The sequence below is a fragment of the Salvia hispanica genome, chromosome 6 (assembly GCF_023119035.1).
Source record: "Salvia hispanica cultivar TCC Black 2014 chromosome 6, UniMelb_Shisp_WGS_1.0, whole genome shotgun sequence".
NCBI lineage: Eukaryota > Viridiplantae > Streptophyta > Magnoliopsida > Lamiales > Lamiaceae > Salvia > Salvia hispanica.
In genome coordinates, this window is record NC_062970.1 from 29,490,618 (window position 1) to 29,559,572 (window position 68,955).

The following is a 68,955-nucleotide window of genomic DNA, read 5'->3' on the forward strand; positions in this document are numbered from 1 at the left end:
CCTAACTGTGAGAAAAGGATGGTTTCAGCATGTGAGAGTTCATGCAGAGATAGAATTAAGCAAACTAGGATGTAGAGAATTTCACATGAGACAAGAAAAATGATGCATGTGATAACATGATAAAAAAGGTTTTCTTGACTATTACCTGTCAAATTTAACTTCTTGAGAGCTCTTTGAGCATCTTTAGACAGCCCTATAATAGAGAATATAGATAAAATACATCAGCAAGATGTAAAGAAAATTCCATGTCCATTAATCTTGTGTATAGAACACTTTTACCTTGTCCTTCATAAAAAATTTCCTTAGGAGACACCTAAGGCCAAATTGAAAGTAATATAAGATACATTATGTTATAAAAAAATGCATATTCACCAGTATCTAATATAGAACACTTAACACTAGATAGAAGGCATACCTGCATTAACAAAGCCCCCACCGCTGCATATGAAGCATCATCCCTGATAGAACCAACCCAAAATTTTAATGCAGCGCAATCAACAAATGCAAACCCAAACAGAATCAAACCATCTTCCAGCATACGACCCTGGATGCAAACAGGCAGCATAAGCAAGCAGCAAATCTTAATTTTACGTCTATAGGTAGCAATAATATGTTGCAAATAATATTAGATCTTGATGAAGAAAAAAAATATATACGAAAAGCACTAACCTCCTTTATAGCAAGAAGATGAACTGCATCAGGCCCAATATTGCCCTCAATAGTGGTTGCAGGAGTTTGCACATGAACCAACTTCCGTCGAATAACCTTTACAAACCAACTCTCATTAGTTTTACCATAAAAAGAATGGAGAATTTTGGAAATTCTATGTGGAGGAGGAAAAAAGAACAAAACGGATGGGAGGGAGGGGGGGGGGGAGAAAAGGCCTCAAGTATGTGCAGCCACATCTGCACATCCTAAACTTTTTACCACCACCCTTCCAACCTCACAAGGTCATTTACAGAAGTGTTCGTATAATCAAATCAAGGAGACAGCAATCATTTTAAAAGCCCTGTTATCATCATCACTCCATATTAAGTGTGTATTTTTCAGGTTAAAGTTGGAAGTGGTTGCACTTCTGACATTCTCTAGCTACAAGACTCAAAAATAAACTTTTCAGATGCCCTATTGCATTTCTTCATATCAATGGAAATGCAGAGAGGTAAATTGCTCATAGCTAAGACAACAACAGCATGATACGATACTTAATCTCCAGCAGGTGGACAGAACACAGAAGTCACAGAACATTGTATAAATAAAAGTTTTTGAGGTACTTACAGATGTAGAGCCCCTGGATTTCGCCTGCTCTGAGGTCTCCAACTGTTCTATTCGACCAACCTTGTACCTTCCGGAAAGGACGCCACAGAAGCAATGGCATTATATTAGTTTCCATAGTTAGGTTGTTACCTTCTAACAATTTATAAAGTAGTTTTTTAATCTTAAAATATACTGGTAAATCAGTACAAAGTGTCCGATATCCTCAACTGATGGTGCTTTATGCAAGAAATTAAAATGTTATTCCAATTTACTTTTCACTATAGAAGGGTCCTGAAGAATAAGGTGTAGAATCAGTAGACAAATATCAAGCCAAAGTTATTTTCACCATCAGATATAGCACATAATTTTAAAAGGAATCAATGCAAGTGGGGAATTGTTCATACCCACGAGCTATCAACTTCTGAACAGCATCATCAATTCCATTCTCAGATACACCAACCTAAAGAAAAAAGCAATAATTTATGGAGAGATCAGGTTTATGGATGAGAGAAATCTTTTACGGCATCAGGCTTACGGAAATATCCATATAGGCATGTAAACATAAGATGAAGGCATTGAGCTCACTTGTCGACACTTCCCCACACCACTTTGTGTTATTTTCCAATCGAGTTCCTTATGACCGATTTCAGCATCTATTTCATAGAGCTCATAGAACTTTCCCTGTACAGAGTGATGATACTACTGTTAAAGAATGCCATACCTCATAGATAAAGAGTACTAAAAAAATTGTAGAACTTTGATAGTTTTGGAAAAATAACATCAAGGAAGTAACATTATACACTTCCTACGATGGCAATTTATGGGACAAAAACATGTAGCTCCTATGATGACTTAATAATTCAAAATCATATTGTAGTTAGGGATTGTGATTGAAAGAACCAAACAAAAATTAATCTATTGCTAAGTATCTTTTTATACATGCATTTTGTCAAGTTACTCAGCACATGGAGGGTTCAGGTATAAAAAATAATCAAGAACACCATAAAATAATAGACATGAAACATGGAGTAGGAATCACTTTCTATGCAAAATGGAAATGAAGATGGAACAAAAATGAAACTGACCACTTTAAAGAAGAGAATCACGTCCATATACTGGCGTTTGACATCCCAGTATTGCCTTTGAGATGCCGACATCTTGCTCAGTGCATGAGGAGGGACGTAAAGTGTCCTCTTATCATAAAGAGGGTCTGCCGGCTTTCTTCCATTGGCATCCTTGATTTGGGATTGATGCAACCATTCAAACTTGCTAATTGTATCTGAATCCACATCATAAATTTTCTTTGACACATCAGAAGCTTGCTCAAGTTTCATTCTTTTCCTATTATCTTGCAAAGAAAAATCAGCCTTCGCCTCAAAATTACAGACATCCTCTTGCACTCGCTTTACCCTAGGAACAAGCGGTCTCATGCCTGGCGTCTCTGGGCCAGGAAGGTCATCCTCCAAATTGTTTAGGAGCAAAGAACCTTTGTCCCCTCCAGGAAACACTGTTCTGCTGGAATTTAACGCATATTGTTCACTGGGATGCTTGGAGACCGCCAAATGTCCATTTCCTGAATCCTCTGATGCATCAAACCCAAGGGGGAGAGACTGAATAGTAAAATTTTCACCCCCATCACACCTGCATGTTGCACCAAAAAATATTAAAATATTGTACTTGAACATGAACCAAGAGCATGCTGAAAGTTTCTTCACCCTTAATGTGTCCAAAAATCAGATTTCATCAGACGTATAGATGACTTACAAAAATTAAAAAAGAGGCTAGTTAACTGCAAACACGCCCAATTTAACAAAGCTTTGCACCAATAAAGATCATATATACAATTGTACCCAAAGTCCTCTTGCTTTCACACCCCTGACCACACCAGTATTCAGCAATTTCCTAATCACCTTTCACCACAAAAACAATAGAGCAAAGAGAACAAAAAAATTGAAAAATACGCCGAACTAAACTCAGTAACTGTTATATCAACGTTCTCCATAACACACATAGACACATAGTAGCTATTAATGGGGGAATACGTCTTTTCCTTTTTATCCGTCCACAACTGCTAGCATACACTTACATGTAAATCTCCAGTCATGCTATCAGATTTCATTTTTTCACATACCACGAGCCAATACAAATCAGTTTCGAAAAAGTTAGGGGGAAAAAGAGCACGATCATTGAATTTTTTTATTTTTTATTTAAAAAAAAGCTAAAGCTGGTATGGAAGAGCATAAAGTATAAGGAAGAGCACTCACAGTAAACACAGGGAATCAACATAAAATATCACAAAAATGCCAAACAGTTCCGTGAAGCATCTAATTCTAGGCACACAATAAAAAGTAAAAATATGAGCAGGCGCACCTGGTGGAGTTGTGAGGTTTAGCAAACTTGTGCTTAATGGTGGAGAAGAGAGAAGGACGGGGCACTTTCTCGGGCGGAGTGTCGGTTCCTGTGATTGCTGCGTCGGCAAGGGCGGGTTTGGGTCCGGTGGAGGGCTCCGGTTTCCTGAGGAAGGAGAGTATCGACTTTTGTCGCTGCATTTCGGATTTCCGGTGGTGAGGAGTGCTTGCTAGCTTAGGTCATAAACTGGCGCCAAAATGGATACAATCCCCAAATCACAAATACAGAGTATATAGATATACGAGCCGCTTCGTTGGAACTACTGATAATTACACTGGCGCCAAATTGCAATTAAAGTGATTTTTAGGATTTCTGTCTTTTTTGAAATTTTAATTATTTATTTTAATTTTGAAAATATAAATTTTTTTAATAAATGTTTGAAAATTAGAAAATAATTACAGAGTATAAATAGAGAAAGTTTGATTTGATTGTGGCTTTCTTTAAACTGATTATTGGACAAAATCTATCGGACATCACGCATCACTCTCTCCATTTTAGTTAGTTTGATTATGAGGTTACTGGGATTTTTCCCAAATAAATTCTTCATTTGTCACATTCTAAGTGGAATATTTTTTATTCAGCGTGAGATCTTTATTGTAGTTTTATTTTATAAGTTAAGTACGGAGAGAATAAAAATAGAAAGAATAATAAGTTAGATATAATGATTTTTCCAATAACCCTTTAAACTTTTATAATAAATTTATTTAATGAAATTATTATTATAATAAGTTTCGACAATTAATTATTTGAAAATTACTTTTAGTAAGCCCGTGCAATTAGGTGAAATGTGTATTTGATTAAGTTGGCGTTTTTAAATTAGACTATTTTTCTAGGTCGTTTGACGAGTTACTACTTACCAGAATAACTTATCCAGCCAATACAGTTGTGTAGATTAGAGAAAATTGGAACTGATTCAACTCAATAAACTAGTCCATCCCGAAAGATGTTTCTTGTGAAGGACAGTATTCATTATTGGATTTTTATAAACGTCATCAGCAGTTCAGCACGAACATTTCTCAATATATGTGATTCAGAATAAAACTCTCAAGTATATGTAACCTGGAACCATGTTTTTTAACCTAGAAATATTGACAACATATTAGCGTATTACAACGAGGATCCATCCTTCTAGACATAATATATGCAGTCTGCAACAGCAAAACTGCCTCGAGTTTACTATATAAACGTACATGGAGATATTGGCTACACCAAAAACCAATGGCCGGATTCAAATGTCCAACCCCATCTAGAGTCTAGTACAACCAGAACAAACTTACCTGCATATGCATCATTATACTGCGCATGGCTTCTTTGCCAGGGTTCGACTTGTCACCTTCACCGACCGGGAAAACTGCAACAAGTAACACAACATTTACTTCTCTGTAACCGCCAGATTTTAAGATGGCATGACAACTACATTATCAGCAAACCCCACAGATCAACAGCTACTTATAAGCCATAGTTGGACTAGAATGAAAAAGGTACAGCAAAATGTGGAAGAACTTTTTTCAGAAATTTGCCCAACTCCTAATACAGAATAAATGATCCATTTATGGATTGGTGTGACTGAGTTGTGAAAACTCAGTGACAGCCAATCCAATGCACTGTAAATCTGTAATTGACACTTGATGCATCAAAGAAGAAAAACTAATCATAGTGGTTCTAACACACTCAATCTATTGAGCTGAGCTGAAACAGCTGATCCATTGAAATCTACTAAAGACTCTCCGTACTTGCATGCTCACTCTCACTGTCATAAGGAAAGTTGGGCACAGGGTGTATTCAATGTTTATAAATTTACAAATGTCAGGATGTTGGCAGCGAATGTAGAAAACTCTATTTTGGCAACTCAAGCACTGGACAATTATCATTTTAATCACTTAATGAAGGATCATACAAATCTAGCCTGATGCTATACATGGAAACGTCACTATGACACTATTTGAGCAACTACCAACAGCTTGCAATACGGCAGGGCAGCTTCACATTCTTAACCAGCCATAGTTCTTCCACCATACAAAACTGGATACTGAAAACCATCTCTCTTAGTTAACGAAACATTAGTGGTTGTTGGAATTCAAACACTTACACACTTCCAATCCAATGACTGAAGTACTGCATTTGTTCAATGTCATGGATTTTTTGCAGTCCAGTCACACCTCGGCAGAGCTTAGAGTCCACATTTACAGGATAAAATGAATGTTTTATCAAATCTAAGGAAAATGGAGGGTGATATTTGTAAAAGGAAATAAAATAACAACGGGTTACAAATAATTGGGGGGAAAAAAAAAAGTAAAAGTAAAGCTAAAGGCGCCACGCTGCACAGCACTAAAAGAAAGGTGCTGTATTTTGCATTTTTCTCTACCACTTGTTCATTTAGATTCTAGCTTAGTTTTGATAGCATGGAGGATCCCGACTTGTGGGGCCTTCAGTTTGTGTTTTCATGTTCTTTCTTTGGATCCTAGTCACTTTTGGGCTAGGATCATGTTTTGGAATGTTATATTTTGATTTTATTCACGGGTTGGGGGTCTGCCTAAACCCCCCACCCACACTGGGTGCCTTTGATTGAAAAAAAAAAAGTGCTGTGAACACGCTGCTTAACTTCTGAAAACAGATATAAAAATACTGAATCAGAAAACTAAAATGTTTGCTGATTTAACACTTCATCAGATGCATTAATCTGCTAATGCATTCCTCCATTTATTAAGGGAAATGAAAAAGTTACTGAAAAAGCAATTAAAGGAAGTTACAAAAATATAAAGGAACTAGTACAATACTTTGCAAAGCATTATTTTCATTAATTTTTTTCACTCTGGCAACACTCTGATTACCAATTTTCTAAGTCTCGAGGAAATTTAAAGAGCATTGCCATTCAATAATATTATGGATAGTTTTCATCTCAATATCTTCATTAGGGCCACCACAAACTGACAAATATTCACGAGTAAATTGAGAGAGCATTAAGAGCATTGCCATTCAATAATATTTTGGATAGTTTTCATCTTAATATCTTCATTCATCAATAAATAAACAATACTATAAACTCAAAGGCCACCACAAACAGAGAAAATTTCACGAGTAAACTGATAGAGCATTAAGCTTCCATAAACACTCATATGTTGAGGTTCAGCTGAAAAATTACCATATCAATCTCTGAAATTCTCAGCAGAAGTATCAGTGTTCTCATCCTCGTCATCATCCATTTCACGTATTTTAGCAATCTCCGCCTGCGCACGCTCAACAATCTGCTTCTTCTGCAACTCCAAATCCCTCTGGAAATCCTGCTTCAATGTCTCCAACTCCACCATCTGCATCCTCTTACTCTCCTCAATCTTCTCATACACCTCACCAAACTTCTGAATCGAATTGGCCAACATTCTAGCAGACTCCCCATCCACCATATCATCCCCACTCAAATCCTCCTCCCCATCCTCGCCCCCATCCTCATCGGTATCCTCATCCGACTGCCCCGGGCTATCCCTCATCTCATCCAACACATTCGACATGTCCAAATACACCCTCGGATTCATAAACACATACTCCCCGGAGTCCAAACCACACCCCAACCCGCCGTAGCCTCGGGCCCTGAGGCTCAGCAACGCATCCATCTTCTTAAAAAACACCCACTTGCTGGAACCCCCGCTCTCCACCTTCACCATCTCCTTCTTGTACTTGTTCTTCAGCATATCCAACTGGCTCCGGCACTCCCCCTCCGTCCTCTCGCGCCCACTCATCTCGGTGACCTTCTCCACCACGTCGACCCAGTCCTCGGCGCGAAGGCTGCGCCTGCCGAGCTCTACGTAGCGCTCCCCCCAGACCTCGAGCAGGCCGAAGATCTCGTCTTCGGTCCAGGACTCGCTGTGCGGGGCGAATTCGTAGTTGGAGACGAAGGATTCGAGCTTCCGCTTCTTGGGGTGGCGCTTGGAGTTGTCGAAATTGTAGAAATTGCCGTTTTGGGCGAAGGACTTGTCGGGGCTGTCTTCATTGTCGTCGAAATCGTTGTCATCGTCGTCGTCGTAATCGACGGCGGGGCTTCTGTAAGCGTAGAAATTGGGGTTTTTCATCGGCGTAGGGTTCTGATTTGAGATTCAAGGGATTTTTGGGGCACTGTTTTGGTTTGCGGAAAGGGAACAAAATGGAATTCTCCAATTCTGAAATTCTATGAATACTCCAAAATCTTTGCTTAATTTGTTTCGAATTCAAATATTATAGGAGTAATTTTCGCATAAATCCATTATCAATTTTTTATTTTCCAATATTTTCAGGTGTCACATAAATCTAAAAATATGGTAAAATATCACATAAATCTAAAAATATGGTTAATCAATTTTATAGTTGGCTCTCCATCAATCAGTAGTAAATCGTTAACTTTTTTCTCATTGTCCAATTAATTAAGATTTAGGAAAAAATATTGCTCCCTCCATTTCCAAATAATGTTTAGTACGAATTTTAATGTAAAATTAGTAAAATAAGAGAGATGCAGAGAGAAAAAGTAATTAAAGTATTATTAGTGAGGAATGAGTCACACCTCGTTAAAGAGAAAAGATTTTTCAAAATTAGAAAGTGCATATTCTTGTAGGACGGACAAAAAAAAGGAAAGAGTGCACATTCTTGTAAGATGACGGGAGTACGTTTTATTTGGAAGTAAAAAATACTTTAGCTTTATTTTATACTCCCTTTTACACTAATATCAATTGTTTTTCTGAGTATATGCATTTGCAAGAATTCAGCTTCCACAAAATATACGATTTTCTCCAAATACAAATAAATTGGATGGTTAGAAAAACATTAAAGTTTTGATAAAAATTTACTAGTATTATTTTAAAAAAAAATTAGATTTACTAGAATTTGTCTTAACTTTATAGTTTTTCTGACAATTTGCCCAACAATATATGTGGGCGATATCTTGTTTTCTTGAAAATCAATGTTTGGTTAACATGGAAATTATATCATGTCCGAGGTCAAGCAAGGAGTAATATTGTACTCCTATGGTTTATTAGAGCACTAGATTTTATGTAGCTATTGTGTCGTGTCACTCGTGTGAAATTGTGGTTTCATGGTGTCGAGTGGTTACGGAGTACTACTATATTTCATATTGAACCGTCTGTATGAGTCATCTCATGTTTGTGTAAAACGTTTATTTATCATGTTGTGTTGGAAATCAACTTTATCATGCGGTGTCGATTTCATGTATACATAATTTACTCGGCCAACACTTCAAATAAGAATCAAACAACATTTTATGTCATCGATATACCTCCGTCCCACTCTAACTGGAACATTTCTAACTCGGCATGAAATTTTATATAGTGTTGATTTATGTATAAAGTAGAAAGAATAAAATAAGAGGGGAAAAAAGTAGAGAGAGTGGTGTTTCTATGTATAGAAATGTGTCATTTAGAGTGTGACATCCAAAAAAAGAAAATGTGTCACTTAGAGTGGGACGAGAGAGTATTAAGGTAACAGATTATACGAATATGAAATGAAACTATCACACACTTATTGTGTCGTCGATAAAACCACTAACACGATAAGAATTTACCCGAGAATTCTAATTTCGTCTATTTTCTTGTCATGTCTAAAATTGTGCTTGTCTAAAATTATCTAGCATCAACCATGATGAATCCAACTCCAAACTATTGACAGTCAAAATCAAACCTTCACGCCCCGCACGTATATGAGTAGAGTCCGTTTTGCTCGACGTTTCACTTTATAGAAATTGCCAAAATTTAACTTGGATCCATGTAGATTATCATACAAACCAGACATACTAATCCAAGCACTTCACTTCCACAAAGAAGCGTGACAAAATTGGGTATAAAGGTACATGTTGAAGAATTTAGTGCTATGAGTATTTTCTTTCACAAGATCTTTAATTCTGAGCGCTATGTATATACAACTTGGAGTGGTTTTATAGCCTATGACTAAACAGATAAAAAATAAATTGAAATATGAACTTTTACTGCTGCCCAACATGTTAGAAATAACTTAGAGAATGGACTGAGAAGCATCTCTCTGCAGGTACAAATTTGAGGTGGGTCTTCAGAGATGCTATTTAGTCCAGGAGTATAGGAACATCAACTAAACGCTCCATCGTTTGAAGCTGATCGTATGGTGCAATCTGCATTATAACGAACTAGTTTCAAGCTTTGGCTCTGGTGAATAGCGATATGATGTCTTATATTGCATGTTACTTCAGTAAAAGTTGTTTATGATTGATTGAGGATATAAAAATAGATTAACTTGCTTCATTCATATCCCTGTGACAAAGGTGAAACTCATTTCTGGCAGATAAGTTACCTGGTTAAATCCATCAGGCCATGTTATGGATACTGCATAGTTCCCCATTGGCCGGATTTCTTCAGGTTCGACGTCCTCTGGTATGTCTCCATACTGCAGTTTCTGCTCACCGGTCCATTCATCCTGGTTGCACCATAAACCAACGTTTTTCATATAATCTACTAAGGTTATTTCAAAAAGTTGGTTTCACTGGAGCATTATCATTTTACTTAAAAGATCTAACGAGTACCTACCGGATTTATGTTAACAACCCCAAATCTTTCTAGTCAGTTACTTTGTTGCTCGTTCATTATTTGTTAATCGTTATCCAAAAGTTTCATTATGAAGAACTTTTTTCCATACCACACTTTCTGCAGATCGATCATTTCGCCTCACAGTTGCCGGGTGCAAATAGAATTCTTCATCAGATGTAGGTACTTTGACTCGGATTGCCTTCATAGATTTATCGTAAGTGACTGCCGTCGACACTGCATTGAAACAAGCATAAGAAGTGCCTTCAATCCCATTATATTATTGTATTAGATCCGACTTATGACCGGGCCTCAAGAGTCAAGAGTATCAACCATCCCCCGAGACAGATAGCTGTCATTGAAGAAGAATATCAAGATACCTTGTTGGCGGATTTTGGCACACTGCTGCACTACGCAGACACCTAAATCCTGAAATGTTCCTGCTACTTCACCTTGGGGATCAGCCACGACTTCAGGTACTCCACTATCCCCCGAAACAGATAGCTGTCAAGCAAGCACCTTATTACTATATCACAAATACAGTTAAATATCATGTGCTTGATATTTTTTAACAGTTGATCATATCAAATTGACGTGATAAGAAAAGCATTGCAAATTAACCAGTTGATCTGTTGCTTAAGTGAAATCTGGAAATTCCTACTCCCCCCAGCTTGTTCTTCCAGTAAAAAATAATCCTATAGCTTTTGGTTCAAGTATATACAATATGAATTTGGTAAATTATGAGTTTGTATTTTTCAGATAAGATGAAACAATAGTTCATTTTAATAGGAATAGAACTATCAATCCAGAAGATTTTTGCAAGGAATCTACAATGATATCACATGAACTGCCCATCTGAATATATTTCAGTAAGTTAGCATCTATGATGATGCTGCCACATCTATGTTTTCTTGGTATAGAATTTTTTTTCCTTCAGTTCAAATGTTTAATAGACATTGATCCTATCGTAATGTATATCAACATGCTAACATGACCTAAAATGAACTCACAGTTGGTCTTATAGGAAGCTCAAACAGATTAGGGATCCCAAACTCCTGAACCACCTGCAAATAAGCATATCTAATTAGCAACTCTGGCCCTCTGAATCTGCACAGCTGTATGGAATATAGTGAAATGATTCCATGCATTTTCAGTCTCGATATTTTACTACCACCCTTTCATGAGCTTTTTCAGTCTCGATAATTTCTCAAGACGAACAGGATTAAAAAAAATAACAACTTTTTAAGATATTAAAACATGGGGAAAAACCTGAGAACCTGAACCTCTGCCAAAAGGATAATATCTTTTTCCATCAGCATCAAAATGACACATATTCTCAACCACTGCGACACATGGTACCTGAAGAATAAGTCACAGTTCTCAAAGAGCACCAAAGGGGTAAATCCCAGACAATGCAAGTTCTGGAAAAATAATCTATTTTTACGATGTAATCTTCCACTGATTAGATTACAAGAAAAAAATGGGTTTAAGGGGACTGAAAATCTGTGATAGTAGAGAAGGGACCAGCCTTTAGCTTAGAAAACATGCGGACTCCTTTCGCAACATCTATGAATGCTAGCTTCTGAGGTGTGGTAACAATAACAGCAGCAGTCAATGGGACAACCTATTACAGTTTGACCAACCCCAGTTAGTTCACAAGGAAATTTAGCAATCAGGCAAAGCAAAACAGAAGAAGAATAATACTTCACATTCCAAATTATAATTGTACCTGGCATAATGTAAGTTGAATGTCACCTGTTCCAGGCGGCATATCTATGACTAGGTAGTCAAGTTCACCCCTACACATTAGGAACATGAAACTTAAATCGAAATCTTGATAATGATGTCGATAACATGATACATATACAAGTTACATGGATGAGCCAGATACATAATATAGACTGGTATGTACTAGACAGGTTCTCTGTACAACTGCAACATGCATTGAAGACATGGGTGCTGTTTAGTTCGAATCTAGAGTAGCAAGATAGTGTGAAAATTTCTAAGCAATAAAAATTACTTGGTACATATTCAGCCAAAATGAAAAAGTGAACAAATGAGAAAGGGAACAGACATAGAAAATTAATTATATGAACTAGAGAAAATTTATTTAGACTGAAATCTTGGCAAGGTGGTGATGGCAGTGGCAGTACAATTAGTGAAAATTGGAAACAAACAGAGATGGATAATTTGAAGAAAAAAGCAAGTTTATGCATCAAATGGTAACGGATATAATTGGCGAATACATTCTTATGAAATAAAAAGATTAGGCCATCCTCAAGGAACCACAACATACCATTCAGTAGTAGTCAGTAGTTGATCAATCACACCTGAAACCATTGGACCACGCATAATAGCTCGACCTTGTCCAGCAAATCCAAAAGAAACGAGCTTGACTCCCATGTACTCAGTTGGAATTATAGTTCTCTTCTCTGGGTTCTAAAGAGCCATTCAGTTGTCATGCAGAAATGCAGGCAGCTAAGAGCAATTGCAATGCAAGAGTTTGACGAATTACCATTTCCAGCAACCGATTTTCTGGAGATACCATTGTGGGCAAACTAGGACCATATACATCAGCATCAAATATACCAACTCTTGCACCCATACCAGCCAAAGTATATGCAAGGTTTACTGCCACAGTTGATTTTCCCACACCTCCCTGGAATTGTTGGAGTATTTATTTAGAAAATCAAACTGTTATGAAGCTTCAAGGAGATAGCCGAACATTGAATCTAACAATGCAAATTATTGGGCAATTTGTATCTAAAGGATCCTATCCGGGGGAAGCTCTATATGACTATAATATTTTCTTATACGTGAATAGCAGAATGATGATTTGCAGAACAAAAACAAATCCAAAATAATGTATGTACCCTCCTCAAACCTTTTTGTACATTAGGTGGGAGAACAGAATCTTTAATTTGTAATGAATGCACAAGACAGAGGCAAGTACTAATAGAAAAAAACAACATCAAAAGAGCAGAATAATTACTTCAGGGAAATACTGAGACATGTCACATGTTATCAAACACCTACCTTGCAACTTGAAACGGCCACTATATTTGATATTGTCTGTAGACCAGCTGGAAGTTGTGACCCAAAAAGAGGTCTTGCTGGTTGAGCGGACATAGTCACCTCAACCTTTTCAACCCAGGGAAGAGCTACAACCACCTCATTGGCTTTCTGCTCAAACTGCACATGAATTATCCATATTTAGCAGATTTATTTATACACAACATTCACAAAGCAGAAAAAGAACTTGTGCGATGATTCCTGAAACTTTAGTTCTGAAGCTTCTTATGAATACCGTGTGAGAAGTCTATATCACTACTACCTCTATCTCTAGTTATAATGTGATTTAGGAGTTCTTATTAGTGTAATTACCATGTCTTTCACTGGACACGCTGGTGTTGTGAGCTCTAACCGAAATGAAACCTGAGATTAAAAGTGTTAATATTAGATAAGGTGATGTAGTATATTATGCAAATGAAGAGCTCATCAAATACAATTTCTTGTGAGACCTTGCCCAATTCTTTGTTGACATCAAGATCCTTCACAAACCCACATGAGACGATATCAGTACCAAAATCAGGATCAATGATCTGAGACAAAGCCTTTAGGACATCCGCCTCGGCTGTTTGACTTGATACTTGAGTAACAGGCGCTGCAATTGTAATTTGGTTATAAGAATTGAGAAGGAGCTGGATAGAATTCCAACTTTACAAACGTGTAAAACTCATGATGTTCGATCAAGCACTTATTCATAACCAAATCAAGGATCAGGACGCAAGCAATTTACAACTTATTCATCAACCCTGAGGCATATAATTATGTATCTTATAGGTAATGGTACACTGTAAGTCTGTAATTAAATTGGCCGCTGCTCGTTATAGAGAAATTCGTCAAGTTAGTTAAAGGCCTTCGGCGATCACAGCAAAAGAAACAACATGGCAAATTTTCAATTACCAACAAAGATAACAGAAGCAAACTATCAAAATTCATGCGTCGATTGCCAAAATGAGCTAATTCTTTTTTTTTTTAAGCATAGATAAGTTAATTAATTTCACCTTGGGATGAAGCAGCTTTAGGTGAAATGGAGGTAGATAGTGCATCGGCAGGCTTAAAATGCCTAGGAGGTAAGAAGGAAGCAGCTTCGGAAAATGACTTCGCGGCTCCTACACAAGTTAAAGTTAGTTTTGAGAATGAAGAAGTAAGTGCAGGCATGAAGCTCAATCAAACTCACTGGCGTTTGATTGCGATATGGAGCAGCGGAATGGCAGAGGAGCCTGAAGCAGCTGCATTTTGGCCTCCGCTGTGTGTGTGTGTGAAAAAGAGAAAGAGAGGTGGGTATTTTAGCAGAGAATTGGGGCCTCACGTTTGCATCCATGCTGGGGGTGTGAGTGTGAGTGTGAGTGTGAGTGTGGGGTCATGTAATCTCTTTTCTTAGAATTTTATGGAATGTCATCCACAACATAATCTTGCACTACAATTGGCATTGCTAATACTAAAACTTTACAAAATACTAGCCACTAGTAGACGTCACCAAACCGAATCAGCCCGTCCGAACCGGCCCGGAACCGTCACCGGCGGTTCGGAACCGTGAACCGGAACCGCGGTGGCGGTTCGGAACCGGATAGGAGTCGGCGGTTTAGGCGGGCCGGTTCAGGTTCGCGAAAAATCAAGAACCGTAACTGCCGGTTCGCCGGAAATCGGCGGTTCCGGTAGCTTTTCAGGGTTTAGGGTATAGGCATTCAGGCGTAGGCATGCCGACTAATAGTATATATATATATATATACTATCTATTTACATTTATAATTTATTGTTTTTTACTTCAACTTTTTTTATTTAAGTCTTTTTATTCTTTTGTAATTTCAATTTTCAACATTTGTATTTGTAATATCGACATTCACATATCGTTCAAATTTGTATGATTGTATGATTGTTTCAATAAAATTCCAATTGTTCCAACTCCAATGTCGACTTCTACTCCATTTGTCAATTGTCATTCTCGTTTTATTTATTTATTCGATAGTACAAGACTACAACTACACCTACAACTCTACAATTAGTACTATACCGGAATAAAATTAAAAAAATAAATAAATAAAAAATAAAAAAATTCGGCATTGAACCGGCGGTCCGAACCGGAACCGGCCCGGAACCGTCTAGAAACCGCCGGTTTTGAACCGGCTTGGAACCGTGACTGAACCGGAACCGGAACCGCCTGACCTTAGGCGGGCCGGTTCAGGTTCCATATTTTTTTGAACCGGGAACCGGCGGTTCATGAACCGTGGTGACGTCTAGCCACTAGCTTAATAAACAAGGAAAATTGATATTTGAGGTCAAAGGCTCTAGCCACGTTCCCGATTTTCATTGTACCGATCGTCCGATCGCATAGCATGAAAATTGATGAAACTTTGAGATGAGGTTTGGAGAATGTTGTTCAGATTTTGATGGAGTGAAAGGGTGTTTGGAATTTTTGATTAATTGATGCATATGTGGTTATTTAGCGGAGCGAATCTCCTGCTTCACCTCTCACAATCAAATAAAATAATATTATAACTACGATCAAATTTAATAAGTGATGGTGGATTATTTTATTTGATTGTGAGAGGTGGAGCATGAGGGCATCCGCAATGGGGTGGACGATGACGATGCGCGGAGGATACCCATCGTCCGTCGCATCGTCCGCCACTGTGGACGATGGATAACGAACGATGCGACGCGTTTTCGTTTTATTTTTTAATTTTATTAAATTTTCAAAACCTATATATTCCTTTTCACTTCATTTTTAACTCACTTCACTCTCAAATTCACACTTCACACTACATTTTCTACATTTCAAGCAAAATGAATTTCGGAGATTATCTGAATAGTTCGATGTTCAGTGGTGCACGACGGCTGGGTACAGAACTCGACGAATACCGGCCATTCGACACCAACGCCGAGTACGATCCCGAATTCACCACCGACTCGTACGGGCTGTCCGACATGGAGCCTTCTCCCCACCGCCCCTCCACCCCCGCCGCACCTCGCCACCGCCGCCGCGTCTGGGTCCGCCACCAAGAAGAAGCGGACCAAGGCACGAGCCCAGAAGTTGCCTACAATGGAGGTGTGTGAAGAGTTCGCCCCGGGAAGGACGAACTACTCCGACCCCGAATCCATCGTCTTGACGAGATGTTGGATTGATGTTTCGGAGGATCCGGTGTACGCCAACAACCAGAAGGTGACTGCGTATTGGGAGCGCATCGCCGAGAAATACAACGCGGCCAAGCCGGCATACGCGTACAAGCGCCACAGGGAGCAGCTCCGCAAGCACTGGGATCAAATAAAGAAGCAGGTAAATTTGTTCGCGAGGGAGTACGAGAAGTGCGAGAGGGAGCAGGGCAGTGGCGAGAGTCTCGCGGATGTGCGGGACAAAGCGATGCAGTCGTACATTTCATTGTACGGCGATTTCAAGCACTACCAGTCCTGGGCGCTCTTGAGGGACAAGCAGAAGTTCGTTGGTGGTGTGATTCCCCAATCGACGACGGCGAGGAGGAGGGTGTCGAAGCGCACCTTCGCTGATTATACAAGTAGCGATAGCGGCGCGTCTCCAATGGACCTCAACAGTCCGGTGTTCGAGGATGAGAGTTCCGCACACCGATGTCCTCCCGGCGTCCCCCTGGCGTCAAGGCTGCCAAGGGCAAGGGCAAGGCCACATCCTCCTCCGCCGCGCGCGCCCGACCAGGCCCCGTTGCCGACCCCGAGTTCGACGCCGTCCGCGACTTCGACTGCGGCCCATGCCTACGCGGATTTGGCGGCCTCATCCGACTACAGGACGTTTTTGGACGCGCACACCGCCCTTGTCACACCCTAACCCTTATGACTTATGCACTTACTATAAATAATTTCAAAACTCAACCTTTATCAAGTACATATTTCAAAACATTCTAAACCATAGTGGGACCCTCTCACCACTCTATATACTATATATTTATCTGTATGCAAAAAAAATGAGGAGGAGGAGAAGGTTGCCAAAATGCGTCAGCCGCCGACCCTGATAACATGTTGAGTTCCTATGACCCACGTCAATAAAAAAACGTCACTGATATTTTATTCCTGAAAAAATATTAGTGGTTTATATGAGCCACAACTTAGTGTATATAAATCTTACCTTTAATTCCACAACCCAAACAATCAATTATATTCTTTAACCAATATATATAACAAATAATCAACAAAATAAAAAAAATGATTCCATATAGATATAATGTGAACCGCCCTTTTTTTTAAGATAAAATTCGACCCCCCCATTTTTTTTCCTTGTTTTTTTTTTCCTTCCCTCCCAAAAGCATTATTCTTAATCTTATCTCCAACCTCTTTCCTCCTTTTCGTTTTCCAAATAAATTTCCCCTCATAACACAATATTTGTGGGTATATATTTTAATACATGGGTCGGTTTTTGCTTCCCCTCCCCCTTCCCCTTCCCCTTCCCCTTGATAAAAGAACTAAATTTATATAAAATTTTTTTCCCTGATTTTGCTAATAGTTAAATATGGCCACGTATATGTTATATCATAAAAACCCTATCCCTTTGTTAAGTTATTATTATTAGTTCATGACTCGTATAAATGTGTTGCATGCAATCTTTAGTTTAAACTGAAGTATGTATGCAATTTTAAAAATTAATACAACATTACCCCTTTCCCTTATTTTTTTATAATATAGGATAGTGTGTTTTAGCGTGTGCATAAAATTAAAAGTTCTACCGATTACATGAGATTGAAAATATTTCTTAGGATTTATGGTTTTTATGATTAAATAATCTTCAGGCTAGATAAGATATATGGTTATTGTGATGATTAAACATAAGTGGAATAGAAATTATGGTATAAAAGTTTGGTACGGATTAAATCCCCTGTTTTTCAGTTGGTTTTGAATTTTTTGGCATGTATAGAACAGTGAAAATTCTGGTTTAACAATTTTTAAAACAACTTTGATGAGTCTAGTAGTGCCCTGAATATTGTGGAGAATTTTGGAGTTCATGTACTATATATATCAATAAATTGTTGATACAAACAACTATAAACAGCCATAATTTTCCTAATTTGCATTGTTTCCGTATATCTTATCCGAATTATTCAAAGTACTTAAGCTATAAGAAAACTTGATTAAATAATTTTAGAATTAACTATAATATGTCTGGATGTACTCTGAATTTTCTAACGAATTAATAAGTACATTTACTATTTATAATAATTATGTAGAAAACATTGACAAAAATTGTCCAATTTTTTAGTACGTGGGAAAATGATGATATCTCCCGAACCATTACGAATTTTTGAATGAATTTTATTGGATTATAAAGGAGACTTATTTAGGTATTTAAAAATATTATTCTAAGCCTCTAAATCCTTCTGAATGAACATAGAATGTTTATGACGAATTAGTCTAGTACAATTATTATATTTTGAAAGTAATTAAATATTTGGATGAGTTTTAAATATTTCCGAAAATGTCTTGATTAATATATCCCTTTATGGCATCACAATCGTCTCATCTTAACTTTGATGGATCATAACACCAACGAAATCCCACACAAAAATCCTATACCTTCTAACACACTGCCAAGACTACCGTCACTACAACACACTTACATAATCACACGAAAGAATTCTCAAAACACTCACCCAAACTCCAATTCCACACGGGAATGTAAGAATCTCTTCTGACTTGCAAACCAGAGCCGTAGAGTTCTGATTCAGTTGTCAGGGAACCGGGGGTAACCTCGACTAGAGTTGAAACTCATGCAGGAAAAGAAAGAACCTACCGGAGAAAATGATCACACAAAGAATCAGAGAGAGAGAGTTTCTCATATAGAGAGACATAGAAAACATTAAGTGTGAGAGTGAATTGAGAGAATGTGAGAGGGGAGTCATTAAAATGACTCTTTCAGTAACTGTCTCGAAAATCAACGGTCAAGACAAACGATCCGAGTGGAGTGACAGGTAGCGACAATCTAGGAAGTCTCTGGGCATGAGATAAGCTGATACACTTTGGGTCACACAAATACAAAAGGTAAGTGAGCCGAGGTAGTGTATGGGACATACTGTTATGGTCTTGAATCTCTTTGAGTGGATTCTAACTCCAACGAAGAAGACTACGAAAATTTAAAGAACTTAACAATATAAATAAAAGGGAAATATGCTTTTTTCTTACTTCATGAGAATGCCATAAAGGGCTTACACTATTTATAGAGAGCAAAAATAACTAAATGGGAAACGTGCATTGAGATGTGAGATGATGCAAGAAGTGGAGGAGTGGAAATAGTGGAGTAAATGCATGTAGTGGAGATGCTAATAATCTAACTGCCTTGCCGATAAAGCTTTGCTAATTAGGGCCTTTGTGGATTACGGGCTGAGCGACAATGTTGGGGCTGGGTTGGGGCGGTGGCGTTGGGCCTGGGCTGGAGCAGTTGGGCTGCTTCGTATCACATACACCACAATGCTAAACACGAAACTGAATTGTTATCCCTATCCATTATTCAAGAAACCAAGAAGAGAGCGTAGTAAATTAAAGTAAGAAACCCACAAATTTTATTTCATCACCAAGAAACACAGAAATTTTATTTCATAACCATCAAGCCAAACATTAGCTAGGATATTGCACAACTTTTGTAGCCAAACAATTTCTACAAATGAACGGAAACGAAAGTAAATAACTGGTGTTATATATTGGTGTGTAGATGAAACATTACTACTACAAAGCCACATCCATAAGGTCATGAGATCGACGTTGCGTGAATTTGCATGCATTAAGTGCATCCTCTGTCGATAAGTACACTGCTTCCCTCCCAATCTTATCCACTGTTCCCATTAGTATCAACTTATCCATCACATCAATTCTTGGGTTCACTAATATTATCTGCAAACCACACATCATGTGCATTATTTTTTTCTCCAAATCCATTGCATAATAATTACTCCTAATTAGTTAATTACCTTGATCCCTTTGTTTTCTAAGGTTTTCCTAACTTCAAGTACAGCTTCCACTCCAGTATGATCAATTGCCGTCACACCTATCGCACAATTAAACTTTAGATACATATGTATATGCAAGTTCATCTTGTATTTAGAGTCATGTATGTAGTTAGTCTTGACCTCCTAGGTCGAGCAACACATATTCGATGTCTTGTGTAGTGCTTTTCGAATCATTCTCATCCCGAACCCATCTCAAGATCCTGCAACATATACATGTTCATCAAATCAAATCAAATCCAATCAAATCCAGAAACATGATTTATTTCGTTAAGTAACAACCTCTCTTTTATATAATTTGAGTTTGCAAAATAAATGGGTGAGCCAAGTTGCAAAATCAATACTCCTGAATGGCTAATAGTCCCAGGATACTGCTCCACGTCGCGGTACAAATTCGAATTAGGTATATTCCCTAGCTTGCAAGTAGCGGGCCTGGCCATGTACAACATTGCGCGGACCAAGGCTAGTCCCACCTAAGCAGGGCGACCGATTGAGTTAGTAAAAAATTAGTTAAGCATAATTGAAATGTTTGGACATAGTAGAATTGAAGAAGGATTACTGAAATGACGAGTCCCATGTCCATGCTAATGAAGGAAACGCCGAAGAAAGCGGAAATGCAGATGACGAAGTCGAATTTATCGGTCTGGAAGAGGTGATAGGCCTTCTTGTACTTGATGAGGCCTAGCATCGCGGAGATGATGATGGCGGACAACGCCACGTGAGGCGTGTAGCTGAAGAGCGGGGCCAGGAAAAGAAGCACCATTAGCATGCACACTGACTGTACCACGTTCGCCATCGGTGTCTTGCAACCCGAGTTGAAATTCACCGCCGTTTTTGAGAACGGGCCTAATATTGCATATGCATAATTCATCAATTTATACTAATAAATTTTAAAAAAAAAACAATTAGAGAACAAATTAATTACCGGTAGTTAAATAGCATGATGTCATGGATCCAACTATGTTCATCACACCATAAGCTATCATCTCCTTGTTACCATCAATGTGGTCGTTTGTTGACATTGCAAAACTTCTTCCAATTGCTATTCCTTCCTGTAATTTTATACCTCAATTAAATAATGTTATATTTATACATTCCCCTTTCTTTGCATGATTACAAAACATACCGTGAGAGCAATCATTCCAGTGATTATTCCAGCTTTCAGTGGCGCAAAAACATACTTGGAACTGAATATTAGACGATTCACCGAAAATGCGTTTATTCCTTTCTTCAGAGGCCCCACCTGCAGCAATCACACACTCCTACTACATTTTAGATTTTTAGTACTACTACTCTTATTAATTAATTTGATTAGGTCAAAATCAAATGTTTAGTTGATAATTGAAAGTTACCGTGGAAAGACCCAATTTGGGACCAACAGAGTAAGCAAGAATGCCACCGGAAACAACCACCACCATTGGGCCGATCGCCGACACCCAAAATAGGTTGGACTTGAGCTTTTTCTGTTAATTCAACATTTTATATATTAGTATTATGTAATTTTTGTTTGATTGACATTTATCACTGTAAAAACCTGACATGAATAATACTTACAACATATCTAGTGAGTTGGAGAAAGACGAGGAATGTTATACCAATGAGTGCACATTTCCAGTTGAACTACAATCAGTTCAACAAAATTTAAAACATGTCAGTTAAACAATTTCACTAGTATCAGATAGAAAGAAAAAGTGATTAAAGTAGTATTGGTACAGTTCTCATCCCAAAATAAGTTTTTCTAGAATAGAAAGTTACTAATTTTAAGGGATGGGCAAAAATGAAAATAGTTTTTATTTTTAAAGAAGGATGAAAATGACCTCAGTCCTATTATCGATAATTGCACGTATAACATGGGGAACACCGGTGTGCGTGGTGAAGTGCTTTAAGCCAAGCAAACCCTTCATCTGCTGAAATATAATAAGCACGGCCGTTCCTCCCATGAATCCCGTGATTGTGGAATGCGACAGGAAATCAACCAGTATGCCTAGTCTGCATAGGTTCATTTGAATTGATTGATCAAAATGAATTGACGATTAATGAAATAGTAGAAAGGAAGAAGAATAACAATAATAAAAAGAAGACCTCAAGAGCCCGAGAATTGTTTGAAACAAACCGGCAAAGAGAGTGGCGGTGAAGACTAAGCTGACGTAAAGGTCAGTGGAAGGATCGGCTTTTTTTTCGATATTTTCAGCAATAAGCAACGAGCAGGCCGCCACCGTTCCCACGGCCAGGTGCTTCGAGTTCCCAAATACAGCGTACAAGAGCGGCGGGACAAAACTCGAATCTGTCAATTAAAAATGACCTTCGTGTTATGACCTACTATTGTTACTATACTTACTATCTAAAAATAACCTAATTGTCATCTAAAAATAAGTACTCCATCTTCTCCTTATATGTGTCTCATTTTGATCTGTCACAAGTTTTAAGAATCATAAGGAAAGTGCATTGATTAGTTACTGTAATATGGAGTCCACTAAAAAAAAAAATAGTACTAGTAAAATGAATTAGGACAAACAATAAAAGATGGACCAAATTAAAAACTGAGACACGTAATAGGGGACGGAGCAAAGAAGCTTACAAAGGCCGATAATGGGGGGGATTTGGGCGAGGTTGGCGTAGCTGATCCCCTGAGGAATGGCGAGGCTGGCGATGGTGATGCCGGCGAGGAGATCGTATTTAAACAAGCTGAGGTTGTAATTTGGCAGCCATTCCAAAATAGGGATGAAATATTGGAGGCCCTTGAGGGCACGGCGCCTGGCCGACCGCTCGCTCTTGAACTGGCGGAAAGGGTCGTCCGGGAAGAAGGTTTCCTTCATCTTTGACTTCAGCACGATGCCAAAGCTTCGTGCTGGCCCGAAATTCACGCTCCGAGGATACTCCTCGTCCGCGCCCATATTAACTCTCTCTTTCTTTACTAATGAATCCACCTGATCAAAAATTCATCTTGTAATCTACTACACATATCTTGTGTAGGAACAGGATTCTTGTTTTTGGACATCATTTAAAACGTTTCTTTTTTTTATTGGATATTTGTGTGTAAGTTTACGGTTAGGCTAGTACATGTGAGTATATATAAAAGAAGGAAAGATATGAGGGTTCTTTCTTTCAGTTGAAAGAGAGATGTTTCAAAACAACAAATGGGAAATATGTATAAATGTTACTAAGAGATTACATAGAAAAGAAGAAAGATAAAGACTGTCTAAATTAAAATAAGTAAGTATATTATTTAAATTTGTAAAAAGTAAACAAACTTCTGTGGTGGCATATACATACATAGTAACTAATAGACATGTCACATGATGAGATTAGGTTAAAATGGGCTTCTTCAATAATGAGACTACATTCACTAACACACACATAAAATTCGTGACACATGTCATATCATGTTATGTTGATTGTCTTTATCCTTTTAATACACAATACTACATGATTGATTTCAATGAATAAATTTCTAAACTTTATTGGTACATGCTCATTTATTTTGAATTAGGGTATCTCATTTCACAGACAATTGCAAATCAGAGATTTTTTAAGTAATATAAGTAGATAACTCTCTTAATCACAATAAACATGAAATCCTACTTGTTCACAATTACTCAGAGTTGTAATCAATGTCGAACCAATTTTAAAGACCGAACTTCTGAATCCGTCATGGTTAGCTTGTTTTAGGTCATATTAAGACATTGTTAGTTTGTTTTAGGTCATGCTAATAAAATTCAAATTTGAAAAATACGGATGTCATATTTGGATCATTTTATGTCATACTTACTATCATGACCTAAAACAGACTAAGAATGACCTACATGTTCTCTAAATATGACCTTTGGGTGTAGTTCTGTGGTTCGGCAATAAGATTGAGTTTTGCTGTAATATAACTCTACTCTTATATCTTCATATAATTAATGAATTTGATTAAAAATGGTCTTGAACTGTAAGAATAGTACTAGTACAACTAATAGGAGTATTGTGGATATCACGACAACACTAAGAAAAGAAAAATCGTTTCTCACATTTGATGGAGTATAATTTAACCTAAATTTTGTACAGCCACTAACAAAAGGTAGAACATAGGTTAACACAGTGAAATCACATAAAAATTCAATATTTTCACGTTATAAAAACCCCATGAACTAAACAAACAAACAAAAACACACAACACAAACAATAGGAAGGTATGAATACTACCAGAGACTAGAATGTTGAAATGAGAAAGGAAAGAGAATATTGAGAAAATAGTGAAGTAAAAATGGTGGGGAAAACACTATGTATAGTGGATAAACAAGGCAAAAAAATTAGTTAACTGTTGCAATTTTTTCGGAGGAAATTCTCAAGACATTGATGCAGCTTGATAAGAGGGCATTCAACGCCTTTTTCCTAGGATTGGGTCAACAAAAAATTAAGTAATTCTGCAAACTTGATAATAAATTTAATAACTAAGACTACAATGTTGGGGTGTATACTAGTAAATTGTGTATGATACATAGTATAATTTTTTTGGGAGAGGGGATGTCTTACAGCTCACCTAATATTTTGTTATAACATTTTATAATTAATTTAATTTTGTTAACCGCTATAATTATTCCCTCAAAATAAATTAATCACTATCTATATTATAATGTCTTAGCAAAATCTTGTAGTCATGACCCTGAGTAAATTTAGTTTAACTGAATCTAACATCCTATTAGTCTAGTCTGAGTACTACTTCTCGATCGACATTCCGAAGTCTTATTCAAGTAAATATGTACTAGTTTCTGCTATAATCTAAAGTCAGTGGCGGATCCAGGATCCGAAAATGGAGGGGGCGGAATATATTGCATTAGCTTGATTTAGTGTGGACATGGCTATTTTTACGTTGTTCGGGGCGACGCCAGAGGCAAACGGAGGGGGCGGACATGGTAATTTTACGTCCCGATAAGGGGAAAATAGTCGCATGGAGGGGGCGACCGCCCCCCTAGATCCGCCACTGTCTAAAGTTATTCTGAAAATCATAGTTTATTGATATAATTGGCATCACAAATCATATCAGTTCATAATATTAAGTTATGAATTGATATTGAGTCAAGAACTGATATTCACTGATAAGCTAATTGATATGGAGTGAGGAACTAAATATTTTGTATTGTTAACTGATACTGTATTTATATACTAATATGGTTATGTTATCTAATTTAAGAAGAGATTTGAAATTAATCATCTCCTATCTAGGGTGGTTTTAATTAGCTTAATGTGATATATTTGATAACTCATCAAATCTCAATGCTTGTTTTGTAGTCTAAGTAAGACCAAGATATATGAATTATATAAATTATTTAGTTCATTGGTAGATAAAATAAGGTTCAAGTAGGCAATCAAAGCTCATCTTGGCCCGCTAAGGCCTGAAGTAAATTAGTTCAAAAGAGTTGAATATTTAACAACCCAAAAAAGCGAGATAATCTACCTTTATCTTAAAGCCCATCTTAATTAATTATCTTGCGCTAATTTAACATGCCTGCCAAACATGCACCGAATATATAAAAATCTCATATTCTGCACTCAATATATAAAAATCTCATATTCTTTGATTATATATTTTTTTATTACTATAACGGATGGTATATTGATATTACCATGCAATGAGACTCTGCAAGAGTGTTTATGATGAAAGAGGATTAGTAGTTTAATTGATTCCGGCATATGTATATAAGACGGGGGGGGGGGAATATCAAAATACCATTATATTGGAGTTATAGTCACGAAAAAATACCGAATTTTCAATACCCTTACCAAAGAACTCCATTTCTCAGTCATGCAACAATCAATTCAATCACATGATAGCATGGTTTAAAACACAAGTTTTTACACCTATCATTAATATTAATGTTCAACCCCTAATTACTAATTCTCGTGATTGTCTTCATATGTCCATCAATTCTTTAACTCTAAAAATATTAGTATCACATAACCACAACATGTGCAGGAATTGGAAAATTAGCAACATAATTTTAAGAGATGAAGAGAGGGTCTAACATATATATGAACACAATATAACAAAACCACCATATGTAGTTTTATTTGACTAAAGAATATGAATATCAATGGTTCTTTCACTATGCAAATTACACCACAATAACAACACTAGAAATACTAAACTTATAGATTACACATCTCTGGAGCGCAGGTGCCACCACTCACTATGCTACAGACACATTACTTGTGTCGGAATGTACACGGCCCCGATAGCATAGATTTATGTTGATATACACCGATCACAAAAATTTAAGTCTAAACGCAGCACACTTCACTTTCACTATTTAATCTACAATAAGTTGAAAGGATGCAACAACATGGGCTCTTACAAAACTGGTTTTTTCTTAGGAGTACTATTTTTCTCTGTACTTTTTTTAATAGAAAAAAACTGTTTTACCTTTATTTCAGCCAAATGGGTTTACACTGGGGGTAATGAAGTTCCCAGAAGTAGGATGAGCTGCTGCTTGAGGATTCGGGTTAAAAGAAGTAAAAGTGGGGTCCTCAAAGCCGAACCCAGGAAATCCATGTGGCCTAGAATATTTTGATTAGCTTTCATGAGTACAGTAGTTTTATAACAGAAAGGAAATCATTCTTAATTTCAGATCGAAGCAAACTTGAGCTAAAACTTTAATACCTTGGTGCGGTGCTACCACCGGCTATTTCATTACCCATCAACGAATCTGGTTTATGGTTAGACATCAGTAACATGCAAATATTTATGCAACCATGCTGTTCCAAAAAAAAACTTAAAAAGGAATTTGTATGATTGTTTACTTGTAGGATTTGTCGGTGCATATGATGGCGTTTGAGCAAGTATTTGTGGAGCATATGGAGGGGCTCCATAATTCGGAGTATGCAATAGCCCAGACGAGGTTGCAGTTTTCGGTAAAGCACCTTGTAAGGGTGCCATAGAAGGAAACTGCATCACAATTATAAATCAACTTTGCAATCAGCATTAGCATGAGAATAAAGCCGAGCTTACTCAGCATACTCTTTTTTCTGTTCAGATATTTTGAACACTGAAAGTGAGGAAATATAAACCATTCACCAAACTCGAGTCAGGCAACTTTCTTCAAACAAATAAACAAACTGTCGACTTATAATATAATGAAGACAGATAAAAGAGAATAAATCAGTCGAAGCCCTGGCAGTAAACTTACTGTTGATGCTTGAACTGGAGAAGGTGCGCTAACATCAAAAGGATTGGTTGATGTTGGCATTGACTGCTGATTTGCTACAACCTTCAATCAGAAAGATCAAATGTTGCATGAGGTTAATGAACAATGATTTGGGAAAGAGTAAAATAGGACTAATGAACTTTGCCTCCCTAAGATCATGATAGCTAGTATTCCCATTTCGAAAAATAACAGTTCATTCAAACTCATTCTATGAGGTAAGCTTGCCTCATATTTTACAAGTAGGCTGTCAGAATATGAGTATCAAACCATTGAGCGTAACAAAGCCTGAAGCATATTTCGAATTAGTTTGGACTTTGGAGCATTCCATTTTTTCCTAACAAACAGGTATCAATTCGTAACTGAAAGAGCATTCTTGACCCTTGAGCATATGGTGTTACGGGTGTCCACATCAATATTATGTTTAAACCAGTGATTAATTGATAAGTGCCGTCCTTATTTGGGATTCATAACCCCCCTTTGTATTTTAATTATAATTTTAAATCATTAAGATTTATTTGTAACCTATCCCTTTCAAATTGAGAGGTTACCCAAAATGCTGAGGCAAGAGTCAATTGACTCGACAAAAAATGCAGAGCAACATCATATAGGTTATAGGTATTAATTGATGAGCAAAAGGATTAAAATAGAAATTTCGCTTACCATGGGATTATAGTAATGCATAGGGACTCTAGCAACATAGGGGGCGCCTGGATACCACCCTGGAACTGGAGATGGACTATAAGAGTAATTCATCGAAAATAAGTCCTCAGGAAGTGCATTTCTTCCGACATGTTTTCCATCAGATGTAGATGCTCCAATAGCAGGGACAGGAGCAGAAGCCATTTCAGCTTGACCCACTTGTGCAATAGAAGCACCAGGCGGAGGCCCATAGGCATTTTGCATAAGTGGATTCCATGACTGTTAGAATCCGGGGCAAGATTGATTACTCTATGAAGAAGACAAAATATAGAAACGAAATAAAATCGCAGGCACAGGGCATACCTTGTTGACTGAAGATCCTCCAGAAACTGGCTGTTGAATACTTCCAGGGAACAGAGGTTGTTGTTGAGGATTAATGGTAGGCCACTGTCCTCCAGTGGGAACATTTGCAGGTACAGAGGCAAAGGATGAAAGAGATGCATCACCAGTGGGAGTAACAGATGGTGGAGCAGTATTTCCAAAGGATGGTCCAAACAAGGTGTCCTGTATATTGGTGGAACTGAAAGGAGACGTTCCTGGAGGGGGATAGGGACCAGATGAGGATGCTGGAACTGATAACCCAGAAAGTAGAGATTCCACAGAGTTCGAAGCTGGAGTCATTGTTTTGGCATCGGGCAGAGAATCAAAATTTGCCCAGTCATTACTGCTAGGTTGTTGGACAGCAACTGTTGGAGGTGGTTCAGGAACAGCATCAAAATCAATAAATGAAGCCTCCACTTTTATCTCAGATGGAGTCACATCTGATGATGCTAAGCTACTGGAGGATGCAGTTCTCTGCAAGAAAATATTTGCCACTTATATTATTTGGTGAGAATTAGTGGATTTAGTTTTTAAGAGAATAGTTACACAATTATAGTATGCATATAATAAAACCTGACCTGTCCCTCAATGCCTGGCTTATAAATAGAAGCTATTTTGCATGACTATAACATGTAAAACCATGAAAATTTAACGAATGAAAAAATAAAGTTTGTTGCAGCAGCTGGTGAGCAAGAAAATATGACAAAATGAATATGCTCTGCTTAGTTGTCACTGGGGGTAGAAGGGTTATCAAGAAGAAGAGGCACACAACAAAACACATCTTAGAAGGGATACTTCTCACCTGTGTAGGTGGCCGACCATCATTTGACTTCCCACCAGTGGCTTTTGGAGGTTCAATAACTCGAAGTGGAGATACGCTATCTCCTAATATATCTCTAACAGGACGGACCACGGGAGGACTTGATATGTCTGAATCCTTTTGATGATCAGGGGACCTAATTTCAAGCTTAGAGCCTTCTTCAGACATTCTGCCATTTCCAAATCTATCCTCTCGTCTCCAATCATTGACTACTTCTCGGGCAGGACTTTTTCTAAAATCACCACTTCGCTGATTATCTTGATTATATGATGGACTTCTTCCACCCGAACTTGACCTGTCACTATAGCGACGCTCGAAGGAATCATCATAAGGAGGACTCCGACTACCTTGATAGTTGTCTACCCTCCTGTTGCCATTGGAATCATCAGTTTCTCCCTACATAAAGACAGATAATAATAATAAGAATGTGAACCATCTCTGTTATTCTCCATGATACCCTATAACTTAGGAAGGATGGTTCATACGAGCATGCACTAGTTACAAAGCAGCTATCACAATAATGGAAACTTTGTAGTAATGAATAAGGTTTATAATATATACCATAAATGCCCTTGGAGGTTTTTCCACATTCTTCTCACCAGTATATCTTCTGTCCACATAGACATGCCTGATGAAATCACGTAGTCTGACTATATTGCTGGGATGAAAAACATGTATATCAGAATATTTAAACCATGAAAAAAAGATTTCCAACTGTAGAAATATATGGCGTCATATTTTTTTAGTTTTACCTGCCATCAGGGAGGGAATTACGCTGAGGATCCCATTCCTTCAAATAAATTTCTCTACCAATCTACCGCGAAAATAATGGTTCAATCATGAGTACTGAAACATGCCTAAACAAATGAAGGAAATGTGGGCTTTAAAGAGAAACAGTTTCTAGTACCGCATTTCCACCTCCTTGAAGTGCACTGACTTCCTGTGGAGTAAATTTAGCCATAGATACTGACTTCACTCTGTGCGTGAACTCCCGACTGGAATTAGTTTGAAAATTAATAAGTGAAGAGAAACATTGATCCTTAAAAAATTACTTATTGCATCCCAAAAAGAAGGTTGTTATGCAATATAATATGTAAAACTGCAACCCAAAATGACTTACTGTATCCCGCTGCAGGTTGTACAGACAAATGTCAAGAAGCTAGTACATACATATTGGGGGCCCTGATAGGAAGCAAAGAAACAGTTAGCCACATCTCTTGAAAAGCCTTGCCATTTCAGCATGAAATAGAGGCATATGCAAATAAATGAAATAGAAGCAAAGAAACAGTTAGCCACATCTATTAACATGGAACGGAGGGAGTATAAAAATACAAAACTAATAGCATGTGCAAATAAATGAAAAACACAATCTGTCATTGTCACACTAATCTTAACATATGAACAGTGATTATCAGAAATTGGAACATGATGTGGAGACTATATACTTAGGGGAACATGAGTACACTACTCTCAAGGGCATGAACAGTTATTTAAAAAATATGGGGACTATAAACTTAGGGGAGCATGAGTAACTTGTCATTTACAAAACCATGCATTACACCATCATTTAATTAGACCCCCTACATTGAGCCTATGTTATAATTCTAATAGATACAAGGTTTGGCATCTGCTCCTAGTAACTGAGGTTGCTGATGAAATTAATAAAGCACTTTCATAACTGGCATCCAAACACAAAAGAGGGCTGAAGTCTAACCACCATGAGCGAAACTGAACATCCACAAGTAGGTCAATATTTCATTATCAGTAATGCATTAACAAATACACGCAAAATATAGAACCCATATAATCTGTAAAACTGTCATGTGTCAGAATATAACTCGAATCATGCATAAAGAAAGTTACGCTATTGCCTAATGATATTTACAGCTCATGCACGTGTGCATGGAAACCCCCTTAAATTTTAAGCACTTATACTATTCACGTGTTATTGTGCACTACCTACAGTGCATGCAAAAGCACTTAAACTATTCACAATTATTATTTTTCCTTTTTCTCTCCCCCGCCGTCGTGATCCCTTGGTCATGTCGTACGGGCTAATGACGGCGCGGAATGCGCTAAGGAATTTATTATTTTTCATTTTTTCTTAGTTATATACAGAATTTAGAATTACGAATAAAACAAAAAAAAATTATAATTTCATTAAACAATTAAAAATTACTCCTACATGATTAGAAAACAGAAATGAAAATAATGCATAATTCAATTAAAATTCATGCATCCTCAAGGTGGCCGACGCGTGCCCAAATTTCTTCAACAAGATCATGACTAACGTGTTAGAAAAACTCTTCCTCGCAGCCAAGGCACCAACATGTTGGCTATATGCATTAATAACTCCCAGCCCATACGGAACTGGCGGTGGAATACTCCCGGCCTTCATCGCAGAAATAATCCGCCATCAGCCATCAACTGGCTTCTTCTCTTTCCCGGTGTATGTATTACTTAAGCCAGCGTTGATTTCCTTTATTAGCCACCATGTGAGTCGTACAGAAAAATTGGTTGTAATCAGTGTCCGGAAGATCATAGCCATTTGAACATATAGCCAATGGCTATTTTAATTTTTTAATATATAGTAAAATATCATTTCAGATTTTTTTTTTAAGGTGGCCACGTGTCAGCCACCATTGGTCGAAGGAAATGCATGCTTAAGCACGCATACATGTAGGTGCCACATGGTTAGCATGCTGCAGTTTACAAGCTTCGTGCATGCTCAATGCAGCTGCTAAGCACACGGCTGTTGATGCACTTATTTACAAGCATTGAAATATTTTGACAGCAATATATATTTTCCATTAGTCAGCAAACCAAATCAAAGAGAAAACCAAACTATTTTATTGATCACTGTTGACATCACATACTCCAAGATCAAGGATTGTGTGTTCAGAATCAAAAGCTCAAAACTTGGAACTTCAAACATCATTGCTAATCAGTCAAAGAAATCAGCTAAATTAGAAGATATCACAATACAGACTTCCAAGTTCCCTCCCTTCATATGCAGTTAAGAATTCTATTGGGGATACCAGAATATTACTCCTATTTGTTATTGCAAGTTAGCCCTATACCACGAAGCATGAGATTAAGCTCTATGGTTGCCCAATTCCTAATGCGCACCGAGTAAAGTGATCCATCATATTAAGTGCTCCAAATAACTCAGAGTAAGTGAAATTAATGAAATTTATTCAACAAAGCAGCAATCATCAATGAATCCAGCATAATACCAAGCTGTTGCAGTTAATACACCGGCGGTTCTCAGGAAGCTTCAGAAGATTCCTTATTATTCTCTCATTCTTCGCGTCTTCCTTCCGGTTCGCCATTTCAATAACAAAGAATAAACCTCGACACCTTTTCCCCCAATTGGTTCACTGTATAAAAGCAACTACACGATCAGCACGAACCGAAAACCACAAAAATCGATAACCAAACACAGAATCTTCAATCTCTGAGACGATCAGATCTGGTAAATTGAACTAGTGAAAGTTGAATTGCCGGCAATACACAACCAAAAAAAAAACACTAAACAGCAGCGAAACCGAGCGCCGTAAACTTCAATTAACTTTAATAATCAATCGAAGCGACAGAAGTAGATGAATGAGCAAACCTGATCGGTGAAACGGAATTTCATAAATTAGTGAATGAGAACCGATCTCGCGTCTATCCTTTACAGCTCAACTTTACCAAAGAGTGGAGAGAGGAGTGAGGGCAGAGAGAAAGACAGCACCCTTTTGCTGTAGAAAATCGTTGGAAAAACACGTAGAAAAGAGAACGTGGAGAGAGAGAGAGAGAGTATTTAATGCGAGGAAGTGAATGAATGAGAATTGATTGGTAGAGGCAGCCCAGACATTGACTCTCACAGAAAACAGAGGTCTAACATCTCTGAAAATGATTTATTGGATAAGAATAATTGCAAAATCAAATTAATACTAGTAGTATAAATTATTTTGATTATCTAACTAACCTATATAGAAATAGCAAAATTAAATTAATAGTATAAATTAATTTGATAATCTAGCTAAAACTATATGGAAATATTGTTGCATATAAAATGACTACACCCTATTCTAATCCAATCATTTACTATTTTTTTTATGGTTATTTTTATTTTGATTTTCCATTTCTATCTTTTATAGTTATATTCAATTATAGTATTAATTATCGTAATAGAATAAGAAGTTGGTGTCCATTGATAATTCAATTTTCCTTCATGGATCAATTATTTGAAGCATGGTGTATATTGTAACCATGTAACTAAAAACTGTTGATCAGACTTGGTGTTTTATTGCACTGGTGCAAAATGCTCGCTGCTATGTGCTCAGGTTATTGTAATAGTATGATTTGGTAGTACTACTATTTATTGCAGTCGCCCTAATTTAATAAGCGAGATTAATGTCTCAAATTAAATTAGCAATTACTATAAAATCAACTGGCAAGATTGTATTAATAGAATTCAATGACTTATGCGACATCTTAACTAATTACTACTCCGTATTAATACATAAGATTAGTAGTTAGAACAAACTTTATAAAACTTGATCATGCGTTTTTTTAGGTGCAAATTTATTAGTAGAATCAATAAAATAAAAAATTGGAGTAAGAAAATTCTGGGAAATTTTTATCATTTTTTTTTGTAGTCTCCATATTTTTTAGCTCATGAAAATTTATTATTTTGATAGTTTGCGTGGAAAAAGAGTATCATTTAAAATATGATAATATATCACGAATTGGGGTGAAGATAAAAATTAAGAGTGAACTACAAAAATAGTTCATGAACTATGCGTTTATCTCGTCAATAAATTCCGGACTTTAAAAATATCTTATACAACCCTGGATTAAGCGTTTATCTCAAAAATGGTTTTTTTTTTCACTGTTTCGTACCGAAAATACCCTTTTAGGGGTTTGGGCAGTTCGCCATTTCCAAAATTCGACTTTTTCAGCATGTTAGCACATTAATTGATTGTGCATGTTGTATGATTTTTTATATTTCTCTCTCTCTCTCTCATACTTCTCTCATCTATTAAATACTTCTCTCATTCTCTCTCCTCCATCTCTCTTCCCTTCTTCCTTCCCTTCCTTCCCTTCCTTCCTTTAGAAAAGTCAACGCAAAATCTCGACTCAATTCTTTGCTTTCATGTCTTTGCTGTCTGTTACAAAATCGGGTGATGGAGGAGGCGGGACAGGTTATAGGTGGCTCCGATTTGAGTACGAAAATTGTTTGTGCCGGCAAAGAGTGATTCTCAAAATCATTGTCGACCCAAGAAATGAATCAAATGGAATGTTATATTTTGTTTGCGAGCAAAAGGGCAAGGTTGGATGCTGCAAGTATTTTCAGTGGTGTCATCCCAAGTGTGTGGATTTTGAAGGCTGCAATTACTTGGTTGGGTACGGTGGGCGTGAACACGAAGTTGGAAGAGAAGACGAAGTTGATTCTGAAGTATATCCAAATCGTTTTGAAGGTAGAAGTAAAGTGAAAGATTGTATTTTGGTGTTATTTGTTGGATTTTCGTTGTTAGTTTCGTTTGTAGCCACTATGGTGAGTTTGATGAAGTTGGTTTTGACAAGTAGATTGCAGTTTGTGGGAAAAAAATTTGGTGAAGAATTGTACGTAGTAGTGCATGAACTTGGCGAAGAATTGTAGTGTTCAAATCAATGTACTTTGATTTTGATTTATGTGTTCTAAGTATGGAGTATTAATTTTTTTGAAGTTTTAAGTTTGTTTTAAATATTGTGATTTGAATAATTTATTTCTAAATTTGACAATGAAATTATCTATGGCTGAATGGATTTTCTTCGATGGGTATGAAATGGGTATGAAATGAATCTTGTTGAAATAAGGAGTACTAGGAAAAGTTACTGAAATAATAACATATCTAGTATACGGCGAAATAAACATAAAATAATACTCCCTCTGTCTCACGTTACTTGAGTCATTTCTTTTTTACACTCGTTTTGAAAAAATAATAATAAATAGTTAAAATGGAGAGAAAGAAAAGTAAGAGAGAAAATAATATAGAGAAGAGTCTTAACTATTGTATTCTCTTTTTTATTTTATTTTTTCTCCACTTTAACTATTTATTATTATTTTTTAAAAACGAATGTGAAAAAGAAGTGACTCAAGTAACGTGGGACGGAGGGAGTATCATATTGGATACCTATCCCTGATAGTGATATCAGATGTAGTCCAAAAAATAATATCATATCGGGTTTAAAAGAAATATTAGATGTAGTCCCTGACAGAGTAATGTACATTTTAGACTTTTGAAAATGGCCGGTTTAATTTTATATACTCTTGGTATTTTCATTAACCCATTGTTGTTTTCATTTTGAAATATACTACTAATACATATGAAAATATTGAAATTTTACTAAAAATTATTACCAAGTACCAATTTACAAATTTGAGAATTCATCCAAAAAAAAGGCACTGTCTTGATATTAATGGAATCAAATCCACCGACTCACATCTTACAAGGGTGACGGATGGAAAAGCATGAAAAACAGACAATGGGTTTATTTTCAAATAAAATTCAAGCGAATCACAAATTTCCTCAAAACTCACGAACTGCAATCTATCTATCAAACCTACTTGCTCAAACCCACGATAATGGCTACAAATGAAACAAACAACTTCGTCCTCTCCTCCAACCCACCAAATGAAACCTTCGCGCCGAATCTGCCCAACCAAGTCAAAATCCACACAATTCGGATAACACCACCGAAAATAAACCTTATCCTTTTTTCGCAAATTTCCATTTGAAGTCGAGATTTTGCGTCGACTTTTGCAGAAGGAAGGGGAAGATAAAGAAGAAGGGAAGAGAGATGGAGAAGAGAAGGTGAGAAAGAGAATGAGAGGAGTATTTAATAGAGGAGACAGTCTGCACAATCAATTAATGTGCTGACATATGAAAAAGTCAAATTTTTGAACTTCCGAAATTGCCCAAACCCCTAAAAGGGTAGTTTCGATATGAAACAGTGAAAAATGACCAATTTTGAGATAAACGCTTAGTCCAGGGTTGTCTGGGAATATTTTTAAAGTTCAGGGTTGTCTAGTGAGATAAACACATAGTCCAGGGACTATTTTTGGTAGTCTCCAAATTTTTTAGCTCGTGAAAATTTTGTTATTTTGATAGTTTACTTGAAAAAAGAGTATCATTTAAAATATGATAATATATCACGAATTGGGGTGAGGATGAAAAATTAATTGTATATTCTATGCTACCCGGGAAACGCTATCCATTCTACATCACATATGAAAAACAATGAAACATATGTGGAAATGCATTCAAATAGAAACACTATTATATGATTTGTGGTTATCTTTTGTGAAATTTGAGATCGAATATGTTAAACTATATTTTATCCCACGTTCATAGTTTAGAAAAATTAAAATTAAGGTAAGTTTAGTCACAATATAATCAATCTAATTGTTTGCTTTAGCTAGAGTATCTCCGAGGAAGAAAGGTAAATGAAAGAAGTATATATTTATTTACCTTCTCAAAAAGTAAAATATATCCTTTCAAAACGTAATACTATAAGAGAAAAGGTATTTAAAAAGGTAAATTATTTTTTAAAATAAAATAATCGTACAAAATGCATTACAAAACATAAAAATATAATACATTAATTCGCAAATATTTTGGAGAATGGTTTTTCATGAAAAGAATGCAAATATGATAGTTATAGGATTTTACATCTCCATTGATAGAGAGGTAAATATACCTCTTCAAAATGGAAAATGTATAATACATTCTTAAATACATTTCCCCTTTGAGTATTTTTTTATGAAAAAGGTAAATATGGTACTCCCTCCGTCCCACAAAAGATGTCACACTTTCCTTTTTAGTTTGTCCCACAAAAGATGTCACATTTCTCTTTTGGGAAAAAGTTCTCTCTCAGATAAATATAAAAATTATATTTTCTATCTCCATTTAACACACAAAACAAAACCTCCTAAAATCTCACACTTTACTTCTTCATTTGAAGATGCTCTTACCATCCCATTTATTTGAATTCAAGTTCTTCTGTGAAATTTGAGATGATATTTTTGTTGGAGATTTCGGGATTACAAGAAGGAATACAAGAAGAACTGAAACGAAAATTACAACGGAAAATTCGAAACTAATGAACCGTAAAAGGAAATAGCCGAGTCGAGGAGGCCTCTTTCCGCAAGACGAGATACGCCCCGGTAGTGCTCTTCGGATTGGCGTTTCGTCCCCAAAGATAAAACGGCTACGTCTCTGATGAAGCAGCACCGCTATCAGCAGAGCTCCGGCGAACTGGATGGAGGAGAGGGCAGAGCTTCGACAGAAGAACAATGCAGAGAGAGAGAGCTTATGATGCAGAATGCTTTCTAGTGTTTTTTTGGTGTGTAGAATGCATGGAATGGCTAGCCTATTTATAGGCTCGGTCCACTGCAGGGGGTCAACGGCCATAATGGCCGTCATTAAAGCTAGACCGTAACGGTCGTCGGTTACGAGCTGTAACGTTCGGGCGTTACAAGCCGTTACGCGCTCAGAGCTAGAGAGGCTGAGTCTAGAAGCTTCTAGATTCGTTCACGACGTGGACTCTCACGTGTCAGCCACGTTGGCTTACCGCGTCATACTGACGAGGTGGCATCCCGCTTGGCTCGCTGACGTGGAAACGGTGGTGGTCTAAAAAGAACTAGACCCACTAGACTTGGGCCAAGCCCGCAACTAGGCCCAAGCACCAAGCCCACGACCAGGCCCAAAGAACAGCCCAAAGACCACCCAAAGACCAATTGCCAAGATCCAAGGGCAAGGGCAAGGGCAAGGGCAAGGGCAAGGGCACGGGCACGAGCACAGGCGCGGGCTCGGGCTCGAGGCTCGCGGCTCGCGGCGGGGCGGGCGGCGCGCGCGTGTGCGCGCGTGTGGGCTCTTACAGCCCATCTTAGTCCACTATAATTATTACATGTAATAATCCTTCTTATTAAATACTAGTTTAATAAGGTTGAAACTTTCAATGTGGGATAATTAACTCTCTTAATTATTCCCTAATCTCCTCTCATAGCTCATTAAGTTTGCAATTTTTGCACAACTTTAAACAATTATTTCTCACTCACCGGGAATCGGATTTGAGAAAATAAATATACCACGGTCATCTACTCCGAACGTAGATCGACACTATATCATTTAATTTTACAAAATTAAATGTCTCGTTGAAATTATAATTGGTCAAAGTCCATTGACCGGGCATAGATTCCAACAATCCCCCACATGAGTGGAAATAGCCAAATGCAAATGCATGCAGACACAAGCTCAACCCTCGAGAGGTATATAAGCATAAGGATAGGTAGCTTTTAGCTTTGAACCTTCCATAGTCAACGCCATCGGATACACAGGCGGCCTAGTAGCGCGATGCTTTGAACTAGTCCCCCACGGCGTGCACCGAGACAATGGTGTTAACACTTAAACACCTCAACCTCATCCGTTCTCACGTTTTGTGTCCTTTGCGGCCTTGGACACCACTTTGGATTCATAAGTGTGTAATTTGAAGCGGCCACACTTCACACTTACATAGGTGATTCCTACTCGAGTATCTTGCCCTACTCGGTCTCTTTGAGAACTCAATCTCCTTGAGATCCTTAGAAATCATTAAAAGTCATAGACTTATCCTCACCACAAGGCAAGTTTTCAACACTCTATTGCTCTTTAGGGAATAGATGTAGATGAGTGTTTCACACGAACTCTCATAGCTTAGTTTTCCCATTGAACCAAGTTCTTGGGATCTCCAGTCATCATGGTTGGGTTACCACTATGACAATTCTTTAGTTTGTGGATTTCAAACCCATTCCCTCTAGCAACTTATTCATTTGATCACGATTTAACCCTTTGGTTAGCGGATCCGCTAGATTATCTATTGACTTCACGTAGTCAATTGTAATCACGCCTGTTGTGATCAAATGTCTCACGGTGTTATGTCGTCGTCGAATATGTCGAGACTTGCCGTTATAGAAGCCATTGTTCGCCCTCCCGATAGCGGCTTGGCTATCACAGTGAATCAACACTGGAGGCACTGGCTTACACCAACCTGGAATATCCTCAAGGAAGTTCTTAAGCCATTCGGCTTCTTCCCCAGCTTTATCTAAAGCTATGAATTCTGATTCCATAGTTGAACGGGCTATACATGTCTGTTTCGTGGATTTCCATGAGACAGCACCACCCCCAATAGTAAAGACGTATCCACTTGTTGAAAGTGAGTCCTTATTGTCGGATATCCAATTCGCATCACAGTACCCTTCAAGTACCGGGGGGTATCTCGAAAAGTGTAGCCCATGATTTTGAGTATGTTTTAGATATCTCAAAACCCTTACAAGAGCTCTCCAATGCTCTTTGCTTGGATTACTCGTGTAGCGACTCAACTTGTTCACGGCACAAGCAATGTCCGGTCGAGTGCAATTAGTTAAGTACATAATGCACCCAATGACCCGTGCATATTCTTCTTGTGCAACGAGTTCGCCCTTGTTTTTGCTCAAGTGAACATTGAGTTCAATTGGAGTCTTAACCGGCGCGCCATCATAGGCATTGAATTTCTTCAATATCTTCTCAACATAATGAGATTGGGTTAAGATGATTCCATCGGATGTTCTTAGAATTTTCATTCCAAGAATTACATCGGCTAGACCCATGTCTTTCATGTCAAAGTTTCTCTTTAACATGGCTTTTGTCTCGTTGATCACTTGAGTGGTACTCCCCATGATTAACATGTCATCAACGTAGAGACACACTATAACGTACCCATTATTAGTGCTCTTAATATAGACACATTTGTCACACTCGTTGATTTTAAACCCATTTGATAACATCACATTATCAAACTTCAAGTGCCATTGCAACGGCGCTTGTTTTAATCCATAGAGGGACTTAACCAGTTTGCATACCTTCTTCTCTTGTCCGGACACTACAAACCCTTCGGGTTGTTCCATATAGATTTCATCCTCTAGTTCACCATTTAGAAACGCAGTCTTAACATCCATTTGATGAATCTCAAGATTGTGCAATGCAGCAATCGCGAGAAGCACTCGGATAGATGTAATCCTCGTTACAGGTGAATAGGTATCGAAGAAGTCATGTCCTTCCTTTTGTTTAAAACCCTTTACTACTAATCGGGCTTTGTACTTATCCACTGTTCCATCGGCCTTAAATTTTCTTTTAAGCACCCATTTGCACCCATAAAGGTTTCGCACCTTCGGGAAAATCGACCAACTCCCAAGTGTGGTTTAGCAAAATTGAATCAATTTCGCTTTGAACAGCTTCTCTCCAATGTAACCCGTCTGGGCCATCGAAGGCTACTTTTATTGACGTTGGCTCTTCATCCAACATAAAAGCAATGTAGTCAGGACCAAATGTTTTTGGTGTTCTGACCCTACTACCACGTCTTAGTACTGCATCACTTGGATCATGCCTCACTCGCTTGCGCGATTTAGGCTCTTCATCCGCGGATTTAGAACTAGTGGCTTCATTCACTGTTTTAGAACTAGTGGCCTCATCTTCAATTCTTGTCTCGGAATTGATTGGGACTTCTTCTTTGTCCTTGCAAGGAAATGTATTTTCGAGAAATACGGCATTCCTTGACTCGATTGTTGTTCCTACTGTAATAGTCGATATTTCAGACTTGTGAACAACAAATCTATATGCACTACTGTTAAGTGCATATCCAATGAAGATACAATCGACTGTTTTAGGGCCAATTGTAACTTCTTTGGGCGGGGGAACCATCACCTTGGCCAAACACCCCCACACTTTGAGGTATTTGTAGGATGGTTTCCTACCTTTCCACAATTCATAAGGAGTGATGTCTTTTCCTTTGAGTGGAATTTTGTTTAGGATATAGTTGGCTGTCAAAATAGCCTCCCCCACATGTTCTGGGGTAATCCTGAACTTAGTAGTAACGCATTCATCATCTCTTTTAGAGTTCGATTTTTGCGTTCCGCTACACCATTAGATTGTGGTGAGTATGGAGCAGTTGTTTGATGAATTATACCACTTGCGTTGCATAACTCCTCAAACGGGGCTACATACTCGCCTCCTCTATCACTTCGAATCGCTTTGATTTTACAACCAAGTTGATTCTCAACTTCGTTCTTATAATTTTTGAACGCTTCGATTGCTTCATCTTTACTTCTTAAAAGATAAATATAGCAATATCTTGTGCAATCATCTATAAAAGTGATAAAGTACTTTTTACCACCTCTAGTTTGCACCATCTTTAAATCACATACATCCGTGTGAATTAATTCAAGGGGTTTTGTTTTTCGTTCAACTGAGTGAAACGGTAACTTAGTCATTTTTGCCTCAAGACATATTTCACATTTGTCTTGGGTATCTACTTCAATTGCCTTTAGTAAATCTAAATTTACTAATCTTTTTACGGCTTTTGAATTTACATGTCCCAATCTACAATGCCACAAATTTGAAGACTCGGTCAAATAAGAGGAAGTAGATGCTTTATTATTATTGTTAGCCAAAGGCTTTGGAACAAGGCGCGTAGCCACACTAAGCTTGAAAAGTCCGTCGGTTACATAACCTTTTCCGAGGGACTTCCCAAACTTGTACAAAACAAACCTATCAGACTCGAATACAAGTTTAAACCCCTTATTAACTAGTATTGATCCTGACACTAGGTTCTTGCGGATGTCCGGGACATGTAGCACATCCTTCAAAGTGATCGTGACTCCAGATGTCATCATGAGTATCACATTGCCAATGCCGAGGACCTCGGACGATGCTTGATTCCCCATGTTGATCTTCCTCCCTTCAACAGCGGTGTAGGAGGCAAACTTGCTCCTATCGGAGCAAACATGAGCAGTAGCGCCGGTGTCGATGTACCAGCCGCCCTTGTTGTCAACAATGTTGACTTCTTCAGTGACCACGGCAACGAGGTCATCTTCATTCCAGTCCTTGAACTCTTTCTCAACGACGTGGGCTGCCGGCTTCTTCTTCTTGCTGCGGCAGTCTTTGGCAAAGTGGCCAACTTTGCCACACTTGTAGCACTCGCCTTCAAATTTCTTTGCAGGCTGCTTTCCCTTCCCTTTGTCTTTCTGATTTGGGCGGGGGCGTTTGTTGGAGGGTCCGCCCCGCTCCAACAAGTTGGCTTTGGCGTCAAGTGGGCTAAAGCCCTTAGCCTTTTGGTCGATCTTGCGCACATCCGCTTCAATGCGCAGCTTCACGATCAAGTCTTCAAGACTCATCTTCTTTCGCTTGTGCTTGAGATAGTGCTTGAAGTCCTTCCAACTAGGAGGAAGCTTCTCAATGAGTATGCACCGCACAAAGTTGTCGGGCAAATTCATCCCTTCAGCCACGAGTCCGTGGATGATCATTTGGAACTCTTGAACTTGTTCCATGACCGGTCTAGAGTCGACCATTTTGTAGTCCATGAACTTGGATACTACAACATGTTCCGTACCGGCAGCATTGTCTACACTATACTTCTTTTCTAGGCTTTCCCACATCTCTTTTGATGTGGTTACAAGGGAGTATACATTGTACAAACTATCATCTAATGCACTTAGAATAAAATTTTTACAAAGATAATCTCCTTTGCGCCATGCTTCATAGTCCGCCATGACCTCAACACTTGTCTCTTGATCACTTGGCGCGGGCGGCTCGTTCTCCGTGAGGAAGTTGGCGATGCCCAATGTTGTCAAGTAGAACAACATCTTTTGGTACCACCTCTTGAAGTCAGCTCCTCCAAACTTAGGTGGTTTTTCGGCGGGTGGCATCATTCTTGGTGCCAAAGGTGCCGCACTTGGTCCTTGGAAGGAACCAATTCCGTTGCCCCCGAAGGAGCCAACAACATGGTTGGGCATAGAGCCCCCACCATTCATGTTGGGCGTAGAGCCCGCCATGGTCGCATTGGTCCCGAAGGAACCAAAGCCCGTGTTGAACCCGAAGGTTCCAACACTCGCATGAGACCCGAAGGCCCCAGCAGTCGCGTGAGACTCGAAGGTCCCCGCATTCGTGTGAGACCCGAAGGCCCCAACACTCTCCTCTCATAGCTCATTAAGTTTGCAATTTTTGCACAACTTTAAACAATTATTTCTCACTCACGGGGAATCGGATTTGAGAAAATAAATATACCACGGTCATCTACTCCGAACGCAGATCGACACTATATCATTTAATTTTACAAATTTAAATGTCTCGTTGAAATTATAATTGGTCAAAGTCCATTGACCGGACATAGATTCCAACAATTTTAAACTACATTTATCCAAAAAGTATAGTAATAGGTAAGTCTGGACACAAAATAATCAAACAATTTGAGCACGTACCAGTGAGCTCAAATGTAGAAGCACGGTTTCATGATTGTTGACCACATCGTGACCTTATGTTGATGTGTATTAGTGTACGCCATTCCGACCCGTTGCCCAATTAGAATTTGTCACATTTTAACCACTTCAATAATATGAAAATTCACATTATAAAAAATAAAAATAAAAAAAAAAAAAAAAAAAAACTTCCAACCCCGTAAGAAGCATTTCAACAACATTTTTTAAAATTTTAATTTTTATTCTTATTACATCTATAATCTGTAATAAGAATAAAATTGAAGGTCTATCACAATAAGTCTTAGTTCTAGTTTTTTTTTTTAATTATGTTATTATTCTATTTTAATTATTTTATTGTTAAGTTATGTTTTTTGTGTTATTTCAATCATGTAAATTTTTGTTGTTTTAATGAAATTTTCGTTTATTCATAACTCAATTTACCTGAAATTATAGATAAGAAGGGATTTTTAGAGAAGGATAAGAGAAAAACATGTGGAGAATAATGCAAGTTTAATGTATTTAGCCCTCAAAGATTGTGGATAGTGTTCAAAAGCACATTAATTATAGTAAGTAAAATGCTTATTAAACTCATGTTTTGGATGCTCATTTGAAGCATTCTTATTATCTCATATGCCTCTATAGAGAAATTTGCGGCTTATAACTGTTTGAAATAATCGTTACATCCAATTTACCAAGAGTACTAGCTATGTAGTAAAACTTTTGTAGAGCTCGAAGACAGCCATTGCAAATTCGCATTCGACTTAAATTTCTATAAACTTTTCATGTAGCTCCATTGATAAATTTTTTTATATATTTATTAATTCATGTTATTCTAAAATCTGAATTGAAGTTTATTATAATCTGGTTTCGTGCATTTTGTTACACATATTATCGTTACATAAATGGCTATAAAGCAAAATAAACTAGACAATCAATAAATTATATGAACTATTATTATTATTTTCAACGCTCCAACATATATACTGTGTTGTACTAAATGAAACAAATTAGAAAAACACTTGATTACAAATTTACTAACCAAAACTACTTTCTTTCACATACATATATATTTGCAATTATTTATGTACGTACTTCATTATTAATCAGATTAATTATTTCACCAAATGGAAGTTACAAAACTGCATTAATAATTTGGTGGCATTGACCAAGTATGGTCTTATCTCTTTGGATATGAAGTAGTGTTGTTGATTGATTGCTCAAAAAAGGTAGGAATTGATCCATCTATCCCTCAGCATCAGGTTCTTATCCATGCTACCATAATTATTAACATCTCATCACAACGCCACTTAATATACTATATCACTGTTAGTATTTTTTTCTTGTGATCTTGAGGGAAAAACCTCTTTCTTTCTTGCCTCAACACATTTTAAAAGTAATGAGCGAAGAATGCAAATGGATTTGGAGTAAGTCATCAAACCGGTTGAGATGGATGCTCATTCATTTCAAATAAAATCAAATCTGAAAAAGGAGTAAAACAAAATCCTAAAAGAAAAAAAAAAAAAAAAAAAAAGTACAGAAGGAAAAAAAATAGATAAGAGCGCGTGTAAAACACTTGAACTCCCTCCTAGTATAATCTCTCAATTCCTGCATAAGTGTAAAAACACAAGAAATCAAGTTCACACACGCATTGATTTATATCAATGTATGCGTAGAGTAAGTGAGATAGAGATTGAGCCGACCTCACTCTCTTGGTGTCTTGCATTTATAGCATTCGGTCCTGCTAGCGTAGTTGTGCATGGCACATTCTAGTCTGCGTAAAATTCCGACATGTTACTTGTCTGAATTTATTGACGTAGCTAAAATTAAACATATGATTGACTAAGTGTATTAATTAAACAACAATGTTTAGATATATGAACATTTTATCTAACCATAATTTTCCACAAATCTGAGATTATGTTAATATTGAAAGAATATTAAAATTCTCAAATTTTTTTAAAATATAAGAATGAAAGGAAAAGAAGGAAGAGATGGATACCGGTTGCAAATCCAGTCCCCGGTTTTCCAGCCGGGAACGGCGTCGTATGCGTAGCCGCAGTAGCTCTTGGCGCCACCGCAGTGGTAGCAGGTGCTTCGGCTGGCGTAGTTGTGAGCGCCGCAGTTCATGGCGCCGCAATACCAGTCTCCCGCCATCACTTGGGTTCTCTGCGCCGCCGCATAGGCCTCCACCTCCGCCGGCGTGGAGTACTTGGGGCAGGCGCAGCGATGGCACGCCTCCCGTTTCTTGAAGTTGATGTGCTGGCACGCATTGCACATCCAATCTCCTCCGTTCATTCTCTATATCTACAAAATAGTAGGAGTATATAATTAGTGTGTGTTGTGTTGTTGGGCTTAATTGGAACTGGAATGTAGGTGGTGGTGATTGGTGATTTTGGAGAATGGATGTCTTGGGCTTTATATACTAGTGATGTGGGACCCCAAACTTAGAGTTGGTCACACATTTTTCCTTATCTTTTCTTTTCTATGGAGAAAGCGTGCTTCTCAAGGTGGCATGGCTAGGTGGCGCTACATGTCCACATGTTAGATTTTTACGAGGGCTTCAAAGTTGTGTTGTGACATAATAGAGCAATTGTGTAATCGAGACAAACAGAAACGTAAAGAAGACACAGATTTACGTGGTTCACGAATGTTGCATTGGCTACGTCCACGGACAGAAACGGAGAACGGATATTATTCAGAGTGTTTTCAGATTACAGAGTTATGCGCCCTACTTCTATATAAATAGGCACACAGACGACGGGCTAGGCCCAATAGAAAACTAAGGCCTAAAACAAAAACATGTCATAGCGTCGGGCCGAGGGCCCTCCACGCCCCCAGACCCCCTGACTCGCTGACCGGGCAACGAGACCCCGTTCGGCTAGTGGCAAACTATACGGATTCAAGGCATACTAACACGTTGAAACTTGTCTCATTCATTGAATCATATGATGAAATAGAGATCTACTAAACCCTAATAAAGTTTTATCTTAAACATAATTGGTGATACAAGAAATAATTCAATATGTATATAAATCGATACATTTTCAATATGTAACAACTTATATGTGAATATTTCTAACACTTGACGATATTAATGTGGAAAAGCCCTAGTTTGGTTCATCAAAATTCAGAAAATTAGCTCCCACCAATAATTTTTCCAAGTTGCATGTTATTGATTTTGTAATGTAGGCATGTAAATCAGTACTATGGAAAATGGTGAGTTGAAAAAAAACAAGTGATGACCAGACCAATAATGGAACTTTTTGGTTGATTCGATATGCATTATTACTGAAAAAGAGCTGGAAATATTATTCTGTATTCTATGCCCATTTGCGGGAGTAGCTAGGTATTATGAGGGGTAGATGTTATTTGTGGGGTGGTTGGTTCCATATATCTATTTCATTTCACGCCATATATATTTATGTATACAAATTAATTAATAGTCTCAATCAAATGAAAGGTATAAATATATATGCGGGGGGTCGACGCCGATCCTCAATCTTGCTAGTGATACTAGCTTGATTCTTGTGTTCCGACACCTAATTAAACCAATTTTATACTCCATTTTCTATCTTAAATTACATACTAGATTTTAACTATACTAGTAGTACTACTTAATTATGATATATCAATTATCATTTGTATATACGAGAAAATGTGAGTATTCTTTTTTCAGTAGCATTTTCCAAAAGATGGAAATATGCATATAGATTTTATATGGTTCCGGTTAATGTGGTTCAGGCTAGTTTTGAAATAAGTATAAAGAAAAAAAAACAGATAAAAATGGGAATCTATTCCTCATAATGCACATACATTGTCAAATTCCAATTCATCCTCGCACCGTTTTATATTCCTTCTTTTCTAAATAATTCAATAGCCACCCCGATATAAACGACATATATCTCAATCGACACATTTTTTTTCAAGTTCCTAAATAATAAATCAATTTAATAAAAAAAGATTAGACTTCTCATTTGATAACATATTATAATTAATTAATTAGAAGTAGATCCATCTTCTTTGAGCATTTTTGTTTGCATACAAATAAGAGTAATTATAAGATTATAATGCAATTTAATGATTATGTAAAACCTTTCTTTGACCATTTTTGTTTGCATACTATTGAATAATGCATGCATGTCTTGAATTCATTGATCAGTAACTAAAAAATCAAAAAGCAAAAAATGTAGATACTCATTTTGTCACTAAAATAAGGAGTCCAAATTCCAATTTAATTACAAACAAATGTTTTTGTGCAACGCAAACATGAACAAAGTTTATCTATTTGCCTCAAAAATAGATAGGGTATATTCTGCACAACTTTTGGCTCTGATATAATTGAGTGAAGGGCTATAAATTTTCATACATGTAAGATTCCTAGTTATTTTTTTACACCAAAAAGCTGACATTATTATGGGACATGAGAGAATCAAATAGATCAAGAGGAATATATATTACTCAATTATTAGATTAATCTATTGTTTTGGAGACGAATCAGGTCACTTAATTTGACTCTGGTGATTAAAAAGCTACTTGAGATTAAATGTGTCTCGTTGGATCAAATATTCTGTTTGGCCGCTCTACTTTAATTTGTTTTGAGCCTCACATAAATGTACTTTTTTATAAATAACAATTCCCGGAAGGCGATTTCCGAGTAACTTTTTTTTAATGTATAAAATACTACTAGCATTAGGAAGTTCTTGCTTCAAAATTCTTTGTAAGCTTATGCTTATAAAAATACGCACGCAATAACCATGAGGTATAGCACCTTAGATTTTTACTACATATTAGTAACTCTTTAGCTGAAGTGAAAATTTAATCAATTACTGTAGATATATAGTTATAGTAGTAGTAGTAGTATTGCATTATAATCTAGTAATAATTGTTATATGCACAAATTACCATTCTTAATAGCATTAAAAATATCTTTAACCGTTTTTTTTTGGCAGTGATATAACATAGTACAGTACTACTTTTCTTAATATATTTAGAGGCATGTGGCATTCACTAAATAAGAATCATCAGAGAATCATGGTCAACATTTACTTATAAAATAGTGAATTGGCTAAAAATATTTTGAAGAGTTCAAAACTATTTAATGTATTCGATTGAGACATTACCTATTTGTTTTTTTTGTTTTTTTTGTAGCAACCTGACGTGGCGTGACTTCACATAATGACATGTTGCCTTGCCTCGGATTCGATAAGATAGAATCGTGATCACCAAATTTTGAGACCATACACAAATAAATATGACCAAAATAAAAATATGAGGGAAATAATTTATTAAATATATACCGGTCCCTTTATTCCTGAAAAAGAGGATATTTTTCATTCTCCTCAATAATTACATGAAGGAATCCACATCCTAAGGCTGAGCGACGTGGAAAATAGCCACAGTTTTTTTATTCGTGTAATATATATATGCTCATAGATTATATTGAGCTGCCCGTAAGTGCCATGATGGTAATTTTTATATCATTCCAATTTCCAAATCAGCAAGAGATGCAAGTTATTGAAGTCGGTAATTTATAGCGAAATTTCAGTTTATAATTACAAATGAAATTGCATTCAAGAAGATGAAGATTAAAAAGATTTATGCTCATAAATGGAGTACTTTATTATAGTATGTAGTTTAAAAAGATTTTTGTGATGTAAACACAATCACCAAACTATCAAACTAAAATTTGGAATTGCATTTTTCTTTATTTTCGTATTCGCCTCCCCTATGTTTTCTTTTTCATTTTTCTGGCAGAATTTACTTTGATTTTTGAACAACACAAAGCTATATACAAAGTGCATTCTTCTCGAAAGATGGTGATTAACTGACTATGTTCATTACAAAAACACACCCCACTTAGTAGTATGATAGAAACTCTGTTTCCAACGTTAATTTCACTAAGTAAGATCAATCCCAAGTCCAAGAAGCTAAGACACAAGAAGCAGAAACACAACACAGCCTTCAGCAGCCACAAGCAAAATGTTAACCAATTCCCTCCGCAGCATCAGCACAGGACGATTTCCATAGCCAATCATCACAGGAAACCTGCATCTGCTATCCGAGGGGTCCTCCTCCGTGATCATCGCCAGCCCCGAGAAATCACAATCCCACTCATTCTGATCCTTCAGCTGGTAGTACATGTTGAACGCGTACGACGCATTCCCCTGTACGCTCAAGTGATTGCACGACGAGCCGTAGCCCAACGCCGTGCAATCAGACAGGCTGCAGGCGTAGTCCACATTCTTCGCCAAATCCCACTCCACATCCTTGGCGCGTGGGTCCAACACGCACCACCGCCTCATCATATAACCCACCCCCTGCACGGCCACGAGCCCCCTGTTCTGCTGCGAGCCCGAGAGATCGAGCTCGTATTTAGGCTCACCGTCAAACTCGAATATCCCCCAGTGTCGCTCGAAGCTTCCCGGGTCGATGCTCTTGGCATCCTCGTCGATCAGGCTGAATAGATACACATCTATTCGGCCTTTTCGCAGAGGCGTGCCCTGTCCACTCATCACGTGCTCGATTAGTCCCTGATTGAACCTCTTAGCACTCTGTACATTTGCATGCCTGTCGCCATCAGTGGGCCATCCCACTTCACCTACCATGATTTTCATATCTGGGTACCCTGCTCTGCTCAGCGACCAGAGCAGGGTATCCAGATTCGCATCAAACACGTTAGTGTAGATGCTGTTTCCGTCCCGGAGCGGCTTGTTGGAGCCGTCGAAGAAGGCGAAGTCGAGGGGGAAGTAGACGTTGGCGTAGAGGCTGAGGAACGGGTAGATGTTGACGACGAACGGGGCGTTGTTGGAGTAGAGGTACTGGATGATCTGGACCGTTAGATCGCGTATCTCAGGGCGGAAGTCGCCTGCGGATGGGACCGGGTTGGAGTCAGGGGAGTTGTAGATGTCGGCGTTGAAGGGAACCGTGGCCTTGATGTTCGATCCGAGGCCGGCGTTGTTGATCGCTTCCTGGATGTTCTTCAACGCCGGAAGCGTCTGGTGCAAGTAGGTCCCGTTGTAGGTCTTCAGGAAAGGCTCGTTTCCAACAGCTACGTACCTTGATCACGAGATCAATTAAGTTCATTTAATTAATGATACTCTCTTCGCGTCACACTTCTTTTTTTCACTCGTTTTGGAAAATAATAAATAGTTAGAGAAAAAATAAAGTAAGAGAAAATTATATTGAGAAGACTCTTCTGAACATTATTCTCTCTCTTACTTAACCTTTCTCCACTTTAATTATCTACTATTATCATTTTTCCAAAATGTGTGAAAAAAAAGAAGTTTGACATCTACTATGGGACTGAGGGAATATTTAATGCTATGCTTGAATTTTTATCTACTTGATGTTGACGCCGCCGGGATGGGCGTAGGCGGTGACGTTGGCGTCGACCCAGGAGGCGGCGGCGGTGGTGTCGGAGCTCATCTCGGCAAGCATGTTGTTGGGGACGGCGAGCATGACCTCGATGGGGGTGCCGGATAATGCGTCCAAGATGGTGTCGTCGGCGTCGAAGAGCTTCACCTTGTTGAAACCATTGGCTTTCAGCATATCAACGACGCTCGGAGGAGACAATAGGTGTGTTGCCATTGTGCCCCAATTTACGCCTACACTAGTGCTACTGCTTGGTGATGATGCTATCATCATCACACACAACAAAATTACCACATTTTGATGATGTTTTAACTCTGTGATTTTCTCCATCTTGATGCCTTTTTTTCTTTGCAGGCTGTTTTGAGAGGATTGTGTTGAAATAAAATGGGAGAAATGATTCTTGAATTTCTTAATTCTGTTATTCAGTTATGCATGCAATTGCAAGGAGAGCCACAGAGAAATGTGTGTGAATTGAATTGAATAATGATGATAATGGAGTGTAAAGTTGAACATGACAATCCCATGCAAAGGTATAATCTCTGATGCTCAATTTGACTAGGCCACGATTAAGTCATGTCACTCTCTCTCCATCTCTAGATTTAAGATTTTGATATCACCTGTGGATTATTTAACGTTACATTACATTTCTAGTGTCTCCTTCTAACAAAAATCAAATACTGTTACGCTAATAGCATCCATTATTCTAGAAGTTGTGGTCTCCGTTAACAGAGCATTCGTACAAAAGCTATACTAACTTGTCATGAACAATTTGGATTTGAACTTCGTGGAAGCATTCGATGTCGGGGTCAAACAATATACCTACCATGAGTAGTCGAATAGATAATCAAGATATTGTTGAATATCTATAGTCCATCTTATGACTAACACCGGAGAATCGAGGGGCACGAGGGATATGCATGAGTTTAGAAAGAAAGCGAGTTTTAGAATGAAAGCACCAATTGATACGTACTAAGCTGACACATTAAGGGTGTTGATTTGTCATTTAAGTATGCTTGGTGTGATGATTTTGTACAGCCGAAAAGAAGAGACTTTTGGAAAGGGTGATGATGAGCATTAATTAATTAGGCAATAGGTTTTTAATTGATTTAAATCCAAACTGTTAAGCCCTTAAAAAATGCTCTTTCCACCCCAAATCTTCCTTTCGGATCAATGTGACAATGTGTCAGCTTTCAAATTTTTTTTCTCAGATTTATGTGTTTTTTTTTGTGGGTGCCTACTTTTCCTCCCTTAAAAGCATGTTTATTGGAGCGCTGACATCGAAGAGCAAGTTGTTACGCACTCTCTCTCTATCTTCGCACATTAACTTGTTATAATTTGACATGTTAATTTTGGTGTTGGGGATCCTCGGTCTGTAATCATGGTCCATGGAGAAATTACTTTCTTTATTTTGATTAAATTTAACTTGCTGCTATTGCTACACTACTCCAACATACACTATTCCTACATGTACATGCTCTGCCTCGGCCTCGACTCGTCTCCGTCCCGTCCAGGTGGCGTGCTCTGCAATCCACGAACATCAGAATCTTTGACATCTCCAGCTAAGGCCAAGCCATGGAGTTGTAAAGGAAGATAATGAATTGGTTGTTGGGCTTGGAACTAATTATGTGCTATTAGGCTTGGGCCATTTGAATCTAAAAAATTAAGAGTAAAGGCCAAAATTGGTCCTGAACATATGCTCATTTTACGATTTCGATCATAAACTTTATTTTTTGAATTTTTGCATCCTGAACATTTCAAATCGCATCACAATTGGTGTTGGACTAACTGTTCCGTTAGTTCTTAACGGTCAACAAGTTTAATCCCAATTTTGATCAAATTAGACTATTAATTATGATTTTTTACTCTCTAATTATTTCCTTAATTATTTTAATAAATATTCATTTAAAATGTGAAATAAATATTTATTTATTTAATCTATTATTTATTTCATATTTTAAATGAATATTTATTTTGAATCATTGATCTTTAGACTTTAGTGATACGAGAACTAGCATAGCTCTCGCCTTTATTTTCATTTTTGCAAAATTAAATGACTCCATTTCCTCAAACCCATAAATTCACTCTTAGGACTCGTTTGATAAAAAAGATGGGATATAAGAAGATATGTAAAACAAGATAAAAAAATACGGGCTTCACGTCAAGATATGCAAAGATATGATTTTTTTTCGTTATTGTTTGATAGAAAAGAAATTGTCTAAAATTGTACTCCTTCCGTTCCTTCATAGTTGAGTCATTTTTCTATTTCGGGAAGTTCCCTCATAATTGAGTCATTTCCATATATATTAACTTTTTCCTCTCTCTTACTTTACTCTCTCTTACTTTATTCTCTCTACTTTATTCACTTTTTACTTTATTCTCTCTACCTTTTTCTCTTTCTTACTTTTTTATCTATTTATTTAACACACTCAACTTTCATTTCTTAAACTCCGTGCCGAAAAGTTCCGCCTCAACTATGAGGGAACGGAGGGAGTATATTAAACAACATGGCTTAACTTGACAAATTGGTGGGATACATAAACATAGTTAATGATAATTTTGGTAAGATTAGTTAGGGCCCTTGTCTTATATTGGGCTTTGAGTTAAGCTTAAATATGATATCAAACAATTAGAAATGTCCATATATAATTCTCTATCTTGGTATTACTAACTTATCAAACACGCCCTTAATGGATTGAAGACCAAAGCAACAAGTTTTCCATCTTGCAGATAAAGATATAGTATCTTGTTTAGGGAATTTTTTTAAAACGATACCTTTATTTTAAGGTCTTCCGGTTACTTTATCATCTATTTTGATTTCATATTTATATAATATGTATACATGAATCATTTTATGATTATATCTAGAATTTCATAATTTCTAGATTTAGCTGGATTTTGTGAGCGACATAATAAAACTCATTGATTACAACTCAAGTTCGACTCGACGAGTTTGTATTCGAATCTTTTTCACCTATGCATTGGCCCGCATTAATTATTGTCTACTAAATAAGCTGGGTTGACTCTATCAAAACCACGCGCACAAGCTCGCACTATTTTAACACAACTCAACTCAACTCGAATCATTTACACTATTTAACAACACAGTTCAAACTCAACCTCGCACGAGTTAAACTCAACTCAAATCATTTACTCAAACTCAACCTCGCTTAAGTCAAACTCAACTCAGCACGACTCGAATCAAATCATTTACTCTATTTAATGCTGATTCAAACCCAACCTGTTAGGGAGATTCAATATACAGATCAGAAAACAAAAAAGATAATCTATCTGAAAGTCGTGATAAATCACTTTCAGATCAAATCAATTTCGGTGGTTCAACCAAACTATTTGATCGGATAAAATTCAGAGAAATCAGAAATATCATATGTATTTTCGAGATAAATTCGAACCAAAGAATTGATCAATTCTTAATCAAGCTGAAGGGTTGCATCTGTTAATTTTGAAAAGTTGCATCTGTTAAGTTCTTAACCGAATTTAACTGATTTTCAAAGTTTTCGAAATTGCAAATTATTCCTTTGATTTTCACAAATTACATTTTCGGATGAATTTCTTATAAAGCAATTTCGTTGGACCCGCAATTTTTCAAAAGAACTATTAAGAATATATACATTCAACCTCCTTAACTTGTAGGTCCGAACACATACCTTGGGACGATTTTCAAATGTGTTCCAATCTCCAAATATTAAGTCTTCCACATTGAATTCTGCATCTAGTGTCATACTAAATGGGAATTGAGTATTTTAATATCAGAGATTTGTAGTGGACTTTAATCTCATCCCTATAGCCAATTTGTGCACAAGATCTCTACTTAACCCTTTGGTTAAATGATCGGCTAAGTTATCATGAGTTCTCACAAACTCCACAGATATCACATCATCCATAATAAGTTCACGAATCATGCTATGTCTAACACCTAAGTGTCTTAACTTTCCATTATACACTTTTGCGTTTTATGGATAATACTATGTCATACTACTTGTTAGCACTATGTGTATCAAAATCAGGTGCATATATTATAAGAGTGGACGATAGTATAAAATTGTAAAATCATAGATACATCTATTAAAGAAGCTTGTTTTAGAGATTTTTTTTTATATTATTATATCCCTAATTTAGTGTATATTTATGTTAAAAATATAACATCTCATCAATTCATCAAATATAATTACCTGGACTTGCTCGATAAATTAATTAAATTGAGTTGGTACACCAAAAAACTCGCACTAACTCGCAACGATTCAACCCAAACTCGCATGATTCTGACTCAGCTCAAGCCAACGCGAATCATTTAAACAGTTTATAACACACATACTGCCCTTCACCACAAAACACAGAAAATCAAAAGCAGAAACAGATTTGAAGATTAGCTTGAAACTTTGAAGGTGTGAAAGTGAATTGCTATTTTCTCAGTCTATAAATTTCTCAAACCCAATTTCCTCACTCATTTCATTAAAATCAAAACCAAGAAGAACTGCATGCAAGTAAAGGGTGAAAAAGTGGTGAGCGTTTCTGTTTCTAACCTTTTTTTTTCTTTGATGTTTCCTTTTTACATTTGATTCATGCAGTTTTGAGTAGTTTTTCTTCAATTTATTGTGGACCTATTGTTTATTCATGGAGTTTTGAGTCTTTCTGATTTTTTTGGCGTTTCTTTGTGGTAGAATGAGTTGTGAAAGATTTGTATTTTTTTTTCTTTTTGTGATTTCATATCTTAAATAAAACACTATTTTTATATATGATTGTTATAAATTTGCTTGAGTATTTATTTTTTGTATTGAATTAGATTTTTTTAACTTTTCATAAATTCAGTTTTAGTGGATTGAAGACCAAAGCAACAATTCATCTTGCAGAGTATCTTGTTTGGGGAATTTTTTGTGAAACGATACCTTTATTTTCAGGTCTTCCGATTACTTTATTGTCTATTTTGATTTCATATTTATAAGAAAATTATGAAATGTATACATGAAACATTTCACGATTATATCTAGGATTTCATAATTTATGGATCTAGCCGGATTTTGTGAGCCACATCATAAAACTCGTTGATTACAACTCATGCGTGACTCGACGAGTTTGTATTCGAATCTTTTTCACCTATGCATTGGCCCGCATTAATTATTGCCTACTAAATAATCTGAGTTGACTCTATCAAAACCACGCGCACAAACTCGCACTATTTTAACACAGCTCAACTCAACTCGAATCATTTACACTATTTAACAACACAGTTCAAACTCAACCTCGCACGAGTTAAACTCAACTCGAATCATTTACTCAAACTCAACCTCGCTTAAGTCAAACTCAACTCAGCACTACTCGAATCAAATATTTACTCTATTTAATGGTCTGATTCAAACTCAACCTCGCTTAAGTCAAACTCAACTCAGCTCGACTCGAATCAAATCATTAATACTACTCCACTTATTGCAATAATACTCTCCATCACCCATATCCCAATATAGAAAATACATTAAATAGAAAATCAAACAACACAAGAAACAGATTGATGCATGCTCTGAAGTATGAACTTGTATACAAATTGAGTTGGGATTTTACAAGCCTCTTTTCGCTCATTATTAATCATTGGCTCTTACTAGAATCAATGAGTGTAAATAAGTTGAGTCGACACCCCAAATAACTCGCACGACCTCGCAACGATTCAACTAAAACTCGCACGATTCATACTCAACTAAAGTTGACGCAGATCATTTCAACAAGTTATAACACACATACCTCCTTTCACCCTAGAACACATAAAATCAAAAGCAGAAACATATTAAGAAAAATTCACACAATCATGACTCAATCCATACCAACTCGAATCATTTACCCAATTTAATACACTATACTGTCCTTCACCCGAAATTCCAAACAAAGAAGTCAAACTCAATCTGAAAATGCGAAAAAGTGAATACCCAAATACAAAACATTTTGGTAACTATTAGATTCGTACCTGATTTGTATATAAGTGCTGACATTTACGAATTTGGATTTTTTCTTTACTTTTGTTTTTACATTCATTTGTTTGAACATTTTTTTATTCTTTTGAACACATTTACTAACTAAAATTATATGCATGAAAGTAATTGCATATTTTCGCTCTAATTACGCTCTATTTACGCTCTATTTAAATTACTAAAATCACCATTTATGTAAAAAGTATTAACTAAGTAAAATAAACACTAGTATTAATGATTGAATAATACTATGTCACACTACTGGACTTGTTAGCACTATGGGTATTAAAATCAAGTGCATATATTATAAGAGTGTTTATGGATAATACTATGTCATACTACTTGTTAGCACTATGGCTATCAAAATCAAGTGCATATATTATAAGAGTGGACGATAGTATAAAATTGTAAAATCTACATCTATTAAAGAAGCTTGTTTTAGAGATTTTGTTTTGATTATTATATCCCTAATTTAGTGTATATTTATGTTAAAAATATAACATATCATCAATTCATCAAATATAATTACCTGGACTTGCTCGATACATTAATTAAATTGAGTTGGTACACCAAAAAACTCGCACTAACTAGCAACGATTCAACCCAAACTCGCACAATTCTGACTCAACTCAAGCTAACGCGAAATCATTTAAACAGTTTATAACACGCATACCGCCCTTCACCACAAAACACAGAAAATCAAAAGCAGAAACAGATTTGAAGATTAGCTTGAAACTTTGAATGTGTGAAAGTGAAACGCTATTTTCTCAGTCTATAAATTTCTCAAACCCAATTTCCTCACTCATTTTATTGAAATCAAAACCAAGAAGAACTGCATGCAAGTAAAGGGTGAAAAAGTGGTGAGCGTTTCTGTTTCTAACCTTTTGGTAATTATTTGATTCGTACTCGATTTGTATACAAGTGCTGACATTTACGGATTTGGATTTTTTCTTAACTTTTATTTTTACATTCATTTGTTTGAACATTTTTTTTATTCTTTTGAACACATTTACTAACTAAAATTATATGCATGAAAATAATAGCACATTTTCGCTCTAATTACGTTCTATTTAAATTACTAAAATCACCATTTATGTAAAAAGTATATTAACTAAGTAGTAAAATAAACACTAGTATTGATGATTGAATAATAAACAATTATGAAAAATAAATAGATTTTTACTCCCTAATTATTTTCTTAATTATTTTAATAAATATTCATTTAAAATATGAAATAAATAATTATTAATAAATAATTATTTATTTCATATTTTAAATGAATATTTATTAAAATAATTAAGAAAATAATTAGAGTGTAAAAAATCTTAATTAACAGTCTAATTTGATCAAAATGGGATTAAACACGTTGACTATTAAAAACTAACAAACAGTTAGTCCAGGACCAATTGTGATCCAATTCAAAATGTTTCGGATGAAAAAATTCAAATGATAAAAATTATAATCAAAATCATAAATGAGTATATATTTTTATACCAATTTTGGCTTTTATTCAAAAATTAATAATGAGACAATTATGACATTTACTGTTATTACCGATCATTCTTTTTTCTTTCCTTTTCTCTTTTAGAAAAGTTAAATGGAATTTTTTTCAGTCATTCATAAATATCAAATAAAATAATTCAAATCATAAATTCTAAAAGAGAATACCATTCGCATTCAAATTCTCTACAAGTAAGCTACAGATATGGAACTCCAGCAATTTAATGGCTGTAATAATTGGCGAAAACGCAGGAAGAATTGAATAAATATTAAATATCACTAAACCACAAAAATAAATCTCTAAAAAAATACTACTGCTAAAAAAAAGAATAGAAAAAAATAATTCGACTCAGTGGATTAAATAAGTAATCGCGAGCGCAACAAGCATGAGGATGTAAGCAATTCCTTGATCAATCGCAGTGCCTGCATTACCAAATTCAAAAATATCAGCAAATCTTCCATTTAAAAACCTCAACAAATAGAAATCAAAACAAACACACAACTCACCGTCGCTGGAAGGCGCCGGCGCAGGTGAAGGAGCGCCCCCCTGTCCGGCGGCGAATTGGAAAATCGCCAACAGTATAAAGGCAATGATCGGAAGGCCGACGAAATTCCTCATGGCGATCGAAGTCGGATTACGAGCAAAAAATCGAGAAGAGATTTGGGGATCTGACGACAAGGGAGAGAGAATATAATTTTCGGAGAAATTGTTTAATTAGAAAATAGGAGTGGGAAAGGGGTATATATATGGAACGTTAGTGGAAGATTCTAAATTGGATGCCGCGTTTGAGTTGAATAAAATTATTTAAACTAAGTCGGGAGGAAAGCACGTCTTCTATACATGGCGGCGGGATAGTCAATCCAGGCCTACTATATTTATGATTTTTCTCTTAAAACCCATTTTATTTTTTTATATTTTATAATTATGTTACCAAGATTTTAATGAATAGGATATCACAATAAAATAAAACGAAAATAAGCTTTTCCCTAAAGAAATAAATTAATATAACGAGTCTTGGAAAACTTGACCCAAATTAATTATTAAAAATTGTGAAAGTATAATTCAACAAAATTTGACCGGTACAAGTATACAAGTCCGATTCGTCTCTTTCAACTTGAGATAATTGTTCTAGAATGAATTTTATTAATATCTTTTTGCACTAGTCCTAATTTGGTGGAAGTGAATAAATTATTAAGAAATAATTTCTTCGCTAAACTAATAATCAATAATCAATTGAAACTGAAATATACGATCTACCATGAATAGGCTATCTCGATATATATTCTTAATTATTAGTTACTAGCATAACTGAAAGAAATCTTCTCATATCACATTAGGTTTCCTTGATTTAGTGCCTCAAAATCATTATCTACAAATGGAATATATTTTCTCTGATTATGTGAAAATATATTTTCCCTACTTAAAACTTGATTTTGTTATCTCCATAAAAGAGTGATCCCAAATTTTTATGTAAAGTGTATCCATATATTTCAATCAGAACACGCCAATATCCGGTTAAAATTCATTAACTTTTTTTTTTATTAAAATTAACTTAAAATGAATATAGGGAGTCGTAGTATTCAAGTTGTGTTGTGACTTGTGGCATGTGAATATTAGCTTAATTAGGTTAAAATTCTCTCAACAAATTGGAATTCCGCCTAATAAATTAGCTCGATTAAATCAGAGTGAAAAGTTAACCTTAATTCGGTCAATTCTCTACTTTCTATTTCATAATTAATTTTTCTTCTTAGTAACTCCTACTGAAAAAAAGTCTTTCAAATTCAGGTTTGGTGACACTCAAAATTTATGGATGCAATTATATTTCTATCTGATACAGTGTATCACATCTTATTTATAAGTGAAGACAAACACCAAGGGTTCTATTAAGTTTCGAAGCTTTAAAAAATAAATATATCAATTTTACCATTTTTAAAATAAATGTTAAGTGCATTTACCCTCTATTAAGCATATATAGATTGTTTTTGTATGTTTAAAATTTTTAGGTGGATAAAATTAATTGGTGATCATGCTACTTTTTTTGTACAAACAAATGTTTGATCAAATCATAACACTGATCAAGTTTTAAGCAAATGAGATAATGGTTAATAACTCCATCTAAAGGTATCTAGATCATAACACAATTTTTTTATTCAAACATTCCGAGAGCTTATTTCAGTTACATATAGAGCTAAACAGCATAGAGTGTAAGAATTACTTAAAAAACATTTACCTAAGCACTGTTTATCCACTGATAACTGATAAATCAAACTCTCATCTTGTTCCATGATTACACAATTGCAGAGCATCTGTAGTAGCACACCTGGGAAAATATTGCAGTCACCACTCACACATTCAATTCCTCGATTTCTGGCCCCAAGCTTTCACTTCAGCAGGATTCACTTCGTCTAGGCTTGGCGGATTCCACTTGGGATTCTGATAAAAGACAGACATCAGAGATGGACTTAAACGTTGGAACAAGACTCACTCGATAGTTAAACGCTTCATTTTGGTTCGCAATAATAAACATAATGCCAGATATGTTGAACTAGTGTGCTTACTACAACTTTTAATTGATCAATGATACAAGGAAGTGAAGTTTGCAAGTAACTGAACAATAAATCACTGCACATTAAGTAGATATTCTCAATGTCCCATGATTCTTATGCTAATCTGTGTAGATATTCTCTTGAGATGGGAATGAGGTCAGTTCTGGTTACAGATTAAGGACAATCATTCAGATATAGAGGCGTGTCAATATCCAAGCATAGGATTAGGCAAAGGAGGCAGATAGTTGGATATGTAAGATGACTTGTATGCTGACTACTGAAGATAGGTATAATTGAAATCCCCGGGAGTTTGTAGCGATTACACCAATCAGAAGAGAGTTTCTACTTATTAACCAGGTGCAAAGGATATTAAAGAAAACATGCATCATTCACCTGATCTTTGTCCACTAGGATAGCGCGCACGCCTTCTGAGAAATCATTTCGAAGAGACGACCTTATTGCAATTCCATATTCAGTTTTCATAACACCAGTCAGCTGGAAAGAGACAGTTGCAAGACAAAAGCAATGAGGAAATATGTTAAATAAATATGTAGATCAATGTCTGAGTAAGCAAACAAAGCATTTCTTTTCTCCCTACAAAAGAGGGCTGACGGGGGGATAAGAAAAGTAAGGCCACTACCTTAGATAACTCGTCATTAGTGTTGCCTTGAGCAGACGAAACTCTTGAAAAATGCTCATCTGTAAGGCAAACAGAAAAGGGGCCTCCTTTCTTGAGCCCTTGCAAGGCATCCTTTTGCCCACTCTGACACTGTAGCAAAAAGAAGAATGAAAATGCACATTAAACTATTTCCCAAAAAGAAAATAAAATATTTGAGGGGAAAAATAAAATGCATTCAAAGATGAGAAAAGAACATAGGGATTGGAGGTTACCCAGTGAATCACCACTTAGCTGGTGATTTTCCAGCTCCTTGATAACCTCCTTCACAGATAAGGTTGAAATTATCCAGGGTAAAAGCAACTTCAGACGAGGTTCCGACTCCGGGTTTTGGCTATATTTTCCCAACAGTATCCTGATGTCCTGATCAGGGTCCTCAGAACTACATTGTGTAATAGACGAATTAGAGAACTTATTTAATGAAGGGCACTAAAACAAAGTAGTCAATCTGTCCTCTAGATGAAAAAACAAAAGGAAAAAAAAGATGCAAAACCACATAGATATCAAATACTAAGAAACATGGCAATATTTTCAAACCTTTGCATCTCAATAGTGTTAAATGATCTAGAAGGTTCCTAAATTTGACTAGACCCTGAAGGCAGGAACACTTTAGTATAAATTCTAATCACATGTTTAGAAGTTAATATTATAAGCAACTTTCAGTGTAACAGTGTTTATCTTATTGAGACAAACATACAAAGTGGTTGCCAGGAGATCGTCCTTTAGTGCAGCCAAGCTCCCAGAAGGCACATAATGAGTTCCGAGACCAACATATAGAGCATCAGCTGGCGTTGATACTCTATTTCCAGTCAATCCAAGATAGGCCCCTGAAAATCGGAAAGGGATAAGAAACATAATGGTTAAAAGGATAGATCATGAAATGAACAATCCCCAATTCAAATTCAATATGGATTGTCTTAGGAAATTTATATATGAATCTGTGTTCCCTAAAAATAAAAGTTTTATCATTAAGTATAACAGAAAGGAGTTTAGGGTGGGATTCCCATAAGTAACCAAAGGACTGACCTACTGCTCTTCCAGGACTTTTTGCTGCTATATACGCGAAACCAACATCTGGAAATAGGCCAATACCATTTTCTGGCATAGCAAGGACTGTTTTCTGAAACAAATGATACACAACAATAGATACTTTAGATCTTCATCTAATATGCAGTGGCATCAGCTAGGATGTGCTAGAAAATCAATTACCTCAGTTACGAACCTGTATCGACCATGACCAGATAGTCCAATGCCAAATCCCATTGTAATACCATCATAAGGCTTTTTGTACTCAAATATTTTGCATATCAGGGAATATTCCGCAGTAAAGACCTAACAACCAGTTCAAAATGATGAGTGACTTTTTTGAGGACATTACAAGGAAAATAATTTAATAGATTTATGAAACTCAACAAAATGCTTCTACCAAAACACATCCCTAGACGCAAGAGTTTATCCATATTGGACTGAATACAATCTTTGCATTATGTGCATTAGTAAGTGCACACCAATCAAAGAAATTTAAGACAGGGCACGGAACTTATTCCAGATCATAAAAGTTCATTGACTCTAAATGGAAACTTCATCTCATTTTCATAAATTCATTAACAAAATCAACTGCTTGATAAATAAATACTTTCGAATACAAAGTTGTAAGTGTCTGCATGTGTGGCATACACGTGAAACCTGCATACAAACAACTAAGTTGACGATAAATTATCACCTCACTGAAACACCACATCTAATTTCATAGTGCTTGATAAGTATTACAAGTAGCACGCAATCCATTGCAAGTCACTCAGATGGAGCACTTATCAAGAATCAGAATATGCCTTCATAACATGCAAAATAATTTGATACACATGTTCCTATGGTTATTATTTATCAATTTTCCACTTTTGGATGCTACAAGACCTTGATTTTCGTTGTAATCTCCTTCACAACACCACCTGCAAACGAAGTAGTTAACTATAAGTCTCAGCTGCCAAATCCAGATTCCAGCCAACAGGGGAAAGGAGAGGTTCCAAGAAAGCTAATTTCCATGTGGATTGCACACAACAAAACCATAAAATTCACTCTCGCGACAGGCAGTTCATGACAATAGAGAAACCTTTTGGACAAGAGGAGTTGATTTGTCCTTTTGAATTTCAGCAGCAACACCCTTAATATCCATTCCTGCATTGATCATGAATGTTTACCCTCAAAAACATTCCAATACGGATGTAAATATTGATGAGCAACAGCTCTATGACTATGACCTGCTGAGAAAGCGCGAGATGAACTGCTTTCAACCAAGACACACTTCACTCTCGGATCCGATTCCCATTCATCAAGGTAACTCTTATATTTGACGTCCATATCTGCATAGAATTCAAATTAACACCACAAATAGCATTTAGCAACCATTAACATCTCACAAATGAAGTGCAGTCGAGTTTAACAAATTAAATCAGTAGACAAAAATAATGCTACTCTAAAATCAGAAAATACAAGTTTAATAATGAGGTGAAACCTAAGTTCATGGCATTAAGAGCTTTGGGGCGATCGAGAGTGATGAGTGTGACGCCGTTTTGGAGCACATTTCCCCTGACAAACTCATCGGCCATAACTGCAAAGGTTCGCACGGTTGAATCGTGGAAATTGTAGGATTTTGCAGAAGATATCAATCAATGAGGCATGGATGGCAGGATACTTTGCCATTTTATTCCTTCTCTCTTTTATTTAAATAAAGTAAGTTACAATTTGGAGGGATATGAATAAATCAGACTTGCTTAGGATTATTTAGGGCTCTTCCAAGATATATATTCCAACTAAACTCAAAAACAATATTTCCAAGGCTGAAATTAAGCCTCTTATCTAGGACCAAAATATATATAGTTAATTAATACAAAAATACAATAATAGTAACAACTAAGCGATGTTGATTATACAAAAAAGTCTGCACTCGAATTATGAGTCTAGCACCTCTCTATTCTACTATGTTTATTAGATGCTACTCCAACACACACTAAGTATATCCTCAACCTTTAACAAATCTATTGTTTGATGTAAAACTTTATTGGAGATGCATGCAAATCAATGATACAGCACCATCTTGTAACAAAATTTACATTTCTTTAATATGTAATGACATGATCAACCAACTCCTCCTCCTGCAAATCACCTCCTCTGGAAGTTGAAGGATTTGATGGCAAAGGCGAAAATAACGCCAAATAGCAGGCAGAAACCGGCCACCATGGTTCCTGCAATGCCGATGTAATCATGTCTGAACCCGAATACATGCTTGAGCAATGCCCTTGTTGGCATCGTTCCGACTCCATCAGAGAGTTTCACTGGTGCTTCAATATCAGAGAACTGGGAAGCAACGAGCCCGTATAGACTCCAAGCCACAGGGTTTGCCCAATAATACCATCTCCACCACACTGGAATTCTCTGCAGTAGTGTCATGTACCAGAGTTGTGAATTTCATATTTATCGTGTGGGATCATCGTTCATGTAAGTAATGATAACCGAGCTGCAAATAATCAGGGCAGAAAGAGCAAAAGAATTTGGCTCTGTTACCTTGTGAGGAATCATGAATCCGCTGAAGAGATTCCACAGCATGTAGAAAGGGGCAGCGATGATGGCGGCCACATTGTGGTTGGGTGTCACCGCAGTAGTCATCATGCCGTAGAAGGTGAAATACAACATGGTGAAGTACATAAAAAAGATGTACCACACAAACTTTGTGGTTGTCCACTCGAATGAGGCCATTGAGTAAAAAATGGTGCTGTAAATTAGTGCCTGAGACAGTACATAGGGAAACTCGATGGCAACCTGCAGAGGAGAAGCCGGCATTTATGGACTGGCTTAAAATCAAGGAAAGTGAGATGTTTCGGAGAAGTAACAGAAGCAAAATACCTGAGCGAATGCAAATGGCAAAGCTGAATATGTTCCTGCTGCTCTCTCTCTATATGAAACAAATCTTTCAACAGAAACAACTGGTTGGACAGCAGTGGCGTTTGTAATTCCAATGAACAGCACTGCAGCATACATCGACCCCATAGCATTGAAAATGTCCTGCTGTGTTTCCCTATAATGCATTATAAAGAATGAATCTGTTAGAATATGGTGGATGTATAAGAAAGAAACTAGAAAGCTAGATTACACTCATTTTCAACATAAACCAATTAAGAATCCTGGATAAATAACAGTTCATCAATTTCTGAGAATGGCATTCAAATTTTAGAGGTACCTAGCTAGTGTCACCTTCTAAATAATTATAATAATTACTAAGTGTCAAAGGTAAACCTTTTAGAACCGAAGTCCCAACAAATAGTTCCCAGCATCAGTGATATTATGACTGTGTAGAAGAACCGAACTGCAGTGTATTGTGGGTTTCGCCAGTAAGAGAGGTGTTGCTTCCAGAGGCAAGCCGCAAATTGATCAAAATGTGACCGGCAATACTTTGTTGGAAAATCAAGATCTTTCGAGTCAACTGTTGGCTTGCTTAATCTCTCAACCAAACGTTTATTAAACCTGAAACAAGCAAGAGGTACACAGTTATATGATTGCCACAAACATGAAGCACTCTTGGCAAAACTGTATCCCAGATACATACTGATATAGGTCCGATTTTCTATAAAGTTCAGCAAAATCAACTCCCAGCCGGGTTTCCTCTACTGTTGATGTAACCTCTAACATCCATGTAGATGGATTATATCCAGGCTTGATCTTCGGGACTCCATCAATTGCCTATACAACATATGTACAGGAAATCCACAAAGATTAAGTCGATGACAGCATTGCCAGATACAAATAGCAAATCGCAAAAGTCAAACCTCAAAATACTCAATCAGTTTGGCAGACTTCGAACCAAGTGGACCAGCATAAATGAGCTCTCCTCCTCGCTTCATTAACAAAAGCTGCAGCATAAAGTGAGTCACTAGATTATTAGCAACAATCAACATCTTAGAGAAAGATGACCAATTAAAACCAAATATATATGCTCTAATACTGGTGTGGATATCGAAAGATTTAAGATAGGAAGAACCTCATCAAAGGATTCAAATATGTCGATGCTGGGTTGATGAATCGTACAAACTATTGTTCTTCCCGTATTAACGATATTCCTGACAGTCCTCATGACAATTGCTGCAGCTCGTGCATCTAACCCAGATGTGGGTTCATCCATAAACACTATAGATGGGTTGGCTACAAGTTCAATGGCAATAGTAAGGCGTTTTCGTTGCTCAGTTGATAATCCATCAACCCCTGGTAGACCTACCAAGGCTCCTTTCAGAGGAATGAGCTCCACAAGCTGCATAACCTCATCAACAAATGCCTGGGAATGTGCATATCCATGAGTTGTCTGATGTTGAGAATATATGATTAGCAGTAACCAAGGTACTATACCTTTTGGGTTTCCAAGTCAATATCAGATGGCAACCGCAGCCAAGCAGAGAACAAAAGTGATTCATGAATGGTTAAGCAGGGAGAATGAATATCATTTTGCTCACAGTACCCTGATATTCTAGCAAATGTATCTTGCTTCTTTGGATACCCGGATATACTGATGTTTCCTTCTATAATTCCACCTGTCTTCCTACCTGCTAATACATCCATAAGGGTGGTTTTTCCAGCACCACTAACCCCAACCAGTGCAGTTAGCACACCCGGCCTGAATGCACCTGTAATGTTATTCAATAATTGCAACTTTTCTTCTGATATGCCCTCCTGTTTCAGTTCCTGAAATCATCAGTACATAATGTTAAATGATGAAACACTCATTCAAAAAATGGTAATTAAAAATCAATGAAGGGTGGACTCACTATGGGTACATCCACATAGTAACTAATATTGCTGAACGCCATTGAAAGTGGCTCAAACGGGAGCACCATGCCTTTCGATTTAAAGCTCTTCTCTGAGGATACAGTTAAGTGAACGTTAGTACAACCAGAATAACTGAGTCTACTACATGCAGGAGAACATGAACAAAATTGCGTCTGCATCCATCATACTAAGGCAAAAACCATGTTTTCTTACTGGCAAAAGACCCTGAGTACTGTAAGAAGTCTCTGAGCTGGATAACAACAGGTTCTCCTTTCCGCATCTTCTCCCTGTCATCAAGCTCTTCCTTAGATACAACAGCTTGACGTTTCCCCAGAGCTTAAGGATATTTGAAGTTTTGACAGAATAGAAAGGGATTAAGTTAGTAGCCTGTGATACAGTAAAATATTTCTTAACAGCAGAAATGGGAAATTTTGTAAGGATGTTAGACTTACGATTTAGCTTTGAGAGAAAAAAGGTGAAAAGGGAATTGAATAAGATGGTGTAGCCTGTCAAAGCGCCTATCCCAATCCAATACCAGTAACTTTCTGGGAACAAACTGCGGGATTTTAGCAGTGCAAGGCCTATTGTTGAATTATCCCCAGTTCTCTACAAAGACAAGAAGTTCAAGCTCAGTATTTTGTTTGATGCATAGCTGACTTCCTTATAAGTGCTACAAAGTACGGTTGATTTCTGACAGTAACGAACCAAAGATAAGTCTAACATAAGGGTCTATACATTTTTATGGGTTAATAAGCATCACCAGAATTATCAGAAAGCTCAAGGTACATTTATATAATATGTACCTTATCCCAGGAATGACCTAGGAATTCATTCACACTAGCAGCCTCTTGAGCATACATCAATGGAGAAACCCAATATCCCCAGATCCACCATTTAGGGATCCTATCTGTCAAAGACACAATTGAGACTGAATCTATTAATTTTCAAATGAATACTAAGCAACATTATCCACTAAGCCATAGGAGATCAATTTACCTCTTGATATGATGTAGCCCCCAAGAGCCATCACTATCAACATAGCAAAGGATCCAAAAGTATTTGCCACAATCATGCTACGGCCCAAGGAACCCATCAAACGGAAAAGAGACAGAGACATTTGATGGAGAAAGAAGTAAAGTAGAAATTGGCGCAGGAATCTGCAATGTCAATATTACTTACTTCAAAGTTCAAAGTCTTCAGACATCAATCATCTTTATCTGGAAAAAATCTTTAAAAATGGATTCACCTGGTAATGTTTGGATCAAAACCAACCACAAAGTATGTTACTGCCACCCAGAAACCAGATTCTATGAGTGATGTTGGAATGCTCAGGAGCCATGCAGGCATTGTATACGCCCAACAAGGGTATAAGTGCAAGTCCCTGTGCTTGTAAATAATCGGAAGCTTGGCTACCAACATGGAAACCTCAGTGAAGCCATTGAAAAGAATTATCACCATTGAAAAATACAATTCTCCCAAATAAAGTCCTCCATCATCTATTGTATCATGGCTCATTGTAGTCCGGCAAAAGACGCTCATG

The 68,955-nt window shown here is 36.9% G+C and overlaps 10 protein-coding genes across 15 annotated transcripts in view; 1 reads left to right on the forward strand and 9 right to left on the reverse strand.

Moving 5' to 3' along the window:
* The window catches only part of LOC125195645 (DNA mismatch repair protein MSH7), an 8,854-nt gene extending 5,005 nt beyond the window's left edge, over positions 1 to 3,849 (reverse strand). For 2 of the 4 annotated variants that reach the window (XM_048093778.1, XM_048093777.1), the window contains exons 1-9: positions 3,625 to 3,849; positions 2,340 to 2,895; positions 1,840 to 1,935; positions 1,659 to 1,714; positions 1,276 to 1,342; positions 670 to 765; positions 416 to 544; positions 280 to 313; positions 146 to 193 (exon numbers count right to left, since the gene is read on the reverse strand). In XM_048093778.1, coding sequence (XP_047949735.1) covers positions 146 to 193; positions 280 to 313; positions 416 to 544; positions 670 to 765; positions 1,276 to 1,342; positions 1,659 to 1,714; positions 1,840 to 1,935; positions 2,340 to 2,895; positions 3,625 to 3,803 — 1,261 coding nt within the window. In that variant the 5' untranslated portion in view covers positions 3,804 to 3,849. Of the gene's footprint in view, positions 1 to 145; positions 194 to 279; positions 314 to 415; positions 545 to 669; positions 766 to 1,275; positions 1,343 to 1,658; positions 1,715 to 1,839; positions 1,936 to 2,339; positions 2,896 to 3,104; positions 3,175 to 3,340; positions 3,444 to 3,624 lie in introns of those variants that run through there. The other 2 variants (XM_048093779.1, XM_048093780.1) reach the window with 2 other exon arrangements.
* Positions 3,850 to 4,712: 863 nt separating this feature from the next.
* Positions 4,713 to 7,836, reverse strand: LOC125196503 (trihelix transcription factor ASIL2). Its single transcript, XM_048095036.1, has 2 exons — positions 6,806 to 7,836; positions 4,713 to 5,014 (listed from the first exon to the last, which is right to left on the reverse strand). The coding sequence occupies exon 1, from the start codon at positions 7,725 to 7,727 to the stop codon at positions 6,810 to 6,812; it is 918 nt and encodes a 305-aa protein (XP_047950993.1). The 5' UTR covers positions 7,728 to 7,836; the 3' UTR covers positions 4,713 to 5,014; positions 6,806 to 6,809.
* A 1,595-nt stretch (positions 7,837 to 9,431) lies between these two features.
* On the reverse strand, positions 9,432 to 14,855 carry LOC125196131 (fe-S cluster assembly factor HCF101, chloroplastic). Its single transcript, XM_048094512.1, has 15 exons — positions 14,437 to 14,855; positions 14,261 to 14,368; positions 13,715 to 13,857; positions 13,578 to 13,628; positions 13,230 to 13,385; positions 12,709 to 12,852; positions 12,490 to 12,632; positions 11,923 to 11,992; positions 11,722 to 11,817; positions 11,463 to 11,552; positions 11,204 to 11,257; positions 10,574 to 10,697; positions 10,306 to 10,430; positions 9,964 to 10,086; positions 9,432 to 9,784 (listed from the first exon to the last, which is right to left on the reverse strand). Exons 1-15 carry the CDS (start codon positions 14,492 to 14,494, stop codon positions 9,719 to 9,721), a joined length of 1,551 nt encoding a protein of 516 aa, XP_047950469.1. The 5' UTR covers positions 14,495 to 14,855; the 3' UTR covers positions 9,432 to 9,718.
* Positions 14,856 to 16,299: 1,444 nt separating this feature from the next.
* On the forward strand, positions 16,300 to 17,052 carry LOC125195091. The gene has a single exon (XM_048093290.1). The coding sequence runs from the start codon at positions 16,300 to 16,302 to the stop codon at positions 17,050 to 17,052; it is 753 nt and encodes a 250-aa protein (XP_047949247.1).
* Positions 17,053 to 19,771: 2,719 nt separating this feature from the next.
* Positions 19,772 to 24,430, reverse strand: LOC125197337 (probable sulfate transporter 3.5). 2 transcript variants are annotated; one of them, XM_048096071.1, is made up of 13 exons: positions 24,398 to 24,430; positions 22,791 to 23,139; positions 22,295 to 22,496; positions 22,030 to 22,201; positions 21,767 to 21,832; positions 21,565 to 21,675; positions 21,339 to 21,455; positions 21,138 to 21,264; positions 20,772 to 21,058; positions 20,495 to 20,685; positions 20,336 to 20,415; positions 20,177 to 20,253; positions 19,772 to 20,099 (listed from the first exon to the last, which is right to left on the reverse strand). In XM_048096071.1, exons 2-13 carry the CDS (start codon positions 23,104 to 23,106, stop codon positions 19,935 to 19,937), a joined length of 1,911 nt encoding a protein of 636 aa, XP_047952028.1. In that variant the 5' UTR covers positions 23,107 to 23,139; positions 24,398 to 24,430; the 3' UTR covers positions 19,772 to 19,934. The 2 variants fall into 2 exon arrangements, with proteins under 2 accessions (XP_047952028.1, XP_047952029.1); XM_048096072.1 differs by lacking the exon at positions 24,398 to 24,430 and having other exon boundaries at positions 22,791 to 23,180.
* Positions 24,431 to 26,236: 1,806 nt separating this feature from the next.
* On the reverse strand, positions 26,237 to 33,054 carry LOC125196428 (probable ADP-ribosylation factor GTPase-activating protein AGD14). Of its 2 annotated transcripts, XM_048094941.1 has the most exons (13): positions 32,853 to 33,054; positions 32,473 to 32,616; positions 30,357 to 30,418; positions 30,144 to 30,231; positions 29,989 to 30,050; positions 29,798 to 29,894; positions 29,219 to 29,632; positions 28,399 to 28,890; positions 28,057 to 28,314; positions 27,379 to 27,459; positions 26,993 to 27,137; positions 26,853 to 26,898; positions 26,237 to 26,749 (listed from the first exon to the last, which is right to left on the reverse strand). In XM_048094941.1, exons 2-13 carry the CDS (start codon positions 32,566 to 32,568, stop codon positions 26,623 to 26,625), a joined length of 1,968 nt encoding a protein of 655 aa, XP_047950898.1. In that variant the 5' UTR covers positions 32,569 to 32,616; positions 32,853 to 33,054; the 3' UTR covers positions 26,237 to 26,622. The 2 variants fall into 2 exon arrangements, with proteins under 2 accessions (XP_047950898.1, XP_047950899.1); XM_048094942.1 differs by lacking the exons at positions 30,357 to 30,418; positions 32,473 to 32,616; positions 32,853 to 33,054 and having other exon boundaries at positions 29,219 to 29,603; positions 30,144 to 30,222.
* Positions 33,055 to 44,960: 11,906 nt separating this feature from the next.
* Positions 44,961 to 45,909, reverse strand: LOC125191625 (zinc finger Ran-binding domain-containing protein 2-like). The gene is made up of 3 exons (XM_048089020.1): positions 45,535 to 45,909; positions 45,236 to 45,306; positions 44,961 to 45,140 (listed from the first exon to the last, which is right to left on the reverse strand). Exons 1-2 carry the CDS (start codon positions 45,828 to 45,830, stop codon positions 45,237 to 45,239), a joined length of 366 nt encoding a protein of 121 aa, XP_047944977.1. The 5' UTR covers positions 45,831 to 45,909; the 3' UTR covers positions 44,961 to 45,140; position 45,236.
* Positions 45,910 to 49,403: 3,494 nt separating this feature from the next.
* LOC125191606 (glucan endo-1,3-beta-glucosidase 8-like) lies at positions 49,404 to 51,236 on the reverse strand. Its single transcript, XM_048088999.1, has 2 exons — positions 50,878 to 51,236; positions 49,404 to 50,591 (listed from the first exon to the last, which is right to left on the reverse strand). The coding sequence occupies exons 1-2, from the start codon at positions 51,234 to 51,236 to the stop codon at positions 49,463 to 49,465; spliced, it is 1,488 nt and encodes a 495-aa protein (XP_047944956.1). The 3' UTR covers positions 49,404 to 49,462.
* A 9,344-nt stretch (positions 51,237 to 60,580) lies between these two features.
* Positions 60,581 to 64,225, reverse strand: LOC125197187 (3-hydroxyisobutyryl-CoA hydrolase-like protein 3, mitochondrial). Its single transcript, XM_048095897.1, is given in 11 exon segments — positions 60,581 to 60,815; positions 61,322 to 61,423; positions 61,569 to 61,682; positions 61,684 to 61,697; positions 61,820 to 61,986; positions 62,302 to 62,431; positions 62,631 to 62,724; positions 62,814 to 62,936; positions 63,715 to 63,779; positions 63,863 to 63,964; positions 64,117 to 64,225. Coding segments are annotated over 11 exon segments (1,086 nt in total). The 5' UTR covers positions 64,211 to 64,225; the 3' UTR covers positions 60,581 to 60,734.
* Positions 64,226 to 64,442: 217 nt separating this feature from the next.
* The window catches only part of LOC125197184 (ABC transporter G family member 32), a 10,437-nt gene continuing 5,924 nt past the window's right edge, over positions 64,443 to 68,955 (reverse strand). Inside the window, exons 11-24 of the mRNA XM_048095895.1 lie at positions 68,662 to 68,955; positions 68,412 to 68,572; positions 68,219 to 68,322; positions 67,868 to 68,021; positions 67,629 to 67,751; positions 67,415 to 67,506; positions 66,999 to 67,331; positions 66,637 to 66,927; positions 66,425 to 66,508; positions 66,205 to 66,338; positions 65,895 to 66,122; positions 65,505 to 65,676; positions 65,166 to 65,420; positions 64,443 to 65,036 (exon numbers count right to left, since the gene is read on the reverse strand). The exon at positions 68,662 to 68,955 is cut by the window's right edge and continues 23 nt beyond it. Coding sequence (XP_047951852.1) covers positions 64,764 to 65,036; positions 65,166 to 65,420; positions 65,505 to 65,676; positions 65,895 to 66,122; positions 66,205 to 66,338; positions 66,425 to 66,508; positions 66,637 to 66,927; positions 66,999 to 67,331; positions 67,415 to 67,506; positions 67,629 to 67,751; positions 67,868 to 68,021; positions 68,219 to 68,322; positions 68,412 to 68,572; positions 68,662 to 68,955 — 2,698 coding nt within the window. The 3' untranslated portion in view covers positions 64,443 to 64,763. The remainder of the gene's footprint in view (positions 65,037 to 65,165; positions 65,421 to 65,504; positions 65,677 to 65,894; positions 66,123 to 66,204; positions 66,339 to 66,424; positions 66,509 to 66,636; positions 66,928 to 66,998; positions 67,332 to 67,414; positions 67,507 to 67,628; positions 67,752 to 67,867; positions 68,022 to 68,218; positions 68,323 to 68,411; positions 68,573 to 68,661) is intronic.

Coding starts and splice junctions, on each gene's coding strand:
- LOC125195091 (XM_048093290.1), top strand. CDS start 16,300: ATGGAGGTGTGTGAAGAGTTCGCCCCGGGAAGGACGAACTACTCCGAC.
- LOC125191625 (XM_048089020.1), bottom strand. CDS start 45,830: ATGAACGGAGGAGATTGGATGTGCAATGCGTGCCAGCACATCAACTTC. Junction 45,307..45,534: donor GGGGACTGGATTTGCAACCG/GTATCCATCTCT, acceptor AATTTTACGCAG/ACTAGAATGTGCCATGCACA.
- LOC125196428 (XM_048094941.1), bottom strand. CDS start 32,568: ATGGCGAACCGGAAGGAAGACGCGAAGAATGAGAGAATAATAAGGAAT. Junction 27,460..28,056: donor TGCATTACTATAATCCCATG/GTAAGCGAAATT, acceptor TTCTGATTGAAG/GTTGTAGCAAATCAGCAGTC. Junction 26,750..26,852: donor GGTGGTAGCACCGCACCAAG/GTATTAAAGTTT, acceptor AAAATATTCTAG/GCCACATGGATTTCCTGGGT.
- LOC125196503 (XM_048095036.1), bottom strand. CDS start 7,727: ATGAAAAACCCCAATTTCTACGCTTACAGAAGCCCCGCCGTCGATTAC.
- LOC125196131 (XM_048094512.1), bottom strand. CDS start 14,494: ATGCAGCTGCTTCAGGCTCCTCTGCCATTCCGCTGCTCCATATCGCAA. Junction 11,993..12,489: donor CTACTGACTACTACTGAATG/GTATGTTGTGGT, acceptor CCTAATGTGTAG/GGGTGAACTTGACTACCTAG. Junction 11,553..11,721: donor GCATGTTTTCTAAGCTAAAG/GCTGGTCCCTTC, acceptor CTTATTCTTCAG/GTACCATGTGTCGCAGTGGT.
- LOC125191606 (XM_048088999.1), bottom strand. CDS start 51,236: ATGGAGAAAATCACAGAGTTAAAACATCATCAAAATGTGGTAATTTTG. Junction 50,592..50,877: donor CCCGGCGGCGTCAACATCAA/GTAGATAAAAAT, acceptor CTCGTGATCAAG/GTACGTAGCTGTTGGAAACG.
- LOC125197337 (XM_048096071.1), bottom strand. CDS start 23,106: ATGGGCGCGGACGAGGAGTATCCTCGGAGCGTGAATTTCGGGCCAGCA. Junction 22,202..22,294: donor ACAATTCTCGGGCTCTTGAG/GTCTTCTTTTTA, acceptor GAACCTATGCAG/ACTAGGCATACTGGTTGATT. Junction 21,265..21,338: donor CTGGAATGATTGCTCTCACG/GTATGTTTTGTA, acceptor ATAAAATTACAG/GAAGGAATAGCAATTGGAAG.